Source organism: Phacochoerus africanus, chromosome 10 (assembly GCF_016906955.1).
Source record: "Phacochoerus africanus isolate WHEZ1 chromosome 10, ROS_Pafr_v1, whole genome shotgun sequence".
Lineage (NCBI taxonomy): Eukaryota > Metazoa > Chordata > Mammalia > Artiodactyla > Suidae > Phacochoerus > Phacochoerus africanus.
The window spans coordinates 76285487-76357297 of NC_062553.1; the positions used below are offsets into that span (position 1 = coordinate 76285487).

A 71811-nucleotide genomic window follows, 5' to 3' on the forward strand; every position below is an offset into this window, starting at 1 on the left:
CGAAAGTACTACTCTGCTGGGGAGTTGATAATGGGGAGGCTGCGTTTGTTTGGGGGAGGCAGGCGAAAAATCTCTATTTTCCTCTTAATTTTGCTGTGAACGTAAAACGGCTCTAAAAAATAAAGTCTTGGAGTTCCCGTTGTGGCACATCGGAAACGAATCTGACTAGGCACCATGAGGTTGTGGGTTCGATCCCTGGCCTTGCCCGGTGGGTTAAGGATCCCACGTTGCTGTGGCTCTGGTGTAGGCCAGCAGCTGCAGCTCTGATTCGATCCCTAGCCTGGGAACCTCCATATGCTGTGGGTGAGGCACTAAAAAGCAAAAAGTAAAATAAAATAAAAAATAAAGTCTTTATGAAGGAAAAAAAAGAAAGAAATCAAACATAACAAGAGGATTTCTCGCTGGACAAGCAGAACACACACTTCAGGCATGGGTTCAGCATTATTCTTTTTCTCCTGAGAGCTTGGACACTGGGGGCACTCAGGGCCTGGGGACCAGGATGTATCTGGCTGCAGAGAGCTGGGTTGGCCATTTCCTGATGGCACAGGTGTCCCTGCTGTTTAGACCTGCGCTGTCTGCGCTATCCAATGCATAGCCGCTAGCCAATGGAGTTACTTAAATTTAAATTAATAAAAAGAAAAGCTAAGCATTCCGTTCAAGCTGGCCCTGTTTCAGGTGCTCAGTAGCCTGTGTGGCTCATGGCTCCTGCCTTGGACAGCACAGAATCAGAACAGTTCCATCCTCTCAGAAAGTTCTGCTCTCCACTCCAGGAAGCCCCTGAGGCTGACTTGGGGTTGGGTAAAAATCACAAAGCACGCGTGTGGTCCAGGCCCCCCGGTCCCAGATCCTGCATGATATCTGAGCAAGTGGACTCTGCTTCCATGGGGACCGTTTCAACAGATAGAGCCCACACAGGGCTGGGACGGAAAAGGGCTTGCAAGGCGTGCTGACTGAATCAGTGCTTGAAGAACAACTTCTCTTTTGCAATTCTTGCTGGTCTGACAGGCTCCTGCAGAATTACATCACTTCCTAAAAAACAGGCAAACACCTCTCCTTTAAGTTAGCACCGACCCAAACAAGCAGGAAACAGGAAATGTTCACGTTTCTGCAGGGCTGAAAGTGCGACCAGCATCATGCTGCTGAGCGCGGACCCCCAGGCTCCCGGAGCCACCCTCGTCGTCGCCCTGGTCATCGCGTCCCTCCCCACCAGCCAGGAGCAGGGTAAGCACCTCTAGGCTTTCCCTGCCAGGCAAGGAAGATAATGAAGGCTTGCTTGGTGCCCCAGGCTACAGAACTCTGCCGGGGAGAGAAATGCTCAGAAAAATCCAATCTTTTCTGTGAAAAAAGTAGAGAAAAGTGGAGCTGTCTTTTGGGGGTATGGGGGGAGGAGGGGCTTGGCTAGGATTACAGCTGGCTAATCCACCTCCAGCTTCCCCAGATCTTTGTTTTCTAAGATGTGTGGGTCCCAGTTATTTACCAGCTTTACTGGGCACATTAAGAAAACGATCAGCTCTTTGGCAGTTCCGGTAAGAGACTGTTTCCATCAGCTGAAACAGGAATAAGGAGTTTACTTTTACTAACGTAGGCTGAGAAGTTAGCTGGTTCTAAAAACTCCTGGAAAAAAACTGGGGTATGGAAATTGACTCCTGGAAAGTAAATTAAAACATCGAAAGCTTAAAAAAAGGAAAAAATGTAAACAGGAAACTATCTGAGGAATTACCAGGCGTCTCCTCTAATTTATAAAGTCTTTCATCTGTTTTTCTTTGATCTTGTTACTTTGGGAGAGATTTTCTTTGCATTGATTGTCACTCATGAAGATTTGTTTTCAGAAGTAAGGTGATTGCAGTGAATCAAAGGCACCAGAAAAGACAAAATATTAAATCTCGTAATTTTGAGCTAAGAGAGGCAATTGATTTTATATGCTGATGGTTGCTACAGCAAGGGCAGTCGTCCTGCACTGCCTCTTACCGTTGGGTGGATTTGCCCTTTGGGTAAATAAACTAGTTGCCTGTGGTTCCTGTCAGTGGACACTGCCTGCTGCTAATGCAGTATTGGACCACGAAGAATGGTCTCAAGCTGTGGTTCTTTAAACAGGATGGGAGAAATCAGATAGTACCTCACAGAGAGGCTGCCCCCTGGAGACTGGCAGTGGCACCCTACCCATCTCCCTTTCTCTGGGTGCTTCTCCCTGTGGTCTCACTAGGCCCCGGAGATGGAAAGTGAGAGGCCAACCATTCCAACTGGAAGGATGTTTGGTTGCAATTGAGGTTCATGTTCCAAGTGAGTTTGGGGATAACATGTTTCTTAATGCACCAAGTTTTGGAGCTGGAAGGGAACTTAAAGATGATGCAGCTCAGGAGCTCCCACTGTGGTGTCACAGGATCCACGGTGTCTTAGGAGCGCTGGGATGCAGGTTCGCTCCCCAGCTCGACACAATGGGTTAAGGATCTGGCATTGCTGCAGCTGTGGCTTAGGTTGCAACTGTGGCTTGGATGTGATCCCCAGCCTCGCCTTTTTTGTGCTGTGAGGCCAAAAACGAGGGGAAAAAAATAATGCAATTCAACCTGTACTAAGGCTACTGCTATTCTGGGGGTGCAGTGGTGCTGGGGGTGCAGGTGAAGAAACAGATAGAGGAAAGTGGAGCCCACCACCAGTCAGCCCTCCTGACCTGGACTCCAGGGTCTCTCCAAATCCGACTAGGAACCATGAGGTTGTGGATTCGATCCCTGACCTTGCTCAGTGGGTTAAGGATCCCGCATTGCCATGAGCTGTGGTGTAGGTCCAAGAGGCAGCTCAGATCTGATGTTGCCGTGGCCGTGGTGTAGGCTGGCAGCTGCAGTTCTGATTCGACCCCTAGCCTGGGAACCTCCATATGCTGCAGGTACGGTCCTAAAAAGAAAAAAAAAAAGAGAAGAAAATGATAGAGTCACAGTGTCTGCAATTCAGGAGATGCACAAGGACTACAGAAGAGACTCAGTGACGTTCTCTCCCCTGATCAGTGACCCTTCCCCTTCCAGAGCTTCTGTTGCTCCTCATTTACGACCACCCCTCCCCTGGCCTCCCTCCAACCTCTTCTCCATGGCAACTCCTTCTGTCAAGCTCCTCTCCATCCGCAACCCCTCAGTCACTCCGAACAGGTGGAGCCTGTGCCCCAGGCCTCTGTGATACTTGCCACTAGTGATGACAAGTGTTCTTTTTTTCTCTTGAGTGAACTCCTATATAACATTCAAAGGCCCAGACTAGGTGTGACCTGCTCCTAGGCGTCTCTCTCTCTCCCTTCCCTGGTGCCCTGCCTGTTACACCCCCACAGAGCTAACCTGCTGTCAACACAGCAAACACCTTGGAAGCAGAACTGGGCCTCTGTCCCTGTCTCCTACCCAGGGAGTGAGCTGTGAGCATCTCCAGGGAAAAGAAAAATTCTCTTTCATCCATCTGTGATTTCCCCAAAACTTGTAAGGGGTCTGCATAGATGAGGAACTCTGTCACTGTTGTTTTTGCTTTTTAGGGCTGCACTTGCAGCATACAGAATTTCCCAGGCTATGGGTTGAATTGGAGCGACAGCTGCTGGCCTACGCCACAGCTCACGGCAATGCCGGATCCTTAACCCAGTGAGTGAGGCCAGGGATCGAACCTGCGTCCTCATAGATGCTAGTTGGGTTCGTTACTGATGAGCCATGACAGGAACTCCCAGTCATTGTTGATCAACACTAAAATCGTCCTAGAAAGCTGATCGCTAAAGCCGATGAGCTCCCAAATGCAGGCTGTGCCAGGATGTCAAGAGGAGCAGAAGTTGAAAGCATTTCGGGGGAATGCAGGGATTTCCAGGATCATCCCACACACCCCTGGGGCCCTGCCTTGATATTCAGTGTCTGAAAATGCACAACTGCCCACTTGCAAGCAGCTGTACCATCAGAGTTCCTTATTTTGAGATTAGTCGAGGGAAAGGCTTTTTTTTTATGGCCATGTTCCTGGCATATGGAAGTTCCCAGGCCAGGGACTGAATTCAAGCCACAGCTGCTGCAATGCTGAATCCTTTAACCCACTGCACCAGGCTGGGGATCAAACCTGTAACTCTGCAGTGACTGGAGCTGCTGCAGTCAGATTCTTAACCCACTATGCCTCAGTGAGAACTCCAGGAAAGACTATTTTAAATGAAGGACTGAATATATACTATAAAATTAAGTAAGGTCTATCCTTTTGAACCAATAGCACTTGAGACTTTAGAGGGTAAGTTAATTTACAGGTGTTACACTTGTATTTATTTCTTTGAATTCTTCAAGAAATATCTAGGAGATGTTTGGTAGAAGAATCCAAACTACCCAACAGCCTGACTCTCTCCCTTGCAAGCATATTCTAGGATGTGTCTCAAATCAAGCCTTTATTAACCACAAACAGGCAACTTTCTCCAATATCTGAGGTTCCCTGCAGACAGCATCATTACCGCTGAGTCAGTATCTTTTTGCTTTATGTAGATAGAGAGTCTGATGCAGGAGTGCTATCTGAAGTGAAATAATCCACTCAGAAATCACCAGGAGAGAAATGAGAAAATAGCTTTTGTGGGATTTTAACCACAAAAGAATAGCTAAGAATACCCAGCGTTCCTGTTGCACAGCGGAAGCGAATCCGACTAGTATGCATGAGGACTCAGTTCGGTCTCTGGCCTCGCTCAGTGGGTTAAGGATCCAACATTGCCGTGAACTGTGGTGTAGGTCGCAGACACGGCTCGGATCCCGCGTTGCTGTGGCTGTGGTGTAGGCTGGCAGCTGTAGCTCCGATTGGACCCCTAGCCTGGGAACCTCCATGTGCCGTGGGTGTGGCCCTAAAAGGCAAAACAAAACAAAACAAAAAAGAAGAGTAAGGACCATATACTTGTTGGATGAACCTTAAAAAGGAGAGAAAGAATGGAAGGAAATACTAGTTGCATAAATGAAGCTGTACTTTCTGATACTGTTCTTATTTCAATGTGTGACTGCCACCTGCTCTTTCCTGGGACTGTCCCAAGTTCAACTAGTAATGACAATGATGGTGAACATACACAGTGCTCAGCATGTGCCTGTCCTTTTTTTTTTTTTGGCCATGTTCTTGCCATGTGGAGGTTCTCAGCACAGGGACAGAACCCGTGCCATGGCAGTAACCAGAGCCACAGCAACGAAAACACCAGATCTTTAACCCACTAGGACACCAGGGACCTCCTCGCGTATATGCTGGTTCTGAACACTTTACGTTTATTGATTCATTTAATTCTCATAACAGACCTCATGTAGTGGGTACTATTATTGCTATTTTACAGATGAGAAAACTGAGGCACAGAGGAGTTAAGTGACTGCCTAAGGCCACACAGCTAAGTAGTGGATCTCAGTAAGTTTCAGCCTCAGGAGTCCATGCTCTAACAATACACAGTATTTCCCTCTGGGTTTTCAGGGGTTGTCATTCTGCCAGGCTGCGGGTCTAGTTTCAGGTTTGGAAAAGAGTGTCTGTCGTGCCTTCTCAGCTATGGCAGTGCGTCTCATAAACCTGGTTTACCACATAAAGGAACTGTATTTGTTCAGCTGGGTCGGCGACTAGCTGACAGGCAAAGGGATGGCTGATTTGAGTGAAACTTTGGCCTCCGGAGGGGAAGGGAAGGGCTCAAAGGTACAGAGTGAGCAACCTGAGACTCTGGGGATTAGCAGAGAAAAAACCAGAAGCAGGAAATACAGAAGGTTGAAATCATCTGCTAATAGGCTTGGGTGTGGGAACCAGGGAGGGAAACACAGCCTCCTGTCCGGCAGAGTCACTGTGGGAGAGCCTGGCTGGGAACTGCCCCAAGCAGCCCTCAGGGGCAAAACAAACAAACAAACAAACAAACAAACAAACAGATAGGGATTCATTAAAGCTTAAAGTTCCTCTGAGTCTAAAAGGCTGACCCAGGAAACCAGAAGAGGGGAGGACCTGGGCTGGGCTGGGCTCAATTCTGCAAAGAAACAATGCAAGCTGCAATTTGCCTACCTGTGCAGAGTTTGCATCACCCTCAGAGATTGACAAAGATGTGGAGAAACAGGAACACTGCACCACCCGTGGGAGGGTAGATTCGTGTAATCACCTAGTCCCTCCTGTGCTGAACTCATCCTCTGGTCTTTTAATTCCAGTTATTATATGTTTTATTTCTAGAAAATCTTTCTATGTTATGTGTATAATATATATGTATATGTATATATATATATACGTGTGTGTGTGTGCGTAATATTTTTTTTTTAGCACGAGGCCTCTCCTATTTATTTTTAGCCTGAAACCTTGGCATGCAGAACCTACTGGGCCAGGGGTCGAACCCAAGCCACAGCAGTAATGCAAGCCACAGTGCTGGATCCTTAACTCAGTAGGCCACCAGGGAACTCCTAGATATAGAACATCTTGGTTTTATTTTTTCCTTATGTTATTTCTGTTATGTATTCCTTCTTTTATGTCTTTAAACAGATTATTACCTATTTGAGAATATTTTTTTTTGCTTTTTTTTTTTTTTTTTTTTAAGGACCATACCAATGACATATGGAGGTTCCCAGGATAGAGGTCTAATTGGAGACACAGCCACTGGCCTACGCCAGAGCCTCAGCAACTCCAGATCCAAGCCTGGTCTGCAACCTACACCACAGCTCACGGCAACGCCGGATCCTTAACCCCCTGAGCAAGGGCAGGGATGGAACCCGCAACCTCATCGTTCCTAGTCGGATTCGTTAACCACTGAGCCACGACGGGAACTCCTATATATAATATTTTTAAAGGGCTATGTTTTTAAATGGCTATATACAGCTTACATAATAGCCTGCATTTTGACTCTTGGCCCACAAGATAAAAAATACTCACTCTCTGGACCGTAAGAAGTCTGCCAACCCCTGCTCTAGTCATTGTGGGAAAAGAGAAGATAATTCCTAGTGGGCCCCCTGTTGTTGGTTACATTAGTCTCTCTTCCCTTCGGTAGGTGTGCGGGTAAACGTCCATAGTGAAACGTGAGTTCTTCTCCAGCTCTCCGAGTTCCTGCTGGCTCTCCCTACTCTGTCCTGCCCGTAGCTTCCAGTCTCTTTGGAAGACGGTCCACAGCACATCTTCACGTTCTCACTCCCTTCACTTCTCAACCCCCAGCCGACTGGCTACCCCGTCTAATTGCTCTCACATTGCTCTTTCTGGGTCACCGGTGCCTCCTGATCGCTGAACCCAAAGGACCCATTTCTGTCTCTAGCTTCCATTTTTCTCCGTAATACTTGACATAATTCATCAATTATTGAAATGCTCATCTTCCTTGCGTCTTAGGATGCCCTTTTCTCGGTTTCCTGTGACTCTGCTCGTTCGTTTCCATTGTTTGGCTTGGAATCTTCCTCTTCCACCTGCTCTTTCCGAGTTTATCTTCTCTTTTCTCCCTCCTTACATTGCCTCAGGGTTTTGACACCTACTTTCACGGCTTCCATCTCACCCCTCGGCTAATGATTCCCCACATTGCCTCCAGTTGGGTTCATCTGCCCAACTCCGGACCTGCCTTTTCATCATCTCTTCTCCTTAGAGATGTCGTAGGGGGCCTTGGATGCAAACACAGACCTCTTCCCCTGCTCCTGCTGGCTTTGGCCCTTGTTCGCGCTCACCTAGGTGACTGCATTACTTCCTAACTAGCCTCCTTGCTTTGAATCTCCTCTCCACCCAATTTCACACATCCTCTAGAATGATGGTTATCTAACAAAAATGTGATTCTTTTTCTCCTGTAGTTACCCCCTGAGTGGTTTTTCATTGCCTCAGAACAGCTTCCAAACCTCTTGGCATCGTCACCAGTCCCTTATAAGCTTCGCCTGAGCTCCTTTCCTGCTAGACCAGTCCCACCACGTGTCCCACGATGCAAATACTTGAACCTTCCAGGCTCTGTTGGGCCACGGAGTCTTTCTCCAGCTGTGCTTCAGCGGCAGTGCCCTCCCTGCCATCTTTGATGAGATCCTGGGATTCAAGTCAATGGTCTCCTCTCCTGACAATTCCCTGAACCCTCCACCCCGGATACAATGAAAAACGTCCTTTCCCTGTTCTCCTGACACTCCATACACAAGCACCTTATGGCTTCCATTCAACTGTAATGTGATTATTGATTGGTATGTCATTGTCCCAACTTAGCAGTCACTTCCCAGGGAGGCTGGGCCTGGTCTCATTCACTTTCATGTCCCAGAGCCTAGAATAGGGCCTGGTACATAATAAACACACAACTCACTGACTGAATGAATGAATGACAAGGAATTCATCCTAAAGCCCAACTGACTTGTATTGTGACAAAATTAGAATTTTCTGAGTATGGTGCTGAATCCATGCTGATGTCTGGGTAAATAAGATTTTTCATTGATTCAGTTTTATTTTGTGCTAAAATGCAAACCCTCCCAACTCCTTTTGTGCATGAATAGCTCACTTCTGGCTCCTCAAAGCAAACAGGCAACAGCTCTTGCTTCCCTTCCTGTAGAGAATACTCCATGGCTGCGCCTATGAGGAGTTCCGAGCAAGCCTTCTATCCATCTTCCTCTCTGAATATGGAGGGAAGTTCAGCCCCCCAAAATATGCATTGAACAGCATGACAATTTGCAGAAATGTCAGACAGTTACAAACATTTTGGGGGGTTCCGTCGTGTCTCAGTGGTAACGAACATGACTAGTATCCATGAGGACTCGGATTTGATCCCTGGCCTCGCTCAGTGGGTTAAGGATCTGGCGTTGCTATGAGCTGTGGTGTAGGTCACAGACACGGCTTAGATCTGGCATTGCTGTGGCTGTGGTGTAGGCTGGCAGCTGCAGCTCCGATTGGACCCCTAACCTGGGAACCTCCATATGCTCTGGGTGCGGCCTTAAAAAGCAAAAATAATAATGATAATAATAATAAATAAAAAATTGGGGGAAGTACTTTTGGAAAGAAAAAGGAATAGAAGTTTCATAGACTCGAGATTTCAAGCCAGTAAGAGCTGATTTTAAAATTGAAATAAAATTTATGCAACATAAAATGAATGGAAAAATCAGCCTCGGGAGCTGAGGGCAGTGCAAACGGACTTCCTGAGAAATCCCAGGAGGTGGTTGGAAAGGAGAGCTCTCTTCACTGAGGCTCTGGTCTCTTTGCCTGAAAACAAAACCAATCAGTCTGTTTGTTTTTGAATTTTTCTAGGTTTCTTTGTTTTCTATGACTTAAAACCATCTTTATTATTTCCTACTTCCCCACCACATTGTGGTTTTCAGAAATGGGAGCCGAGTGGGGAGTACGGTCTGCTGATGTTATTTTTTTGTCCCCTCAAACAGCCTACTAACTTAAAAATCTGCTACTTCTTTTTTAAACTTATGTTGATTTATTTGTTTATGATTAAGGAGACCAGATTTAGCAAACAATATAAAGCACTCAGTTAAATGTCAATTTTGGGTAAACAAAAAAAAATTTTTTGGCCCCGCCCATGGCATGTGGATGTTCCCGGTTCAGGGATCAAACCCACCCTGCAGCAACCCAGAGATCAAACCCGCTCCACTGCTGCCGTGACAATGACGGGTCCTGAACCTGCTGCACCACCAGAGACCTCCAAAAATATTTTTAGTAAGTATAGGACATACAAAGAAAAACCAAAAACCTTGGTGATTAAGTAGACTAAAACAGGAATCCAAGAGGGGAATCAACTTTAGACAATCTAATAATGTAATTTGTCACTTTAAAAAGTAAATGAGAGGAGTTCCCTGGTGGCCTGGGGGGTTAAGGACCCAGTGTTGTTATTGCTGTGGCTCCGGCCACTGCTGTGATGCAGGTTCGATATCTGGCCTAGGGACTTCTGCATGCCATGGGTTTGCCCCAAAAAAAAAAAAAAAAAAAAATTAAAAGTAAATGAGAGGGAGTTTATCCAGTGGTAATAAATCTGATTAGGATCCATGAGGATGAAGGTTCGATCCCTGGCCTCACTCAGTGGGTTAAGGATCTGGCATTGCCGTGAGCTGTGGTGTAGCTCGCAGACGCAGCTCGGATCCCAAGTTGCTGTGGCTGTGGTGTAGGCTGGTAGCTACAGCTCTGATTCGACCCCAAGCCTGGGAACTTCCATATGCTGCAGATGCGGCCCTAAAAAGACCAAAAAAAAAAGTAAAAGAGAAAAAAAAATCATAGGATTATATTAACAGAAAAGAGATTGACAAAAGAGTGAGACTAGCCTATCAGTAGCACAAGGAGCGATGCTGAAATTCTGAGGACTGGAGGCCTGTCGGACTGCCCAAGATGGACGGGCAGGATTGACTCTCCTGGGAGGTAAAGTAGGATCAGAAGCCAGGCCAGCCTTAGCAACCTGCATAGAGGCTTTGCCAACCCTAGAAAATCCCCCCAGATGCCACTTGAAAGAGCTTGGGGTCTTGCTTCCTTTCTGAGCTTCCTGTAAGAAAACACACTGTCACCCTCTGCTGCCTCGCGGGCTGGCACGGGGAACTCCAGGTTATGCCCATAGTTCCTGGGGAAGGCACGCTGGCCACTGAGCTTGTCACTGCATCTCCCTTCCCTGCCTCCCTGATCTCTGTGTACCTCCTCCACTTAGGTTCTGTTCTGCAGTGGCTTCTGGCGGCGCTGGGCTTGTGCTGACCTGAGCCAGGGGCCAGGCCAGCAAGGAGGCCTGGGTGACCCACACCCCAGCCCACCTCACTTATCCACCCAGAGCGAGGCTGACACGGTGGGCAGAGGGGCAGGGCATGGCGAGGAACGTGTGTTTTCACCTTACTCTTTTCCATTGTCATTTTGAAATTGGCTATTCAAAAGAGAGGCAGAAACATAATAAAAAACAGTTATTATGATTACTCACCTGAATACTTTCTGAATCACCTAATAATATTTTCTTCATTTTAAAGTACTTCTCTATTATCCCATTGATGGTAGAAAGAAAGCTTGCATGTTAAAAGTGTAAATATGGACTTCTCACTGTGCCTTAGCGGGTTAAGAACCTGACATAATGTCCCTGAGATGGGGGTTTGATCCCTGGCCTTGCTCAATGGGTTAAGGATCCTTATTATTTTTTGGGGGGGGGTCTTTTTAGGGCTGCACTCGTGTCATATGGAGGTTCCCAGGCTAGGGGTCAATTCAGAGCCACAGTAACTCAAGATCTGAGCTGTCTTCAACCTGCACCACAGCTCATGGCAACACTGGATCTTTCACCCACTGAGCAAGGCCAGGGATCAAACCCGCATCCTCATGGACGCTAGTTGGGTTTGTTAACCACTGAGTCACGACGGAATTCAATGTGGGTTGAAAATGTGGCTCAGATCCAGTGTTGCTGTGGCTGTGGCATAGGCTAGCAGCTGCAGCTTCAATTCAACTCCTACCCCAGGAACTTTCATATGCTACAAGTGCAGCTGTAAAAAGAGAAAAACAAAGCATATATATATGTATTCTGTGCCATAAAAATATATACATTTCTTTAAACTGCCTGATACTGGAGTTCCCGTTGTGGCTCAGGGGTTAAGGAATCCGATTAGGAACCATGGGTTTGCAGGTTTGATCCCTGGCCTTGCACAGTGGGTTAAGGTTCCGGTGTTACCGTCAGCTGTGGTGTAGGTTGCAGACGAAGCTCAGATCCCGTGTTGCTGTGGTTCTGGCGTAGGCTGGTGGCTACAGCTCTGATTCGACTCCTAGCCTGGGAACCTCTATATGCTGTGGGAGCGGCCCAAGAAATGGAAAAAAGACAAAAAAAAAAAAAAAATAAAATAAAAATAAAAATAAACTGCCCAATACTGACAGGCCAGAATAGGATTCTAGAGAATAAGAAGGTACTCAGATGGTCAAAAATGCAGCTTCTCTGGGTTAACTTCAAGCCAGAGACAGCCTTAGTGTCTGGGCATGTCTGATTCAATACGATTTAGCTTTCTCTAAAAAACAATAAACAAACAAAAACAAATAAAAGTTTAAAATGAAAAAGGCATCCAGGTCTTGAGGGCCCCCATCCTGGGGATTGTTTTAACCTGAGAGTCTGTTGCAGCTGCAGGCGCATTTCTCAAGGGAATGTGGTAAAATGCAACCCAGCTCCCTAGGTGGTTTCCCAGAGCAGACCTTACTTAGTTCCCATTTGTTTAATTTTGCTTTTATTATGACGATTATGTTTTTTTTGCCATAGGAGACAGATCTAAAAATATATTGCTATGGTTTATGTCAAACAATATTCCACCTCTTTCTTGAGTTTTATGGTTTCACGTTTATGGAATTTTAGGTTTCAGGAGTTTTACCCTTTCAGTTCTTACATTTACATCTTTAAACCATTTTGAATTTATTTTTGTATATGATGGGAGAGAGTGCTTTTTTTTTTTTTTTTTTAGGGTCACACCTAAAAAAGCTCCACATCTGGAGCTTCTCAGGCTAGGGGTAGAATCAGAGCTACAGCTGCCGGCCTACACCATAGCCACAGCAACACGGGATCCCAGCTGAGTCTGCAACTTATCTGTAGCTCACAGTAATGCCACATTCCCAGACCACTGAGCCAGGCCAGGGATCGAACCTGTGTCTTCATGGTGCCTAGTTGGGTTCATTATCCCTGACCCACAAGGGAACTCTGGGTGAGAGTTTTCTATTTTCATTCTTTTGCATGTAGCTGTTCAGTTTTCCCAGCACTACTTATTGAAGAACTATCTTTTCTCCATTGTAAATTCTGTCTCCTTTGCTGTAGGTTAGTTGCATGGGTTTATTTCTAAGCTCTCTGATCTGTTTCCTTGCTCTATATGTCTGTTTTTGTGCCAGTACCATACTGTTTAGATGACTGTAGCTCAGTAGTATAGTCTGAAGTCTGTGAGGGTGATACCTCCAGCTTTGTTTTTTTGTTTGTTTGTTTGTTTTTTTTGTATTTTGAGGGCCACACCCATGACATATGGAGGTTGCCAGGCTAGGGGTTGAATCAGAGCTGTAGCCACTGGCCTACACCACAGCCACAGCAATGCCAGATCTGAGCCGAGTCTGAGACCTACACCACAGCTCATGGCAATGCTGGATCCTTAACCCACTGAGCAAGGCCATAGATTGAACCTATGTCATCATGGATACTAGTCAGATTCATTTCTCCTGAGCCACAATGGGAACTCCCAGCTTTGTTCTTTTTTCTCAAGATTGCTTTGGCAATTCGGGGTCTTTTGTGGATTATAGGATCATTTGTTCTAATTCTGTGAGTAGTGTCATGGGTATTTTGATTGTGATTGCATTAATCCTGGTAGTATGTCCATTTTAACAATATTAATTCTTCCAACCCAAGAACACATTATATATTTCTATTTCTTTGTATCAATTTCCTTTATCAGTGTTTTATAAATTTCAGAGTATAGATCTTTCACCTCCTTGTTAAGTTTATTGCTAGATATTTTACTCTTTTTGATGCAATTTGAAACAAGATTTTTTTTTTTTAACTGACTCTCTTTCTTTCTTTTTATGGTCACATCTGTGGCATATGGAAGTTCCTGGGCTAGGAGTTAAATTGGAGCTGCAGCTGCAGGCCACAGCCACAGCCACAACAATGCCAGATCCAAGCCACATTTGTGACCTAAGGTGCAGCTTGTGGCAATGCCAGATCCTTAACCCACTGAGTGAGGTCAGAGATTGAACCCGCACCCTTATAGACACTATATTGGGTTCCTAACTGGCAAGCCACAACAGGAACTCCCTACTTTCTCTAATAGTCCATTATTAGTGTATAGAAACGCAACAGATTTCAACATGTTAATCTTGAATCCTGCAACTTTGCTGAACTCATTTGTTAGTTGTAACAGCTTTAAAAAGACAATACATTTTGCTGTATAAAATATCACGTCACCTGCAAATAGTGACAGTTTTACTCTTGCTTTCTGATTTCAATGCCAGCATATACTTATTGATTTTTGCAGGGCTCTCCAGTCATCTTTAAAGCTGGGAAGGACAGTCTTCATGAATGGCAGCAAATTAAATCAATTGAATTCTGTTTTAATTCTGTGATTTTCAACCCAGCATTCATACAGGACTCATTTAGAGAACTTTAAAAACATACCATTGCCTAGCCCACAGACTAGGCTGTCCTCAAGTAACTGTGGAGCCTAAAAACTGCCAGGTGATGTTGGTTGCAGTAAATGCTGTGGACAAGAGGAGTGACTGATAATTAAACACAACTAATGAGACTGGGCCACTCAGACCACGGTTCTCAATGTATGGCCCCAGACCAGAAGCATCAGCGTTTTACTTATTGATTTATTGGTTGATTATTTTTTTATTTTTTATTTTTTTTAGGGTCACACTTTCGGCATATGGAGGTTCCCAGGCTAGGGGTTCAATCAGAGCTGCAGCTGCCGGCCTACACCACAGCCACAGCAATGCAGGATCCGAGCCGCGTCTTCCACCTACACCACAGCTCACAGCAACGCTGGATCTTTAACCCACTGAGCAAGGCCAGGGATACTAGTTAGATTCATTTTCATTGAGCCATGAAGGGAACTCTAACATCAGCATTTTAAAAGATCAGGAGTTGCCACAGCTTCAGTGTCGGTCTCACCTGAGGCTTGGATCTGATCCGTGGCCCAGGAATGCCACAGGGTAGCAAAAACAAAACAAAACAAAAACAAACAAAAAACCCAGACCTGCTAAATCAGAAGCTCTGGTGGCAGTGCCCAGCCATATGTGACAAGCCCTGTTGGTGTTTATGGAGCATAAACACCAACCTACTGCTGGTTCTGACCTCCAGGCCACTGGGCCAGCAGTGACATTGCTGGAGATGTGGATTGTAAGCTCCAGGATGATCTCTCTTATTTGGACTTATTTGAATAATTGTGAAAGAGTGTCACAGGTCTCTCTCAATATACCCTCATCAGAGGCTCTCAGGGGGTCAAGGCTTCAGTGATGATTTTTAAACGATTGTGTTCTTGTGATGGAGTGGGCGGCTGCTTGGAGCTGTTCCAGATCCCTGACCTGATTCTCCTCCAGTTGGCCAAGAAGGAGCATGGAGAACCAGGGGTGATCAGGGAGGGCCAGCTGTGAGCAGGGGCTGGAGCCCTGGATATCAACCTTGACTGCACCCTGAAGTCTGTAAAAGATACTGAGGCCTGAGTTCACCCCAGGTATTGGATGCAATGGTTTGGGGTGGGGGGTGGCCTGGGCAGCGAGAGGGCTAAAATGTCCCCAGGTGACTCTAATGTGTGGCCAAGGCTGAGAAGCACTGGTTTGGTTTGGCTGGATCTCATCCTGCTAACATGCATCTGGCTCTTTGCTGTAGACAGAGGTACAGGGTAAGTCGAAGGCGGACAGGCTTCTTGGGCTTTTTTTTTTTTTAATTCTATGATTTTTATTTTTTCCATTATGGTTGATTTACTGTTCTGTCAGTTTCTACTGTACAACCAAGTGACCCAGTCATACAGATATATACATTCTTTTTCTCACATTATCCTCCATCATGTTCCGTCACAAGTGACTGGATATAGTTCCCTGTGCTCTACAGCAGGATCTCATTGCTTATCCACTCCAAATGCAAAATTTGCACCTAGGGCTTGGTTTCTTGAGCATCCTGCAATCCACATTCAATCCAGTTATTCCACCAACCAGGATCCCATTTGAATACCTGATGCCTGCCATGTTTTCTTTCATTTCAACTCCTGAATTATAAGATGGTTTCAACAATCTGTGCATGGAGTGGATGCAACAGGGAAAGAATATGGCACCTGATTGAGGTCCACCATGCTTGACCATATCCTGAGTTTAACAACATTCTCTCATCGTGTTTTATTTTACGTTGTCATCTCAGGGTGGCCATCTTTCAACTGATAGAGAATGCTTTTTTTTTTTTTTTTTACTTTAAAAACTAGAGTTTGGTGGCACATTTGTTCCACTTTCAAAAAAGAGAAGTTGGCTAGTTTTCTTCACCCAGAAGCAGGGTCACTTTCACTTGGGCACAAGGCTTGGAGAGGTGACAAAAGGGTGGGGTGTCAGCTGGCTGCTCAACTGTAGGTTCACCTGAAGCATTTCCCCCCTTTTCCTACTTATGAAGATCTCTCCAGGGTCTTCGCCAGATGTGTGAAGTCCACGTCCCAGCTGTGTTGGATATGGAGCTGGTCGATAAGCGTTAGGAAGAGACGATACACTGTGCAGTTCATTATCTGGTAATTTTAGGGCTTTAGGATTAAAAGTACTGAAGCTTAATGTCATCATTCACATGACCACTCCCGTTATCTCCTAGGGATGCTCCATTATCTGAGCAAAGAGAGCTGTTGAGAGGGAGAACCCTGGGGGGAGTTTGCGCTGGGGTCACTTGGGGGAACAGCCACTGGGCCATTGGAAGGGAGGAGAGGTCCTGCCAGACCCACCCTGGAGCCTCTACACCCATCGCAGGCCGGGTTCAAAGACACGTCCCCACCCCTTACACAGCCCTTCTGCTTTCAGGGGATGGTCCTCGTCCTTTCTTCTGCTTCTCCTCCTCTGCGCTTTGCTGGCTGCTGCCTCTCTTGCTTCTTCCTTGCACTTGCTGCTCTTCATCTTTATTTCTGCAGCTTCTTCAGCTTTACCCTCGCCCCTGCCCCCAGGCCACACCCTACTTCCTCTGAAATATGTCCACATTTAGATAAGAGGACACAACAACAAAATGAAGAAGTTACACCGGGCAGATGAGTCTCCTGGGGAACAGAAAACAGATCAGTCTAGAGATGGGGAAACAGTGGGCAGAGGAGAGAGAGATGGCCACCTGGCCTGAGGGTGGCCCCTGGTGGAACACACCGCATTCTCACAGCTGGGATGGACTTTGCTCTTCAGATGGACACTATGGGGTAGGCAGGGCCGATGGCCCCCTTTGGGGGGCTTTAGGAAAGAGAGAGTTGGAGGGAAGAGGGGCTCTTTCCAGGCCCCATGGCTCAAAAGGACAGCATCTCGTCTCCAGGCCTGCTCTTGGCAACCTGAGCCCAGTCTCCCTCCCATGATGCCAGGAGCTATCCACTTGGTCCGAGCTCAGCCCTGCACACTCTGCAGGCCACAGGCTCCAGAACCACATCCTGAAGGCGTATGGGTGCATCCAAGGCAGTGGTGGACCCCTGAGTTTACATAACATTGTGCTCTTACCCAAGAAGCATGCAGTGGCACCTACAGGAAATCGCCATTGACTCTTATGGGTCATTGACTATTATGGGCTGGGCCTGGGGTGGCGGCAGGCAGGAGCTGCTGTCAGCCCACAAGCCACAGGAGGACCCGCTGTCACGCTCCAAGGACATTCCCCTGAGACGCCCTCCTCCTCCACTCCTGCCCCTGCTCCTGTGGCCTCTGGCTCCTCTCTGGCTTCCACCTTGGTTTCCTGGCTCAAACTTTTGGGCTGATCCCCAAGGTTTTCAGCCTCCCGCCACACCATTCTCATCACAAATTCCCTGCGTACCCAGTCCTTCCCTGACTTAGTTTCTGCCAGTTCTCACTGAGCAGGGACTGGGCTGAAGTTGTCTCAGATGGAGTGTGAGGCCAGAGCCCCCAAGACTAGTTTGGTGCTGCAGCCAACAGCTGCAGAATGAGCCTGCACACGAGCAAACCCACAGGTGTGTGCAGGCGATTGTGGCAGCATCACGGGAAATACAATGAAATCACCCAAATCCCCATCAAGAGGAATGGGTTGTGATACAGACAAATAATGGGAGAAAAGACACTGATCTGTAAGGACATGGAATAATCTTCAAGTTTCAATTTTAAGAGAAAAAGGCAAGAGGCAGGACAGTATGTAAACTTTGCTATCATTTGTGTTAAAAAATGAAACAAGAAATGATACTTACATTTGCATATGCATAGAGTTCTCTGGAAGGCCCCTGAAAAAGTGGTTCCCTCTGGGGAGGGGAAACTAACTGGCTTGGGGGAAGGGTATACTCTGAGCTTAGCACCTTGTGTATAGCATCTGTTCAAAAAGTCTGATGAGCGGTTCCCGCTGTGGCACAGCAGGTTAGGGATCTGGCGTTGTATCTGTGGCAGCTCAGGTTCAATCCCCAGCCTGGCCCGGTGGGTTGGGGATCAGCGTTGCTGCGACTGTGGCGTAGGGCACAGTTGCAGCTCAGATTCAATTCCTGTCCCTAGAACTTCTATATGCTTCCTGTGGCCCCCTCCAAAAAAAGTCTGATTAAAAACAAGATAAACGCTTTAGAATCAATAGAGATGTGGAAACAGATGGAAACTTGGGGATCACTCTTTAGCTGTACATATTAGAACCTGAACACTGATGTATCTTTATCCTGCTTTCGGTATATACATGTGAGGAACACCACGTACTTTTTTTTTTTTCCTAGGGCTGCACCCACGGTATGTGGAGGTTCAAGGCTAGGGGTCTAACACCACAGCCACGGCAACATGGGATCTGAGCCACGTCTTCGATCTACACCACAGCTCATGGCAACGCCAGATCTTTAACCCACTGAGCAAGGCCAGGGATCAAACCCGCAACCTCATGGTTCCTAGTCGGATTTGTTTCTGTTGTGCAATGATGGGAACTCCCTTTCATTTTTTTTTACACCAGGTACTTAGACTCTGCAGTTTATAATTGATTCTGATGGTCTAGGGTGGCATTGAGCAACGTGATTATCAAGTGGATTCCCCGGTCCTTGGGAAAACTGAGGAGTTTGTATAATTATAAAATTAGACTGTGACCAAACAAGTATCTTTAGAAATATTGTCACGCAGTCCTGTGGAGACCTAAGGGCTGAACTGGCCCTGTCCTGGCTGGTCAGTCACTCCCTGGGTGATGGCTTAATGTGCAGTGCAGATCGTGGCTTCAAGCAGGTGATCACCGTTTGTAGAGCCCCTTTTGCCTTGGACAGAATTTTCACATAAATTATCTCACTGGATAAGCTTTCTGTAGTCTTAGCTTATATACTGATTTTCCTCAATGGGCGCCATCTCAACAGTAGGCAACATTGAACTGTGATCACTACAGGACCTAATGAGGAAAGATTTTTCTTTCTTTCTTATTTTCTTTTTCTTTTTGCGTTTTACGGCTGCACCCACGGCACGTGGAAGTTCCCAGGCTCAGGGTTGAAGTGGATCTACAGCTACCGGCTTATACCACAGCCACAGCAATGTGGGATCCCAGCTGCGTCTGCAACCTACACCACAATGCCGGATCCTTTATCCACTGAGCGAGGCCAGGGATTGAACCCGCATCCTCATGGATACTAGTGGGTTTGTTTCCGATGAGCCACAATGGGAACTCCTAGGAAAGATTCTGCAAATACTCATCTAGCCACCAGTCCTTTCCTGTCCTATGAAGAGCCCACGGGGTGGTTTTCCAACACAATCTGAAGTCCCAACAGAATAAACCTGCTTACAGCTTATTAATGGGGAAAGTGATAAAGATTCATGTTATTCAATAAGTTTAAATACTGGGATAGTTTCCTTAGTTTCTAAGGGAACTTCCCCCTTGAGAATTTTATTTTATGAAAAAAACACACCTTGTATTTTTGAATCCAGGAGAGTTTCTGTGTGGTCATTTCAGAGGCAGACTCAGTTCTTTGCAGAACTGAGACCTGACACTGATGTCTGATCAGTCACCCAATTTTAAAGAATTCTTTTCCATTGGTGGGTAACCTTTTATTGGAAGTTATGGCCAGGTGAGAGTTCCCTGGTAGGGCAGTGGATTCAGGATCCAGTGTTGTTACTGCAGCAACCTGGGTCACTGCTGTGGTGTGGGTTCGATCCCTAGCCCAGGGAACTTCTGCATGCCTTGGGCACAGCCAAAAATAAATAAATAAAAATAAAATTTAAATATTTTTTTAAAATTAGGGTACAGTGCATTCGTTTTACCTAAAAAATGTTGTATGGTAAATACTTAATTCTCAGGAAATAGAAATTTAGGTTTATACAGAAATGTTATTAAAATATCCTTTAGGAGTTCCCAATGTGGCACAGTGGAAACGAATCCAACTAGTATCCATGAGGATGCAGGTTTGATCCCTGGCTATGCTCAGTGGGTCGGGGATCCAGCTTTGCTGTGAGCTGTGGTGTAGACATGGCTCAGATCCGGCGTTGCTGTGGCTGTGGCTGGCAGCCGCAGCTCAAATTTGACCCCTAGCCTGGGAACCTCCATATGTCGTGGGTGCGGCTCTAAAAAGCAAAAAATATATATATCCTTTAGAATACCCTGGAATATCACTCTTGACACAACAAAGCCTCTCAGTGCCCTTTTCTGAATGGCATCTGAAGCATCTGGTCTGGGCCAAACTGCCTGCACTCGTGGGACACTTATCTCTGGGCTCTGATTGCATGTTCAATACACTCCCAGCTTGAGCTCCTTTTAGGTTGGGTCAATACTCTGTGCCACACTGACTGGAAGAGACCAGATCCAGTGGCTCAAGTTTAGCGCTGGATGCACGTCGGACATACTTCCAATTGCTAAAAACCTAACAGACTAGCTTTGTCTCCACGACCATCTCACTATTGTGTGTGTTCCCACAGATGATATGGAGCCACCAGAACACTCAGCAGAAATACCCCCAGAAATGGAAAGCCTGGATGAAGGGACTGTGACGCCAAGCGCATTTGCTGCAGTGACCACAGAAACATTACCTGCCAATATATCATTTCCCCTTATTGAGGAGGATGGAGCCCAGGCAGAGTTTATGCTAATGGTATTGGTCCCATCGATTTTACTGGCCCTCCTTCTTTTGTCCGTGGTATTCCTTGTCATACACCGCAAAAGGAAAAGGAATAAACGAGGTAAATCTTTTGCCTAGACCAATTTCCAGATAGCGGTTTCATGTTTTAATGCACAATTGATAAATCACATTACTTTTTGCTTCTACACAGAGCCCTCTAGCCAAGGATCTCACAGTGCTTTGCAGACAAGTGAGTACATTAACACCTGCCTGGGGTTGGGACGGGGTGGGGGGAGGAACTGAGAGGTTTTTTAAGTTAAGCAACTACATGAAATAATATGATGAATGACTTATTTCAATGAAGTCTTCCAGAGTTTGAAGGTGCCATATTCCTTTCTTTTTGTTAAAAAAAAAAAAAAAGAGAGAGAGAGAGAGAGGAGTTCCTACTATGGCACAGTGGGTTAAGAACCTGACTACACAGGGTCAGGTCCCTGCAGAGGCGAGGGTTCAATCCCTGGCCCAGCACAGTGGGTTAAAGGATTGCAGCTGTGGTTCAGATTCAATCCCTGGCCCAGGAACTTCGTAGACCACAGGTGCGGCCATAAAATAAAATAAAATAAAATAATTTCTTTTAAAAGAATGTTTTCAGCTTAAATTGATATTTAAAATACACAGTTGCCACATCTGGACCTAATCTAGATGAGGGCTCAATGTAACATTTCCTAACTGTTGGAGGAAACAGTAAGGCTGGGGAAGCAGTGGGTCAGATTGGAGTCAGGGGTGGGAAGGCGGGAGTCCTTGGGGTCATGGCCACGAGAAGGAGTCTTCCATCTGTGCTTTGTCACAGGTGCTGTTCTCCCACTCCGCCGCATCCCAGTTTGATCTTGAAAAGCCCTGGGTAAAGCATTGTTCTTATTCTCATGAAAGTTATGCTAACTTTTAGAATGACATTCCTGATGGACTAAAGATGACTATTATCAATGTAAAACGAATTTGATAGAAAATTCCCTGGTGAGGAATACACTCCGAAGACTCTCTTCCAATTCCAGGACTATCAGATACTAGGTTTTGGAATTGTTCTAGAGCCAAAGCAGACTTGACATCTTTTGGCTTGTGCTAGGAACAATGACTCCAATTAAATTTTCAAGTTGAAGCCTTTTTTTATACCTTCCCCAAATCACTCAGGGGTGATAAGAAACATACTTATATGTGCATACAAAATGCAGTCTGTGTCCTTCACAGCCAGGAACAGGGCACCTCCGGTTTGGAGATCAGAAAACCCCGGGCCTGTGGGCCCCTCACTGTCCTTGCTTCTAACCTCTCCCACAGCTGTAAACAGTTGTTTTCCATTATGCCAGCAGGTAGGGCAAATGTGCGCTGGGAAAAGAGGCAGTGACGTGCATCGCCTTTCCTGGCGGGGGCTGGTGTAATAGATTCCAAGAAAGTAGGAAACCACATGTTTCTCCACTGTTTGCAATTTCACGTTGACCTAATGACAGCGGTCACGTGGAAGCTCCTTTGTAAGCTTGAGCAAAAAGCAAAAGCAGAGCTGCCTGACTTCTTTAAAAAATTTTCATTTTATTTTTTTGCTTTTTAGGGCTGCAACTGCAGCATATGGAAATTCCCAGGTTAGGGGTCCAATTGGAGCCACAGTTACAGCACCTCAGGGTCCGAGCCAAGTCTGCGACCTACACCACAGCTCACGGCAACGCTGGATCCTTAACCCCTGAGGGAGGCCAGGGATTGAACCTGTGTCCTCATGGATACTAGTCAGATTCTTTTCCACTGCGCCACAATCGGAACTCTGTTTGTTTTTGCTTTTGTTTTTAAGTAGGGAAAGTAAGAATTTCCTGCCCAAACCATAGCCTATAGTTGGTCTTCCCTAATGGAGTTATGAGGGTTGGGGGCGGGGAGGGGTGGGGGTGGGGTTGACTAGTCATATGGTTATGGTCTGAGGCTCCAAATCCAGAAAGGGATTCTTCATTGAACTTTATTTCAAGCATCTCAAAATTCAAAAGCCATTCATAAGCGAGAACTGGCCTCATCCCCAGACACAGCTGGTGTAGTATTTGCTGTTCCCTTTCCATGCTATGCTTATTTCTTTTGCCCGGAATTACCTTCTTGGTTGCTTGGTAAGCTGCCACCCTGTTCTTCCATGCCCAGTTCTAATAATTTTATGAAGACTTGAGTAATCACACCCCATGCCAAATTTTACTCACTGCCTCTTGACTGTGCTCAAACTGATTGTTTAGTTACACTGGCACAAGTTGGTGACTTCCCTTTTTCTTTTCTCTTTCTTTTTAGGGGCGCACCTGTGGCATATGGAAGTTCCCAGGCTAGGGGTTGAATCAGAGCTGCAGCTGCAGGCCTAAACCACAGCCACAGCAACACCAGATCCAAGTGGCGTCTGCGACCTACACCACAGCTCACGGCAACACCGGATCCTTAACCCACTGAACGAGGCCAGGGATTGAACCCACATCCTCATGGATTCTAGTGGTATTTGTTACAGCTGAGCCATGATGGGAACTCCATGACTTCCCTTTTTTTTTTATCTCTTTTTCTTACGAGGTTATGTTCCCTTTAAGGACCATGAGAACCATGAACTTGGCTTATTTCTCTTATCCAATTGCATGGCAGGAAGGTTGTGAGGAAAGACTCTGGTATGCTCTGCCTAGTTGGCTTTTGCCTTTCCTAACTTTGTGATCTATGGCTCCTCATCTGTAAAATCGGCAAATTCAGTACCTACCTTATAGAGTTGTTATGACAAGTGGATTCATCAATGTTAAGCACTTGGAGAAAACAGTACCCAGTATATTTTCTGTGTTAGCTAATTATTATTATCCTTTTGTTGTTGTTATCCTGCCCTGGGCATTTGGAAGTTCCTGGGCCAGGGATTGAACCTGCACCACAGCAATAATAATGCCGGATCCTTAACAGTCAGGCCACCAGGGAACTCCTTATCCTTTTTATCTCACAGAGTGCCTAACCCAACACCCACATTAGCTGCTCAATACACATTTGTCAAAGGAATGAGCTGATGAGAGAATTTTAGAACTTTTTAAACAGAGTACTAATTCAGTAAAAATCACCTCACCCACTTCCCTTAATACAGATTAGCACATTGCTTTTAACTTAAATATGCCTCACTTTAAGAAATCACAAATGGAAAACTTAGAATTTCAAAGCCATTGCTAATCACCAAAGCGCTTGGTAAAGAAATCTTTCTGTGAATATTTTCTGTTGCTAGCCACTCCTTTGATACAGATACAGATGCTTAACTGATTAACACACAAATCTCTCTTCAGACAAATTGACAACTAAAAGGTTCACAACCACTGTCCTTTGAAGTTTGCTCACTCATATTTAACATGATAAAGCAAGTCAATAGAAAGAGAATATTTAAAGAGTTCCCATCCTGGCTCAGTGGTAATGAACCTGAGCAGTGGCCAAGAGGAGGAGCGTTCCATCCCTGGCCTCGCTCAGTGGGTTAAGGATCCAGCGATGCTGTGAGCTGTGGTGTAGGTCACTGATGTGACTTGGATCCCATGTTGCTGTGGCTGTGGTGTAGTCTGGCAGCTGCAGCTCCGATTGGACCCCTAGCCTGAGAACTTCCATATGCAGCCTGTGTGGCCCTAAAAGGCAAGAGAGAGGGAGAGTATTTAAATAAACGGAATTTGATTTAAATATTTTTCCCAGGAAAATAAAACTGTCATACTGGGTCAGGCCAGCATCTTTCTTGGAAAGTTCCCAGAGGAGTGTCTTGTGGCAGGGCCTGGATATTATCGATCAGTAATATTCTTCCACACCAGGAAATGTCTTTAAATTCGACAACTGGGGAGCACTTGGCCCACATGTGTAGAAAGAACACTTCACCTGCTTGGAAATTCACATTTTCCTTTAGGCCTGTCCATTCCACATCCAGGAAAAAGGAAGGCTGTAGAGTGACTTGAACTCTGTCATTCTCCCCAGGCTTGGAGGCTCACATCTGCAGTTATTCTTTAACAGGTATCAGGTGTCTGATGGACTGCCATCTCTCTGAAAGAGCTGCAGGGGAAACAGCTGGCAGGGAAGCATCCCTTTAAACAGGCTGTGTCTCCAGGACACCTGGCTGGGCTGTGTCTCCACTCTGGCTCATTCTTCGGCAGAGAAACCTGATAAGCCAGCAGGTCTCCTGCTGGGCTCCCGCCCCATCCCCTGCCGCGCAGTTCCACCATCTGTAGCACGGAGGAGGGGAGCCTGGAGGGGGGGCCTCGTCAGGCTAAGTGGGTGTAACGTGGGAACTGAGGAGGAGCAGGACAGGAACTGGCAGGGCTGGGGGAGGGAAGAGGGCGTCAAGGGCAGGCGGAGGGTTGTGTGAGAGTTGCCTCTGCCTCCTGGTGCAGAGCGAGGAGGTGGCTATTAATGAAGAGACAAGGCAGGTGGAATGGAGCGGGCAGGGCGGGATCGAAGAGGACAAGTAATTGGTCTCGCTCCGGGTTTAGTGCTGCGCGGCGGCATTGCGCTCTCCCAGATGTTGTCCGGTTGCCATGGCGGCGGGGCAGGGGTAAGGGCGGTGGAGCAGGGGAGCCGAGGCCGCAGGAGGCTTTTTGCTCTGTGTGAATACTGATTACAAGAGCTTCACATGTGGAGCACTTGTGTAATGGGCTTTTAAACTTCTCCATCCTCTGCATGCAGGGCTAGCTTTTGCTCTCCGGGAAGCCTGACAGCACCCAGATTAGCAAGATAAATCCACCCTGGGGCTGTGGGGCCATTTGTTTAGTGAGAATTTAGGAAGGGGTTATTAAACAGGGAAAGAAGGAGAGGAGAAGGCTGGAATGACAAAACAGGATTTCTATGGGTCACCTGTAAGGGAGGTTTGGTTGTATAGGGGCTTTATTTAGAGTAAAATCCCTTAAGGAAATAGCCGGTCAGTTTTTAGATGAAAAATGAATGTCTGTAAGTAAAGGAAGGTGAACACTCTCCCCTTTCCCCAGTCTGGGTGCCCTGAGGAGTCAGGTATCTGCAGGAAGCTTCAGCTTCAGGGGTGGAGTGGGGCTTGAGGAGGTAGCCCACAGCCACTGGAAGGGAAGCAGTGATGGCATGAAACTGGCAGCAGTGCCCAGCCTTCCTGGATGAGCAGTGCTGTTAAAGCATGCCAAGCCACAGGAAATTACAGTGGCTCTGGGCTGCCAGGAACTCTATTCCAGGTGCCTGCTGGTTGTGTTCCCTCGCTGGGGACCTGCCTTTCTGCCCTTCAGACAAAGGAGGCTTCTGATGGCCAAGGATCAGGTCAATCTGACTATTCAGTGGATCCCTACAAAGTGTTTGTTGCTATGTGGTTTCCACATCCTAAAATGTGCAGTGGGGCCATGGTATCCACTCATAGGCCATCACTGCCTCGTTTCTCTGGGCGCTTTGGTTTCCCTGCCAGACAAAACAGAGCTTGAGCTAGGGCCCTGAGCTCTGATCCTTGCCACATGTTCATCTGGGGTCTGCTCAGCTTTGGAGTCATTCTGCAAAACTGTTACCTGACTCATCTCAATTAACAGCAACAAAAAGCAGGCTTGTTGGAAGTTTCTGTATTCTGAGAATGCTAAACCCAAAACCTCGAACATGAATTGAACCCCAGGGCTGGACAATGCAGATGAAGACTTGTTCATTTATTCCATAAATATTTACACAGTGTTATTGGGGACTGTGCAAGCTGGATGGGGAGGTGGGTATGTCACAATGAACAAGGCAGATGGATCGCAGGGCTTGGGGAACTACGTCTAGTGGGAGAGACAGACAAAAGAGAATTGAACATGGAGTTCCCATTGTGGCGCAGTGGAAATGAACCCAATTAGTATCCATCAGGATGTGGGTTTGATCCCTGGCCCGGCTCGCTCAGCGGGTTAAGGATCTGGCATTGCCATAAGCTGTGGTAGGTTGCAGATGTGGCTCAGGTCTGGCATTGCCGTGGCTGTGGTGTAGGCCAGCAGCAGCAGCTCCGATTTGACCCCTGCCCTGGGAACTTCCATATGCTTCAGGTGTGGCCCCAAAAAGCAAAAAAAAAAAAAAGAGAATTGAACAGAGGAACTGCTCAATGATGAAGTGTGGCAGATGCTATGAAGGAGCAAGCAAGCAAGGAGCTGAGCTTGGAAAGAACAAGAGAGATGGGCCCTGCTTCGGATGGGGCGGGGGGGGGGGGGTCAGGGAAGCGTCTCTGAGGAAAGAGGAAAAGCTGATGTAACAGGACGAAGGGCTCCTGTGTTGTCCGCCACACAGGAAGCCAGGTTTCGGTGGTGGGGAGTTGGCAGCAAAGTAAAGGTTTCTTGCAGAGCGCCCAGCAAGGGGCATGGCAAGCTTCAGAGCCACTCCACCGGGGTCTTTGAATCAGGGGTGTTGTTAAAGGAAAAGAACAAAGGGGCTGGGATTAATCAAGGGCTCCTGACATTTCTGTGACATTTCTTCACCGTGGTTTGGGGAGCCCTGGTTTGCAGTTCTGTGGCAAGGTGACCCAGGGCTGGGCTGGGCTGGGCTGGGCTGGGCTGGGGGTGCCTGTGAGCTCACCTTGCCCTGGAGAAACAACGTGAGTTTGTGCATTACTGATGGTTTCTACACCCAAAATGTTAGTGCATCAACAATGTTCACAACAACCGTGATTGTAGTTACTCAACTCTGGTGGATTCGTGTCTGGTTAGCACAGGATGGAGGTCAGAGAGGACAAGAAAGGGAAGGAAGTTTGGGATGGAGAGATTCATCCTAAGCTCGATGGGGGAACTGGGTTTTAGGGGGAGTTGGATTTCACTGAGGCCGGAAAGGTGTGAAGGATGAGACAAGAGTTCCCCGCAGCCGGCCCTGGCCCCCGCCCCCCCACATCCTACTTGGGACCAAGGGACAGTGTCACAGCGTTTGGTCCCGTGTGTCCCAAGATGAGACAGCAGAGGTTTGAACTGGGCCATCTGGGGGCCCGTGAACAAGCCCTCTCGTTGACCTCTCCTTTCTCCCCTGACCACTGGTTTCCTCTTCGTTTGGATGGAAAGTCCTGGGGGATGGAACTCCACTGTGCAGTGAGCGGCCTCCGCGGAGATTCACCTGGTCTAAAAAGAACAGATTTCCTGGATGGGCCCTCGCGTCAATATGGCAGTCCTCGCGTCTTTGATTTAGAGGTTAATTCTTGCTCCTTTAAACACATCATCTACCTGAAGTCATTTCCTCTTCTTGCAGAGGCTGTAGAAAATAAAGAGGTTTTCAGTTGTTGTGGTAATAAAAAGTTGGTACAATGGATGCTAACATGCTTTTATACTGACTCTCTTTTAGATGAACTGGCAAGTGAAAACATGAAAGTGTAAGTTCCCCACCACGTCGGATCCAGCTCAGGGTGGAAGAGGAGGTCAGGGGAGTGTGCAGAGAGCCAGCTCTTTGGGAGTTTGGCTTTGACATCCAGGAGGATGCGCTGGAGTCTACCCCCCCCGCCCCCCGCCCCACACACAAACACACACACCACCCCGGGGAGATCTGAGAGCAAGAGAGGGTCCCCTGTTCAGAAAGGAACATTTTTCTGGCCTCTACCAATTCCAGGTGTACAGCTGGTCTTCTGACCTTGGGCATATTTCAAGGACATCGCTTCATTTATTCTGATAAAAATTTTATCCCCAGGGAGGAGATTTTCGCTGGTATTAAGGGAGGGAAACCCTGGTAGAAGCCTATGCTTTGCATGTTGAGAAGCAAAGTGTGGTGGGGGCAAGAAGAAGAATGGAGGAGAGAGACAGAGACAGAGAAACAGAGAGAGAGAGAGACAGAGAAAGGGAGTCAGAGAGATAGCGAGAGACAGAGATGGAGAGACCAAGAGAGACAGAGATAGAAACAGAGAGACAGAGAGAGAGACAGAGAAACAAAGAGACAGAGATAGAGATAGAGAGACAAAGAAACAGAGAGAGACAGAGAGACAGAGACAGACAGGGAGAGACAGAGAGAGACAGAGACAGAGCCAAAAGAGACAGAGACAGACAGACAGAAAGATAGAGACCGAGAGATAGAGAGACAGAGAGACAGAGACATAGAGAGCAATACAGAGAGAGATATGCCACCTGAGGAGTGGCCTGGGTGATGTCAACACCACCTCCACCTCCGGCTCCCGCCCTTCTTTGTTTGAACACTAGGCTGGCTTCCTCTGCACCATCAGAGCTGGTGGTCCCCCTTCCCCAAGTCCATCTATGAACCTGGGGCTTCCTCACCCAGTGGTGCTCCCTGAGCCCCCTCGAGGGAGGGCGATGGGTTTCTGAGTGCAAGGGCTCCATTTCCTCAAGGCAGAAAAGCCTGGGAATGGAAGGGCGAGGTGATGAAAGAAGCCTGTTGACTGATATCGCCTGACCTGGAGCCCTGATTAAAAACCCCCAAAGGAAGGGAAGTGAAATTGAGCAAGGCTAAAACACTAAATGTGGCAACACCCCAAGGAGACTTGCCAGCTCAGGGTCGGTACCTTCAGGGGAGCAGAGCCCTGAGCTCCCTCTTGGCCTATGCTGTGTGCCTTGGACTTTTGGATCAGTCATGGGTGAAGGTTTATTTTCCTTTGCCCTTTTTCCTATTAGAGTTTGGTCCCCTTCAATAGGGCAACCCCTCAGCCCCATTCCTGCCCCCCCACCCAGCCCCGCCCCGAGTCAAGTTCATCTCCCTTACGGTCAAAGTTCTAGGCACTCTTCAAACGAAATTCAGCACATCATACATGCTGGTTTGGTTTGCTTTTTTTTTTTCCCCACAAGCATTGTGCTTTCTCTCTCTAGGCCTATTTTTGAGGAAGACACACCCTCTGTTATGGAAATAGAAATGGAAGAGCTTGATAAGTGGATGAACAGCATGAATAGAAATGGTATGTGATGTGGAATAACCTACAGTTGATTATTCTCTGCTGTCCAGCTGCCCGGCTTTGTAACTATGCCATAAATCCTGGGGCAGGTCACTGTGAGCCCACCCAGCATCTCTGGCACATGCAGGGGGCAAGCTGGGATCTGACCATCCTGAACATGTGGTTCAATTATTGCCTCAGTTGTCACCACTTGTTTGTATTTTTGCACAGTTTTTCAGATGGTCTTTCTCAGGAAGAAAACGGTCTTTTTCTCAAGCCAGGAAATCTGAGACCAAACAGTATGGAATAAGTTAGCACCTGATAGAGCATAGAATTTAGACAGCTGTGATTTTAACCAGGATATAGATGAAAAACTTTATCAAAATAGTTTACATCCATCTCCACTAATAGACACTAGCCATATGTGTCTAACTTACAATTTTAAAATTAAATAAAATTTAAAATGCTGTTCTTTAATCACTCTAGCCAAATGTGAGGGCTCAGTAGCCACCTGTGGCTAACAGCTACTAAATCATACAGCACAAATCAGGAACATTCCTGTCATTGCAGGAAGTTCTGTTGGATGCTAATAGAGACTGACATAAATGGCCAATTATAACTTAATTCCTGATTGATATCTGGGAGCAATTGTAGTATATGTTCCTAACTTTTCACTGAATCAATATTTGGACTTAAAAATGATAGCTTGTTTTTCTATTTTTAATTCCTTTAAAAAAATCAATAAACTATTTTAATGCTCATGTTAATACAATCCACTATTTATGTTATCATAGTAACATTTATCTTGGGAGTTCCAGTCATGGCTCAGTGGTAATGAACCCGACTAGTATCCATGAGGACACAGGTTCAATCCCTGGTCTCACTCAGTGAGTTCAGGATCCCACATTGCTGAGGCCGTGGTATTGGTCTTAGACAAGGCTTGGACGCTGCGTTGCTGTGGCTGTGGTGTAGGCCAGCAGCTGCAGCTCCAGTTTGAACCCTGGCCTGGGAACTTCTATATGCCATGGGTGTAGCCCTAAAAAAAAAAAAAAAAAAAAAGACAAAAAATTATCTTTAAAAAAATACTCTGGGGTCTGTCTGATTCAACAATCTACAATGGAGTTCTCAAATCCAGATACTTGTTATTAGAATTTTTGAACCAGAGGCTCATCCTAGATGAGCTTTCCAAAAGCTTAAAATCACTTAACTGTCTTGAACAGTTTTTTGTAGTCCAATATTGAGGAAAGAATGGCTCTGAAAAGCATTTGAGGGTAGGGGTGGGTCTTTGAGATAATCCTTAAAGTAGATTCATTTTTAGTTTATAAAAGTAATATACATCCGCAGTAGAATCTGGAAAATGCAAAAACAAACAAACAAACAAACAAACAAAAGGGTTGAATAAGGGAAAAAAAAGTTTCCACCACCCAGAGACAATCCCTCTTAGTATTCCGGTGTATTTCCTTCTGAGATCATCGTAAGACAAAACCATGATCCCGTCAAACAGAAAATGGCAAAAGCATTTCTATTCTATTCAACAACTAAAGCAGAGGTGTTTTTTTTTTTTTTTGGTCTTTTTAGGGCCACATCTGCAGCATATGGAAATTCCAGGCTAGGGGTCCAGTCAGAGCAATCAGAGTTGTAGCTGCTGGCCTACACCACAGGCACAGTAACTTGGGATCCTTTAACCCACTGAGCAAGGCCAGGGATAGAACCCTCGTCCTCATGGATACTAGTCAGGTTTGTTACTGCTAAGCCACGACGGGAACTCCCAGAGAGTTGTTTTGACACATAGAGCCAGTGGACCGCCCTCCCCTCCCCACCCCACCCCCCTTTAAAAACAGCAGCAGTGTCCTAAGAGAGGATTCTGATGACTTTAAGAAGGTCACTTTTCCCCCACGTTACCTGCTTCTTTCCATCGTGCCCCCGGGTGCACATCGAGACCTCGGGTGAAGCAGTTTTATTCCAGCGTCTACCCTGACCCTTGAGGATTCCGGCCTTTGGAGCCACAGTGGGGTTCTCCAGGGACTGGGTAACCAAGCAGTGATCAATCATGCCCTTTCCAGCGGGGCCAGAGGCACGTTGAAGTCTTGCAGCTGGGCTGTTAGTGCTTTTTCCATTGCAAGAGCCTTGCTATCATTCATCTCTTAACCCCTGGAGCTCCCTGGTGAGGCCATTTCTGCACAAGTAACCCTACAGGTCAGCGAAGTGAGATGCTTAACTGCGTGAGTTTTGTGGATAAAACACAGACTTTCCGTGACTAACAATGAATGTGCTTTTATTCTGCCCTAGCTGACTATGAAGGTTTACCTACTTTAGAGGAAGAAAAGGAGCCAAACCACAACAGCCCAAGGTACTTCTAATTTCTATCACAGATTCTATGTGAGTGTGTGTGGGGGGAAGGGCAATCACAGTCTCAGACTTTTGCTCACCTTCTCTACAGATGGATTTTTGTTTGTTTGTTTTGTTTTGTGTCTTTTTGCCTTTTCTAGGGCCGCTTCCCGCAGCATATGGAGGTTCCCAGGCTAGGGGTCTAATTGGAGCTGGAGCCACCGGCCTACACCAGAGCCATAGCAACGCGGGATCCAAGCCTCGTCTGTGACCCACACCACTGCTCAGGGCAACACAGGATCCTTCAGCCACTGAGTGAGGCCAGGGATCAAACCCGCAACCTCATGGTTCCCAGTCGGATTCATTAACCACTGCGCCACGATGGGAACTCCTCTACTGATGGATTTTACGTGACAGTTTACATGGGTGAATATTGGTGTGGAGAAATGGGAGTATGAGTTACAGAAAATAGAAAGGAACAAAGTAAATATCCCAGTGACTCTTTATCTTTAGAAGGAAATTAGTACCGACATTTTCTTACCGTTCTAAAGGGACACTGTTGAGTCGGCTTCTGTATTAGTCATAAAGCTTTCTGATTATAACAAACCCTAGTTTTGTTTATGTTGGATGAATAAATGCTTGGTAAGGAAAACAGGTGGAGATGATGATCCCAAAGGGGTAACTCAACACAAATGAGAAAAATGAAGGCTGGGAGCTCCCGCTGTGACTCCGCGGTAACAAACCCGACTAGTATCCATGAGGACTCAGGTTCAATCCCTGGCGTCACTCAGTGGGTAAAGGATCTGGTGTTGCAGTGGCTGTGGTGTAGGCCAGCAGCTACAGCTCCAATTCCACCGCTAGTCTGAAAATTGACATATGCCTTGAGTGTGGGTCTAAAAGAAGACAAACAAAAAACAAACGGACAAACAAAAAATCCAGAAGATAACTTCACCTGGATTGTATTCTTAAAGTAGAGAAATTAAATGAGAATTTAAAACCTCATATTCCATTCTACCACTAGGTGGCCCTGCTCGATAGAGGATTTTAGTGCACTGGGCCTCCTTTAGCATTTCGTGATCTTGTTTCAACTTCATCTTTTGAGAGGATGGAAATTACCATGTTTGGGTTTTTTTTTTTTTTTTTTTTTTAAGGGCCGCACCTTGGCTTATGGAACTTCCCAGGCTAGGGGTCAAATAGGAGCTGCAGCTGCTGGCCTATATCATAGCCACAGGAGCACTGAATTCGAGCCCCGTCTGTGACCTACACCACAGCTCATGGCAATGCCAGATCCTTAACCCACCGAGGGAGGCCAGGGATTGAACCTACGTTCTCATGAATACTAGTTGGGCTCATTACTGCCCAGCCACAAAGGGAACTCCTGTTTGGGTGTTTTTGATCAGAGGATCCTTTGGTCAGGACGTGGGATGTGTTGGCAGGAAATAGGAGTGATGATTCAGCAAGTGGAAGGCTTATTCCACAGAGCACTGCTGAGATTGGAGGTGGGGGCACTGAATTGTTGTCAGGGTGACTCAGAGATGACCAGCGAGCAGGGAACTTGACTGAGCCTGTAACTGAGGTATGACGTGGTGTCAGAATAAACAGAATAAACTTTCACAGCAGGATAAATAAATACTCTCCACCTTCTCTCCCTCCGTGTCAACCAAAGATTGTGTGCCTGTCACCTTAAATATGTCCAGAGTGCAGTCACTTGTCATAAGCAGTTCCTGAAGCCCAAGCATTGCAGGAACAATGATGGGGGCCCTTGTTCTGCTTCCTCCCCTAAACCTTACCCAAAAAGTCAGGCCACTACAATCTTACCTCCTCTCCAATGCAGAAATCTACATCTTATTATAGATGTCCATCGTGGTTATCTCTGCAGGTATTTGCATGTTAAAACTCATCACTGGTTCAGAAAAGAGTCGAGCCTATTTAAATGAGAAATCAGATATGAACAAATGGATCAAAGAAAAAAATGCCGGTGGAGCATCGTGAAGGACATGACAAAGGAATATTTTCCTTGCACTTCTACCTAAAAACGAATCACTACGTGTGTTCAGTGTAGGGCTCAGATGCCCAGCCAAACCTTATAAATATCTTATTACTGTATCTCTGACAGGCACCCTCAAAAGATGTGAAATGTCAGTGGTTTTTATATCGCTGCCTCTCGTTCTTTGAAATTACTGGCAACATAGAAGAAACTTAACCTTGGAGAATTGTATGGTGGTAAAAGAGTCTTAGAAATCATATTTTTAAAATACCAAGAGGCTGGTCTTTAAAACAAGGGCTGGCCTATTTCTGCCTATAAGGCAAAAGGCCTTCACCTATTCAGAAAGTTGCTTTATGCTACATTAGTTTTCGTGTGCATGTGTGTGTGTGTTTAGGGCCACACCTGCAGCATATGGAAGTTCCCAGGCTAGAGGTCGAATCGGAGCTACAGCTGCTGGCCTACACCACAGCCACAGCAAGAAGCGATCCAAGCTGCATCTGCAACCTACACCACAATTCATGGCAACTCCGGATCCTTAACCACTGAGGGAGGCCAGGGATCGAACCCATGTCCTCTCAGATACTAGTTGGATTCATTACTACTGAGCCACAATGGGAACTCCAGTACAGCAAGTTTATGATGAAGCTCAACCTAGAGAAGAGTCTCTTTTCAAATTGCATGTTCATTTTCTTTTATTAATTCATTCAAAGAAAAGAGATATTCCATAAATGAAAAGACAAGTCAGAGATTTTTAAGAACACTCAGCAGCAAGAAAGCCAGCCCCCATGAGGCTTATCTATAGAGGTGGCCGATGTGTCTGTCATTCAGTGCAGACATGAACTGCAAGAAAACAGCAGTTTTGTGTGAACTGTTTTGGCCTCTCCACTCAAGTAAATCTCTGTGGCCGCTATGACATTATGAGTTTCTATCCTCGTTTTCTCTCTAGTCCCTCAAGCCCTTTAAAAGTCAACAAGTATTAAATATTAAGTGCCAACGGATTTCCCTCAGACCTGAACTAAGTAGTATGGGCACTAGATTGCAGTTTATAATCCTGCAATCCTCAAATGAGATTGTTAACGTGCCAGTGTGTGTGTGTGTGTGTGTGTGTGTGTTTGTGTGTGGCCAGTGAGAGATATACTAAATTCAAGAGACCACAGCATTGCTTGAAGAGTGGCCCAGATGATGTCTATACCCTGGGCATGATCTATGTGTCTTGGATCAATTCTAGGCCTGGCTCTGATGTTAGCCAGATGCTCGTCTCTATAATTCCACCCGGGGCCAGGCCTCTTACGGGAAGGATAAAGGACATTATATTGATGAACAGGAAGAGAGCGTGATCTAACTGTCACGTGACTTTGTGCTAACCTGAACTCTGCCCTCCCTCCGCCCCCCAACCCAGTTACGGAGCATCATGACACAAGAAAGGTTTAGCAGAGGTTTCTTGCTTCTTCAGAGACAGGCAGCATTAGCTGTGGTCATAAAGAAGGATTGTTAAAAGATAAACCAGTCAGAGGGACAAAGAGGGCTTATCTGATGCTGACTACAGCCAAGGGGAGGTTATGAAACGAGCTGTTGGAATTGCACCTCCTCATTTAACCGGGAGCATTCTGATTAGACACTTTCTTTAAAATGATGCTTTTTAATCCATTCAATTTGTTTTTATAGTTTGTAGGTCTGTTACTATACAGCTTTGGGGAGAGTTGTCCCACATTCTTAAAATATCTCTACAATACTTCGAGGAAACTCACTAATGCCACTGTCATAGATAAGTTACTAAAACCGTACGAATTAACATTGAGGCAAGCAATAGAGGTTTGAAGCGAGCTGATTTATTTTATTTGCTGCAAGTCTGTGCAGTTTGCCAAGGTATTTTTAACAGGGAACTCTAGGATTTGCCAGAGCTGAAAACGTCTTAGCTGACTTGATCGTTTCTCAGAGATCAGAGATAAATAGCCACAAAGATGGCAGAGAACACGTCTAACTAAATAATGGAATGAGAGTGAGAGGGGATAATGGCTCCAGGCTTGGGGGCGGGTAGGGGGCCTGATCCCAGGTTGCTGACTGGCTCACAGGCCTGATGGCCATCTCACAGCCAGTGACAGTTGCCTGTGAGAGTTGCAACACTAGGAAGGACCTGATGTGCCACAGCTGAGGCAACTTGTCCCCTACACTGGGACATCTCTGCTGTGGCGGGCCTGCCGCCTTGTCAGTGCACAGATCTAGAAGGACCTCAGCTATATGCACTAAGTACCAGGAACGAGGTCCTGTGCTCATTGGTGCTTTATTTTGTTTTTATAATTATGATTTTTTTTTTCTTTGGTTTTGGTTTTTGTTTTGGCTTTTTATCTTTTAAGGGCCACACCCTCGGCATATGGAGGTTTCCAGGCTAGGGGTCTGATCGGAGCTGTAGCTGCTGGCCTACACCACAGCCACAGCAACGTTGGATCCTTAACCCACTGAGCAAGGCCAGGCATCGAACCTGCAACCTCGTAGTTCCTAGACGGATTCGTTTCCACTGCACCATGACAGGAACTCCAATTATTATTATTATTATTTTTAATGTATAAAGATCAGGAGGAATTATTTTTTTCATAACTTACTTGATTGTACAATTTACTTCCTTTTTTTTTTTTTTTTTTGGCTTTTCAAGGCCACACATATATGGAAGTTCCCAGCCTAGGGGTTGAATCAGAGCTGCATCTGCTGGCCACAACCACAGCCACAGCAATGTGGGATCCAGGCCATGTCTGTGACCTACAGCACAGCTCACAACAATGCTGGATCCTTAACCCACTGAGCCACTGAGCGAGGCCAGGGATTGAACCCCTGTCCTCATGGATGCTTGTCAGGTTTGTTACCACCGAGCCACAACAGGAACTCCTTATTGGTGCTTTAAATGCATGGGTTCTGGTTGGTGGGCACTCACACACTAAGCCTTCAAAATGCTGGTAGAGTGTTCCAAACAAGCCACATTAAAGTACATTTTCCTCAGATATTGAAAGCATGTTTTGGAAGATGATTTCTTTGGATAGTTGGTGGTTTTTTTGTTTGTTTTGTCTTTTTAGACAAAAGCATATGGAAGTTCCCAGGCTAAGGGTCTAATCAGAGCTGCAGCTGCTGGCCTACGCCAGAGCCATGGCAATGCTGGATCCTTAACCCACTGAGCGAGGCCAGGGATTGAACCTACATCCTCCTGGATACTAGTTGGGTTTGTTAACCACTGAGCCATGATGGGAACTCCAGCCTTTGGATATTTGAAGCCATGTTAAAGGCCGTGTTTTATGAGTATTTGCTAGTATAAAATCTGCCAAATAAGAACATATGTTCTTGTGTCTGTAGGTCAGGCCTGTGCCTAGTGCTCTACCTACATTTTACATTTATTCTTTCTAGCAACCCTCTAAGGTACATGGTATCATTATGTATGTTTTGCAGATGAAATGAGGACAGAAAATTTGGGTTAAGAGAGGTTAATTTGCTCAAGGTCACACAGTGAGAAAGTAAGCTGAGTCCTGACTTTGTGCTAAAAAAACCACCATTAGTGGGGCAGAGTGGGATGGACCGGGAGTTTGGGGTTGGTATATGCAAATGATTACATTTAGAATGGATAAGCAATGAGATCCTACTGTATAGCACAGGGAACTATATATCCAGTCTCCTGGGATAGACCAGGATGGAAGATAATATAAGAAAAGAATGTGTGTATGACTGGGTCACTTTTCTGCACAGCAGAAATTGGCCCAATGTTGTAAATTAACTATACTTTAATAAAAAAAATAAATAAAAAAGTACAGGGTGCCTGTGAAGAAAAACACACTAAAATAAAAAAATTAAAACAAACTAAAAAGGCACCATTAGCACATGCCAGCATTGGCTCTGCCATCAAAGCAGTCTGAGAAGAGAAATACCCAGGCATAAACTCGAACCAAAAATGTATGGGGTAATATAAAAAGAAATTGCTCACATTTTTATTGAGGGACATAAAAGATTTCAGCAAACGGAGAGAGAACGTGCTGTTCCTCAGTGAAGGACTGAACAGTGTAAAATTTTTTAATTCATTAAATTCAACTCAGTCTCTTAAAGATCCCAAGGAACATTTCATCTGGAAGAATAATTGTGCACAAATAGCCAGGATAATTCTAAAAGAAGGAAAAAGATCAATTGTGTGCATGTGGGGGTGGATTTACAGGGAACGTGCTCCAATAATTAAAAGTGTGCACCCGGAACCAAAGAAGAAGAAGTGGAATTGTGTAGAATATTCAAAACAGCTTCAAGTGTACATAAACATTTACTGTATTATAAAAGTAGCAGTTCATAGCAAGTGGATTATTCAGTCTTAGGACAACCGACTAATTTTGAAGGGAAAATTTAGAACTTTACACTGATGATCAAAATAGACTTCAGATTGGAGCTCCCTGGTTGCCTAATGGGTAAGGAATCAGCATTGTCACTACTGTGGCTCAGGTTCAATCCCTGGCCCAGGAACTTCCATATGCCACAAGGGTGGCCAAAACAAACGACTCTCAAATTTTCTGTTCTAAAAAGCACAATAAAAATAAAATAAAATAAAGAAAAAACCCACAGTAAATAAAATTAGTAGGAAAAATGACAAACTGGGGGAAAGTATATGCAATATGTATGATGAACAAAAAATGACTGGAGTTCCCATTGTGGCTTGGCAGGTTAAGAACCTGCCTAGTATCCATGAGGATGTGGGTTTGATTCTTGGTCTTGCTCAGTGGGCTAAGTACCCCACTTTGCCCCAAGGTGCAGCATAGGTTGAAGATGTGGCTCGGATCCCAAGTTTCTGTGGCTGTGGTGTAGACCACTGGCTGCAGTTCCGATTTGACTTCTAGCCTGGGAACTTCCTATGCTGCAGGCACGGCCCTAAAAAGGAAAAAAAAATATTATTTATACACAAATCAATAACAAATAGAATTGCCCCACATGAGCAAAGAATATTAATAAGCAATTCAGCAAAAGAAGAAATTAAAATTACCAACAGAGCTTTGAAAAAAAAAAAACACTTAAGTCTTCTTAGTAACAAAAAAAAGTAACCCAAGAACAAGTTACGGTAAATATTATATTATTTTTACCTATTGAATTTACACTGAAAACAATAACATCTAGTAGTAGAGAGACTATCAGGGAAAGGGTAGTTCCCTAAAGGAAAGTGTTGGGAGAAGGCAAATTGCATGAAATTTCTAGGAAAGGGGGTAATTTGACAATGGACTAGTCCAGCTTTGAAACTGCATACATTTTAACCTAGCAAGTCCTCTTCTAGATATCTATGCAGAGGTAACAACTTGAAAACTGCAAAGATGTAGCAATTTTTTTCTTTTTTTTTTTTTTTTTTGGTCTTTTTAGGGCCACAGGTATGGCATGTGGACGTTCCCAGGCTAGGGGTCGAATTGGAGCTACAGCTGCCAGCCTACACCACAGCCACAGCAACACCAGATCTGAGCCAAGTCTGTGACCTACACCACAGCTCACAGCAACACCGGATCTTTAACCCACTGAGCAAAGCCAAGGATGGAACCCGCTTCCTCATGGGTACTAATTGGATTCATTTCCACTGCACTACAACGGGAACTCCCAGATGTAGCAATTTTTAAAAAATGAAAATTAAAAACTGGAAATAACCTAAATGTTTAACAATAGGATATGACTTAAAAAATTTTTTTGGTCTAGTAAAACAATGATATGCGCTCTAGCCACTAAAAAGATATGGTATATTTATTAGCCAGAAAAGACGTCTCTATATGAATGACAATGAGAAAAGCAGATTACAGCACAATATGTGTAATAAGATTCCATTTTGGGAAATACCCACTGTGGCTCAGTGATAATGAACCCCACTGGTGTCCACGAGGATGTAGGTTTGATCCCTGGCCTTGCTCAGTGACAGGGATCCAGCATTGCTGTGAGCTGAGGTGTAGACAAGGCTTGGTTGGATCCTGTGTTGCTATGGCTGTGGCACAGGCCAGCACCTGCAGCTCTGATTTGACCCCTAGCCTGGGAATTTCCATATGCCATACATGTGGCCCTAAAATGAAAAAAAAAACAAAAAACAAAAAACAAAAACCATATTGTACAAAATGAGTATATATCATTATCATGGAAAAAAAAATGTAGAGGAATAAATACCAAAAACATTAACTATAGTGAGATTGTTAGTATTTTTGTTTTGCTTTTCCGTATTTCCTATGTTTTCAACAAAGAATACGGATCAGTTTTATAATAATTAACTTTAAAAATCACTTCTGTCATAATAACTGCTGGGCACAGATCAGTGTAGTGGACAAAAGCAGGATGGTGCTCATTGCTCGGCAGCCTTGCATTTCAGTCTGCGCCGAGTAGCTGAATGCCAAGATAAGGCCACAAAAGGAAAACATGTGATTCAGAAACAGGCTCTGTAGAGAGGACCGCCTGGATCTTACAAATATTATCTTGCTACCACCCAGTGTTCAAGAAATGAAGCCTCTTTGCTCAGTTTAAGAGCTGTTCATGGTGAACTAAGTGAAATGGGTTGTTACGTCTGCTCTTCAGATAAAGAATGTTTTCATGTTTTTTCCCTTTTTAAATTTCATTGAAATATAGTGGATTTACAATGTTGTGTTATTTTCTGCTGTATATCAAAGTGACTCAATTATATATACATGTTTTTTTTTTCATTATGGTTTATCACAGGATATTGAGTAGAGCGACTTGCCCTATCCAGTAGGAACTTGTTACTTAGGAATGTCTTTTAATGTAATTTTATTGTTTTGTCTTTTTGCCTTTTTAGGGCTGCACCCGCGGCATATGGAGGTTCCCATGTTCGGAGTCTAATTAGAGCTACAGCTGCCGGCCTACACCACAGCCACAGCAATGCCAGATCCAAGCCATGTCTGTGACTTACACCACAGCTCGTGGCAACGCCAGATCATTAACCCACTGAGTAAGGCCAGGGATCAAACCTGAAACCTCATGGACACTGGTCGGATTCGATTCCTCTGCCCACTACAGAAACTCCTTTTTAAAAAAAAAAAAAAAAAGACAAACAAACAAACAAACAAAAAACAGTACTTTGGCATTTATTCCTAGAGAATGGGATGGGGGAACCCCAGCTCCATCTGGTTCTCCCCATGTCAGCCTGGGGAGGGACAATGGAACAAGAGTTTGGGGTTATTTCTTGGCTTTCCTAGATTTCCTCCTCAGGGATCAAACATACAATTCAAACTGAGCTCTGTCTTGGAAACGGTGCTCTGGCCGCAGTGGGCTCCCTGACTGTTGATGCTCTCCTGAGTCACCGCTAGAGCCAAGCGGCCAGCTCATCGCGCAGCTCCTTGAAAATACACTATTGTTCTGTTTTTCAGTGACAACGAATCCTGATCCTGAACGGTGCTAATGTTCTCCAAGAGAAGCAGGCCCAGGGGAAGCCTGCCCGGCCTGCCAGCAGAGGATGAAGAGGATCCGAACGAAATTGATATCCAGGTCAACATAAACACGAGAACCTTTTGCTCTTTCTTCCAACACCCATCGCATCACCTGTCCCTGGAGGGAGGAAGGCGCGATTGAGAAGCTCTAGGCAGACGACTGGCCTCCATCTGTCGCTGAGGGTAGAGGAGCCACGAGGGGCAGTCAGCACTCATCATGGGGTGTTCAGGCTGTGCTGTCACCCTGGCCACACACTCTGAATCCTTCTTGCCTTTCTGCTTCCTTGCGGAATAAATCAGGAAGCTGTCTGATTTCTGGTTTCCTCCTGGGTCCGCTTATCATCTAACTAGCTTTGGATAATTTGTCAAGTCCTCTGATAGGTCAGTCATGCTCGGCAGGAACTTTTCTCAAGGTGAGTGATGTTGCCGAAGAGACAGCAAACAGAGCAAGTGTTTTAAGGTATTGATAAGCCCATTTATACCTGCCAAGGAGACCCAGTGTGAGAAAACCCAATCCTGACAGTCATTTGGTGACCTGGGGACCCTGAGGTGGCAGGTGATGGAGGATGGAAATTGTCAGTGAAACTTGTTTTCCTTCTCAGTGAAAATCCCCAGCTTGCTCGGATCTCCCCACAGCCATCCTTGTCCTCAGCACACCTCCCTGGCATGTGACGTGTGGGTAGGGAGTGTGTACAGGTGCCCTCCCCGACACCTCATCACCTTCTGTGTCCCTGAGGTCTTTAAGGTCGTTTGGAATCGGCCCCATCTGTGCCTGTCACAGGTGGCCCTCCTCATTCAGGGTCTCTCCTGCCAGCCCTCGTGTCCTGAACGCAGCTCCCCAGGAGGCCACACCGGCACATCAGAGGTGACATTCTCAGTGATATTTGTCGACATCCTCGTGCTAGAGGCAACGGCGCAAAATACAGAAGGCCTGTTTATCACTCCCACTGACGCAAAATCCATCTCCATTTAATCCTTAATTTTCCATTTCTGACCTTTAAAGCAATCTGGCAAATTGGGCTGTCCTCAGCTCTTCCCCAGCACCTGATATTTTATTCCAGGAAAGAAACAAAGAATGAAAATTTTATTTCACTCCTCGCATATAAACAGAGGCGGATTGAGGTTCACCCAACATTTGCTGCTGTATTTGGGGGTCCTGTGTTTGAGAGGCTGCCTTGATGCCTCACGAAAGCTGTCCTCCTTTTCAGAATCCCTTTAACCAGGATCTGCCTTCTGAACTGTGCCCGTCATGGTAAAGGCAGAGTTCCAAGTCAGGCAGGTCTTTCCAGCCCAATGAAAGACAGACCTGTCTGGTTGTGTTTAACCACTGTTATTATACCATCCTGGGTCTGCACAGAGCTCTGGCAAAGAGACAGTCTTCAAGGTACAGAACTTCAACAGATCTGCCGTATTCTCTCTAGCACATCCGAACACGACATCTTTGTCTTCATTGCTGTTTTGCATATTCATATTCAACTTGTGGTCCACAGTGACTCTGAGATAGTTATGCCAACATGGCCATTTTCCACATCATCATTTTTGCCTCTTTTGTCACCTTGAATTTGTTTCTCATCAACATTTTGACTCACTTCTGAAGAGTCTCTTTTTAATCCAAGATTTTTAGCTGAACATTTGCACCTGGAAACCTCATCCAACCCTATCAAATAATGGACTTTAGCAATTCAGAGACTATGAGGGTTTTGGAATCTCACTTTGATGAAGCAGTAATTTATGATATGATAAAAATATTCTCATTCAGTATTTAGAATGACTTCAAATTTCAGAAGAAGCAAGCTTCAGCCACATGTCATTGAGTTTATATTTGAAAAATGTACTAACCTCTGTAATTGCACGAATGTGTGAGGCACTTTAAAAAAAGATATTCTGGTAAAGACAGATAACATTAGTATTGGTCAAAATGGTCAAGGGTCAGTTCTAGAGCTCTGTTTCTTTTTATCATTGTCCAATCAATAATCACTATAAATTGGTGATCATTCTAAGAATTATTTTAAACCCAAACTTAATTTTTATGTTTCAGATTATTGTGAGTAAAAAATCTTAAGAATGGCCCCTAATTAGGTAGCCAGTCAGAGCAAAATCTGACTTAGGATATTTTAAAGATGTATACATTTTACTGTATTTCTGTATATATTAAGCAAGCTAGGTTTAAAATGTTGCCTAGTTGAACTCCTCAGGAAACTTGTTTTAATAAATACATGAAAACCTCAGTGTGAACTCAGTGATGTTACTTCCCCCTCTGGGAAGGTCACTGTTATCCAAAACACCAAGCCCACAGCACAGATCAACCTTGACCTCTGTGGTGTGACAGCTGCCTCTGCTCACCCTCACAGCTCTAGCAATGCAAATGCGTGCTTTAAAAATACTCTTGTCTCGGGAGTTCCCATTGTGGTGCAGTGGAAATGAATCCAACTAGGAACCATGAGGTTGCAAGATCGATCCCTGGCCTTACTCAGTGGGCTAAGGATCTGGTGTTGCTGTGACCTGTGGTGTAGGTCACAAATGCGGCTCAGATCTGGCATTGCTGTGAGCTGTGGTGTAGGTCACAGACATGGCTTGGATCCCGAGTTGCTGTGGCTGTGGCCAGCAGCTACAGCTCCAATTCAACCCCTAGCCTGGGAACCTCCATATGCTGAGGGTGCAGCCCTAAAAAGACAAAAGTCAAAAAAAAAAAAATACTCTCATCTATTCTTTTATTTTGGTTGTTTAAACTATCAGTTTTCACCACCCTTCAAACAAGGGCCTTATGTTGAGTAAACATAAAATGTAGACATGAGTTTTAACTTCTGTCAGAATTAGTACACATTCTGAATATAGAGGCACCATGACACGTGGCTTCACACTGGGAAGACACGGCTGACATTCTCATGGTGAGAAAAACACTGACATTTTATCCTGAATTAGAAGCACGGGCTGCTTTTTCACACAGGATGAATTCTGGGATTTCCACTTAGTGTCTCTAAAAGATAGTCCAGGGTGGCTTCCTTCACAGGTTACATTTCTCCAATCTTACAATAATCAGAAGATCACTATGTATTAGTGTGGGTTGGATGTAGTCAAATCAATTATTAATAATTGCATAACCCAAGCAACCTATTGCCTGAATTTTTTTTTTTTTTGAACAGCTTTTTGACACTGCCTTGATACTGTCTTGTCTTGCACCAAAGTTTTATTTTCCTCTTAGTCGTTTGGGGGGCTGTTTTTATTTTATTTATTTACTTATTTACTTTTATAATCCCAGGCTAGGGGTCGAAGCAGAGCTACAGCTGCAAGCCTACGCCACAGCCACAGCAACGCCAGATCCAAGCCGAATTTACCACCTACACCACAGCTCATGACAACCCTGGATCCTTAACCCACTGAGTAGGGTCAGGGATCGAATCTGGGTCCTCATGGAGGCTAGTCAGGTTCCTTACCACTGAGCCACAACAGGACCCCTTGTTTTGATTTTTGCCCTATTATCTTTTCTAAGTAATGTGTTGTGTTCATGAGATAGCAACTCATACAATTATATAAAACAAAACTTTCTAACCAACTCTATCAGTGATCGAAGCCCTTTTTGAAATGATATTTTAAGAAGTTAATTTCTGGGAGTTCCCCGGAGATCTAGTAGTGAGGACTCGGCACGTTCACTGCTCCGCTTGGGTTCCATCCCTGGTCTGGGGACTGAGATCCCACATCAAGCTGCTATGTGCTGTGGCTGAAAAAAAAGTTAAATTTGCTCCTCCCCCCCACTCCCACCCACTCATGCCAGGGATGGAACCTGTGCCACAGCAGTGACAACACCAGATCCCTCTGCGCCACCAGGAAACTCCAAAAGAAGTTAAATTCTTAAACCAAAGTGCGTACAGTAACAGGAAGACTTTATTCTCATTGCTGAAATATACTAAGATTAGAAATATATGAAAACAACCAAGAGTGAATGAGATCCCTCTTCATCTGAACTCTAGGCACAGAGGCTCGGTTAATCATTCTCCTTAGGTTCTCATCACATTAGCATCACTAGCCTTTGCTTCACTATAAATAAATAATTGGACTTTTTTTTTTTTTACAAAAAGCTCATTCTTCACATTTTTCATTTCTTTGGTCTGCATGGAAAGGACTAGATTAACGATCTCTAGATACTACAAACAGTAAGGGTAAAGGTCAGTTGAGAGTAATCACTGTGTTATTTTTTTTTTTTTTTTTGGTCTTTTTGCCATTTCTTGGGCCTCTTCCCACGGCATATGGAGGTTCCCAGGCTAGGGGTCGAATCGGAGCTGTAGCTGCCGACCTACGCCAGAGCCACAGCAATGCAGGATCCGAGCCGCGTCTGCGACCTACACCACAGCTCACGGCAACGCCGGATCGTTAACCCACTGAGCAAGGGCAGGGATCGAACCCGCCACCTCATGGTTCCTAGTCAGATTCGTTAACCACTGCGCCACGACGGGAACTCCCCACTGTGTTATTCTGACGTAGGTGAGACCCCTGAAATTATAAGGAACATGGGAAAACTGCACTTAATAAATGTGCAGTTAAAACTGCATTTAATATGTGTTAGCTTTTGAAAGAGTAGCAACAAGTGAAAAAAAATCTGATACAGTAGTGATAATTTAATATGTGTGTATCTTGCTTTTAAAGTTAAAAGTGAGATTAGGAGTTTCCGTCGTGGCTCAATGGTTAGTGAATCCGACTAGGAACCATGAGGTTGCGGGTTCGATCCTTGGCCTTGTTCAGTGGGTTAACGATTCAGCGTTGCCATGAGCTGTGGTGTAGGTTGCAGATGCGGCTTGGATCCCGTGTTGCTGTGGCTCTGGCATAGGCTGGTGGCTACAGCTCCGATTAGACCCCTAGCCTGGGAACCTCCATGTACCGCAGGAGCAGCCCTAGAAAAGGCAGAAAGACAAAAAAAAAAAGTTAAAAGTGAGATTAATGTAAAGACTATGTTAGATGCTCTCATTTTACAAACAATGTAAAGTATTTTCTCAGGCGATGAGTAAGATCATCAGGTGTCATATCCATCACTTGGCTTTTGTCCCAGAAATGTAACAGTCTACCTTGTAAACGTCATATAAGAAGTGGTCCCATTGCTACTGATTAGAACTGATTCAAAGTTTGAAGACTGATTGAAGGTTTCAGGTTTTTTCTCCCACCTTCCATGCTAAGAATAATATATATAATAATATTTGTCCTTTCTAACTTAGGGCTTATAAATGTCAGGTATCCATGTATAAATATATGTGTATGTATTCATTATTCTATTCTCAGCTGCATGTCTTTCATAAAAATAAATAACTACACAATGTTTGTACGCCAATTACTCACTCAGCAGTGACAGGCTGAAAAGCATTTCTAAATTTAATGGAAAGAGCACTGTACTGGAGTTCCAGCTGTGTCACAGCGTGTTAGGACATGGCATTCTCTCTGTGTCAGCCCAGGTTTGATCCCTGGCCTGGCACAGTGGGTTAAGGATCTGGTGTTGCTGCTGCTGTGGCATAGGTGGCAGCTGTGGCTTGGATCTGATCCTTGGCCCGGGAACTTCCATGTGCCATGGGTGTGGCCAAAAAAGGGGAAAGACAATGAAAAGAGAGAAAAAGCAGAATGAGGTAGGAGGAAAGAATATTGTCTACATTAATTTCTATGTAATTAATATTTACCAATATTTAGAATATCTGAAGGTAAGATATTTGTTTACTAAAATGTTGAAGACTAAGAGTAAAGAGGTATGGAGTTGTGCACATTTCTAAAGGAAAATTCTAACCTCTGTGACTACTAAAGAGAAGGATTGTTACCTTTATAATCATACTCGTGTGTGTGTGTGTTTAGGGCTGTACCTGAGGCATATGGAAGTTCCCAGGCTAGGGGGTGGACTTGGAGCGGCAGCTGCCAGCCTCCACTACAGCCACAGCAACACCAGATTTGAGCTATGTCTCCTATCTACACCACGGCTCACGGCAATGCTGGATCCTCAACACACTGAGCAAGGCCAGGGATCGAACCTGTGTCCTCATGGATATTTGTCTGGTTCGTTACCACTGAACCACGATGGGAATTCCCATAATTATACTCTTTCGATCCATATACCTCTTTAAAATAAATGAAGCAAAATCAATTCAAAAAGTTCTCATAGACATGAACTGCTTTATACAAAACTGTCCAGACTAAACATTAATTAGACTATCTGACTATCTGAAAGATACTATCATACATTCCTGTCTCTTTTCCTTCTTAGAAAATATTTCTAAGTTGAGGAATGAGATTTTAATTGTCTATGGGGATGTAATATTCAAAAAAAATTTTTAGTAAAAATGGAAAAATCTTTGAAAACCTCTTTTTCCTGATTACTCACTTTTTTTCATGCCTTTAATTCTCTTCTTACTTTCCACACCTTGAGACTGTAACAGAGCAGGGCTGGCTGGCAGAACCCCAACATGTAGGTAACACGAAGACATCTTTCAGTGAGGATGCATTCTTGCAGGACACAAAAATCAGTCAGGGCATCAACAAACAATGAGCAGAAAGATTCTTCCTCATGGTCCCAGCTAAAGTAAAACCTGGTAGTCGAGGCATCTGTTTGCCTCTGGAATCTGCGCAGTGTGTATTTCCTGCTTGTTTTTGTTTGTTTGTTTGTTTTGGGTTTTTGTTTTGTTTTGTTTTGTTTTTGTCTTTTTGTCATTTCTTGGGCCGCTCCCGCGGCATATGGAGGTTCCCAGGCTAGGGGTCAAATAGGAGCTGTAGCCACCAGCCTACGCCAGAGCCACAGCAACGCGGGATCCAAGCCGCGTCTGCAACCTACACCACAGCTCATGGAAATGCTGGATCCTTAACACTGAGCAAGGCCACAACGTCATGGTTCCTAGTCGTATTTGTTAACCACTGAGCCACGACAGGAACTCCCTTCCTGCTCATTTTAACAGGAATGACTGAGCAACAGAAATAGTGGGACAGAATAGCCTGCGATGACTTGGTTGCAAAGAGCAGACAGTTTCACAGAGTTAGGGAAATGATGCTAAGAGACAGTAATCTTGACTGATCTTTTTTTCTCACATGGAGGAGTAGAGAGGTAAGCTGGTAGGGTAACCCCATGGTCATTTGGGACCCAGACTTCTGCTGCCTCTCCCCCTTTCTCACTCACACAGCTGGCAAGGTGGTGCTGGCCATTATCCTGGAGCCCAGCCAGGTCTGGGGGCCAGGGGCCTTGGTTCCCATTGTGTGGGCCTCTCCATGGACCTCTTGGGCTTCCACACAGTAGCTGGGTGGTAGCTGGGTTTCAAGGGGGAGTGTCCCAAGAGAACAGAGTGGAAGCACATGGCATTTGTATAAGTTGGACTCCAAAGTCACATCCCATCGCTTTGGCCATATTCTATTACCTGACACAGTCAAAAGTTCAAGGTGAAGAGGACCTCTCCTCTACCACTCAATGAGCGGGGAGAGATGTCAAGGTCACATTGTGAGAAGACAAGTAAGACAGGAGATAACGTGGTGGGCATCTTTGGAAAATACCATCTGTCAACACTGGTGTAGCCCTAAGCAAGACAGAGGAAATGTGTTAGAAAATGTCACACACTAAATGTCCTCGGGAATATATGACACCCCTTGAGTCCGGTGTCTCTAAGGCTTAGACATGCATCCTTGGTCCAGTAATTTTGGCAGGTGGTAGAACTGGTTTCACCCACTTCCTTGGTCATGAGCCACGGCACTGGAAGTCTGTAAAACAGGATGAAAGACCTGCCGGGTTCATTTCATTAAGATACAGAGTTGCAGGGAAGCTCCCATGATGAACCACTTGTAGGTTCGTGTTGCCCACAGCCCAGGGCCCAGGCACTATTTTGTAGGTCACTGGGTCACAGAAGGCATCCTCACCTTGTGAGAGTCACACTAGGAATGACGGGTGATGATGAAGACTTTGATTGAGTACCTCCCCTGTAAGAGGCACTTTCCCAAGTGTCCGTGTGAGTGAAGTCCCTTATTTCCCCTGCTGGTTATAGTATTACCCCCATTTTACAGATGAGGAAACTGAGGCCCGGAGAGATGAGGTAACTTGCTAATGGTCACAGGTAGCATGTGGTAGAGCTGGGATTTGAACCTAGGTCATCTGTTTCCTAAAGTGTCACCGGGTCATGGCGCAGATGTGCCATTTATATGGACTTCAGAGAAATTTTGCCAAATGTGACCTTGGATGCTTCTTGCCTACTTACTTGAGTATCGTTCATCTGTTCTCAGTGAGTTAACTTTTTTTTTTTTTTTTTGTCTTTTGTCCTGTTAGGGCCGCACTCGTGGCATATGGAGGTTCCCAGGCTAGGGGTCAAATTGGAGCTACAGCTGCCGGCCAACACCACAGCCACAGCAACTCAGGATCCGAGCCACATCTGCAACCTACACCACAGCTCACAGCAACACTGGATCCTTAACCCACTGAGTGAGGCCAGGGATCGAACTTGCAACCTCATGGTTCCTAGTCAGATTCGTTTCCACTGTGCCATGATGGGAACTCCGTGAGTTGACATTTACTGAACCTCTTGTTCTAAGCTGGGCACAGTGAGACCTGTGGGGGCAGAAAGGATCCTCCCATCAGGTCATCAGGTTTGCCCTCAAATGCAGATAGTGACAAGTTCCTGGTGAGGCTCAGAGACACAGGAGCAAAGGAGGCTTTGGGAGGAGGAGAGCAGGCAGCACTTTGGGGAGAGAGGACTTGGAGCAGAGTCTTGAAGGACAGAGGTTTCGACAGATGGTCCTTCAAGAAAATGATATTCCTGGTCCCAGGGAGGAGCATGGGGAAGGGCACAGGGAGCAGGAAGCACGGGGATGGGGGAGAGTGGCCGGAGTCACAGCCTGGGAACTTGACCTCTGGCCTGGGAACTTGAATTTCATCAGGCAGGAAATGAGAGGCTTGTGAAGACTTTTAAAAAACATTTTGGCTGCATCCATGTCTTGTAGAAGTTCCCAGGCCAGGAATCAAACCCAGGCCACAGCAGCAACCTGAGCCACAGCAGTGACAACGCTGGATCCTTTCACCCCAAGGCCACCAGGGAACACCCTCATGAAGACTTTTAAGAATAGGCTTGAGATGTGGAAAAACGATGCTCAGTTTGTGGAGGGTGACTTTCAGGAAGAGAAGCAGGTAACAGGGAACAAGTGTAACAGCAGAGGGAATTAAGAAGAGAAGAGGATTAGGAAGGACACCGCACTGCCTACCCTCTCTTTGCCGCTTAAAACCCTGCAAACAGCTTCCCGTTGATCTTAGGGTGAAGCTTAAATCCTCGACCTGCTTGCACCCTGCCTATGCCTCTTGGAACCCTCGAGGCTCCTTGTGCCTCAGTCAACAGCCTTCTCTTAACCCAGAGGCTGTACACTGCCCTTCGTTCCTTGGGCTTTCTCACCTGATGTTTCCTCTGCCCCAAATGTGCCCCTGCCACCCAGAGCCCTCTCTGCTCTTTACCTCATTAGCTCCAATTATGCTTCAGGTTTCAGCTCTGTTAAAGCCTGTCCTGGCCCCCGCTGTAAGTTCTCAGCACCTTTGTGTGTGTGTGTGTGTGTGTGTGTGTGTGTGTGTGTGTGAGAAACACTTGCTTGTTTGTGTTATTATTCAGCTAACGCCTGCCTTGATTACAGGCTTCATGAGAACAGATAACTGCCTGTCCATGATTGCAGGCATTTCAAGAGCAAATAAATATCTGTTTGACTTACCCTTGTACCCCGGTCCCGAGCATCTCTTGAGATAATATGCCCTCAAAACATTAGATGGGAGTTCCCGCTGTGGTGCAGTGGGTTAAGAATCTGACTGCAGCAGCTCGGGTTACTGCAGAGGTGTGGGTTCACTCCCGGCCTGGTTCAATAGGTTAAAGGATCTGGTGTTGCTGTAGCTGTGGTGTAGGTAGCAGATGTGGCTTGGATTCAATCCCTGGCCTGGGAACGTCCATATGCCACAGGTGCGGCCATAAAACAAAACCAAAAACTATTAGATCAATGAATGGAGAAACTAAGGGATTTGATAACTGACCAAGAGGAATGCAAGATGGCACCAGGTTTTTGAGCACTAGTGACAGAAAAAGTGGCACTGCCACTACTGCAAAAGGAACAGGGGAGAAAATTTCCAGGGATGATTATGAAGCTGGCATTGTGCATGCTGACTCGGGGGTGCCGGCAGGTTATCAATTTGCCCAGCAGGACATGGCAAATTAACACCACAGCTAAGGGAAATATTGAAGCTGGGCGGAATGAGAAAGGATGAAGAGTTTGTAGGTATATCAGGAAGAATTAATTTGCCTGCATATAGCAAAAAACCCCTGGAGTTCCCGTCGTAGCGCATTGGTTAACGAATCTGACTAGGAACCATGAGGTTGTGGGTTCGATCCCTGGCCTCGCTCTGAAATTCCAGTGTCAGATTCGTGGAATTTCAGAGTGGGTTAAGGATCCAGTGTTGCCGTGAGCTGTGGTATAGGTCACAGACGTGGCTCGGATCCTGTGTTGCTGTGGCTCTGGTGTAGGCTGGTGGCTATAGCTCGGATTAGAACCTCCATATGCTGTGGGTGTGGCCCTGAAAAGACGAAAGAAAAAGAAAGAAAGAAAGGAAGAAAGGAAGGAAGGAAGGAAAGAAGGAAGGAAGGAAGGAAGGAAGGAAGGAAGGAAGGAAGGAAGGAAGGAAGGAAGGAAGAAAAAAACCCCAAAAGAACAGAGACTTAAATTTGTAAGGGCTTATTTTTTCTCTCACCTAAAACCAGTCTGGAGGTAGGAAGTTCAGAGCTGGTCTGGTGGCTTCAAGGTCACCTGAGCCCAGGCTCTCCCTCTCTTTCTGTGCCACCATTCTTAGCACCTGGATTCAAGCTGCAAAGTCTCCTTTGGCTCCAGATGGCTGCCGGGACTCTGGTCATCAGAGCTGTCTTTCAGGCAGCAGGAAGGTGGAAGGTGAAACGGACTCTCCTAAAAACCTGACCCCCTTCCATCTCATTGGCCAACACTCGGGCAAGAGATGCATCTTGCTTTAAGGAAAGCTGGGAGTGTAACCTTTGAGAGGTGTGCCTTCACAGCCTGAAGAAAGCCAAGGATGCTTCTGCTAAGAATAATGTGTATCAGGTGGCAAGGCTGATTCTACTGAGAAGCAAAGCCTGGATCAAGCGGCAGAGCTCAGGAGAGAAATGGGAGGCTTCCTGTGTCCCCCCAGCAGAAAGGAAGGGGTAGCCAGTATCAGATTCGTGGAATTTCAGAGTGACAAGGAGGTTCGGCAGACACCTCGCATTTCACTGATGAAGAGACGTGACCCCCTAGATGTGAAGTGACTTGGCCAACATCATGCAGAAAGTGGGAGGCAGAGCTGAGCAGAACCAGATTCCCCAGAGGAAGTGAGAGAACAGACGGCGGGGAGATTTGCAGCAGCTCCATCAGAACCTGTCGGAATAAGGGCTCACTTTATGCAACTTGACTGTGACTCGAAGAGAGCTGGCAGGAAGCAGGAGTGGATTTGAATCCCAGCTGTGTGACCTTAGGCTAGTCACCCAGCCTCTCTGAGCTCCAGCTCCTCCGCTGTCCAATGGGGGAACGGCATACAACAGGCACTCCAGACTCTGGTGGTCATTAGTATCAGTATTATTAGGAAGCAACAAATCTTTTTGGAATCATTGAATGAATCATGAACAGATAAAACATGAATGAATGAAATTAGAACAGAGAACCACGTATCCATCTGAGATGGTTTCAGTGTAAAGCTGGATGGGTAGTTTCTCGTGTGCGCCAGCTTTAAATTCCATCCCTCCAGCACTCTGTGTTTTCCCTGCCACCATCTGTACTTGGTCACCTTGTGGCCTGCCTGCCAAACCATGCCACTCTCCTCTGTGACACCGACCCCTTCTTAACACACCAGTCCTATAAAGGCTTCCTCCACGCCTTCATTTCATTTTCCTTTCTCACCCTCCCCTATCTCTTTTCCTACTAGTTCACCATCATTCAATTCCTTCTCCTATTCATTTGGCAACATATTTTAAGGGTTTCTATGAGGCTGAGCTTAGTGTGGCAGGATGGTATTAAAAAGACAATATGGAATTCCCATGATGGCTCAGCAGTAATGAATTCGACCAGTATCCATGAGGATGTAGGTTTAATCCCTGGCCTTGCTTGGTGGGTTAAGGATCCGGTGTTGCCGTCAGCTTTGGTGTAAGTCGAAGATGCTACTCAGATCCCAAATTCCTGTGGCTGTGGTGTAGGCTGGCAGCTGAAGCTCCTATTCAACCCCTAGCCTGGGAGCTTCCATATGCCGAGGGTGCGGCCCTAAAAAGCAGGGGAAAAAAAAAATAGACAATAGTCAGAGACTCCAGCCTTGAATTCCTTGCAATATGATGACACATGCATGAGTCTCTAATGCATCATGACCTGAAGATCAGATACAGACCTCTGTACCATAGCTGTATTTTCCCCACCTTCTCCCTTTATCACTGACATTTCCCCAACTCTGTCATTATCTATTCTCTGCTACTTTACACAGTTTTGTATTATCATCAGTTATCATGTGTTACTCTTGTGGAAGGTAAAAGGCTAGGAAATAGTTATATTTATGGCCTTTCTTTCCTATCTTAAAAAAACCCAACTTCATCAATTCAATATCAACACTCAATGTAAAACAGCATTAAATTACCAAGTGAAACACACAAAATCCATAAACACTTTAAGTGAGATCCTCACCGAAATTAATTTTCATTGAGTGTATACTGGATCTGAGTTTTATTTGGAAACACAGAATTCATGTCGGTTGTATGTGAGGCCCCTGTTGCCGTGGCCAGGACTGGACGCCAGCTGGAGAGGAAATGGCAGTAGGTACTTGCTTACCTGAGAAAGTGCTGCATCCAGAGAGCCCCAAACCCTCTTTGCAGCGAGGGCACCCCCGCATTTTCTCTGCTGCTCGGTTCTGCATCTACTGCTAATGGGCTGGTTGACTTTGGGAAAGCTGCTTCTCTGCCCTGGCCTCAGTTTCCCCATCTGCAAAATAAAGGTGCCAGATGAAACCACTTCTGAGTCAACAGTTCTCACACTCGATTGTGCATAAAAGGCATCTGAGCAGCTTCTTAAAAATTCAAAAGTCACACTTGTGATGGAGCATGATGGAGGATAATGTGAGCAAAACAATGTATATATGTGTGTGATTGGGTCACTTTGTTGCACAGTAGAAAATTGACAGAACACTGTAAACCCACTGAAATTGAAAAAATAAAAATCATTATTAACAAAAAAATTCAAAGTCCTGGGTCACCACCCTAGAGGGGTTGGGCCCAGGAATTGGCAGGGTTTTTTTAGCTTTTATTTTATTATTATTTTTTAATTTTTTAAATTTATTAATTTTATTTATTATTTTATAATTTATTAATTTTTATTTTATCTCACATTTATTTATTATTATTATTTTTTCTTCTTAGGGCTGCACCTGTGGTATATGGAGGTTCCCAGGCTAGGGGTCGAATCAGAGCTACAGCTGCCAGCCTACACCATAGCCACAGCAATGCTGGATCCTTAACCCACTGAGTGAGCCCAGGGGTTGAACCCACAACCTCATGGTTCCCAGTCAGATTCGTTTCCACTGCGCCATGGTGGGAACTCCTATTATTATTGTTTTTTAATCGGCAGTTTTAATGAGCACCCCAGATCGTTTTCAAGAAGAGATATCTGAGGACGACTCTTTGAAATCCACAGTAAGCTCTTATATGTCTCAATGTGTTGAGTCTTCCTTGACAACATGGTTCAAATAAATTCTCAAAGAAGAAGGAGGAGGAGGAGAAGGAGGAAGAAAAAGAGAAATGGAAGAGAGGATCCTGTTATTTTGAGAAAAGTGGTCCGCGGGGCAGGCGTCAGGGTTCCGGGGCTGAGCTGCTCACATTGACCTTCTTCTGCCCATCGCCACCGCGCACTGGCGAGGCTTGAGCAGAGGCTGCCCCTGACATTTGCCCAGCTGTTCCCACACCACCTCAACGAGTGAGTACTCTGGCAGGGGGTGAGGGGGTCTGCTCTGGCATACCGGGCATTTTTAGCATCCCCTCACAGCGTCAAGTGAGCCCCAAAGCCTTGATACCAAACAGGCGAGGCAGGACCAACTCAAGGTCCTGGGAGAGGAGGTCTTTCAGTTTTCCACCCAAGAGTGTCTGCCCAAGCAATTACTATCAGACACCTGCTCCCTTCACTAAGAGGAGAGGCAGGGGCCAGAGACTTAATTTTCCCTGATGTGGTCTTCTTATTGCTGATCTAGGGTGATGGTACCATTGGGCATTTGGGGGCCTTTAAATCAGCAACTGCTCAGTACAAGAGTTGAACTCTTGTAGTTTTAAGTAGTGGCTTAAAACTCATTTTGTGCCAGGCAACAGTCTAAGTAATCCACCTGAACCAACTCATTGCGGCTTCTCAGCCACAGCCTGAGAAAGTACTAGGATTGTTTTAATTTTCCAGGAGACCCAAGATTCCAGGTAGGGCAGTCTGACTCTACAGCCAAAGTTCTTTTCTGTTGTGTTTTGTTTCTGGGATGCACCTGAGGCATACGGAAGTTCCCCAGCCAGGGATCGAACCTGAGTCACAGCAGTGGCAATGGAGGATCCTTAACCACTAGGCCACCAGGGAACTCCCAAAGTTCTATATTTGGCTCTACTGCTTGTATGTTTTGAGGAGTCTCAGCTCTCCCTTGGCTGTGGCTCGTGACCCCGAAGAGCTCCTTAGCTGTCCCTTTCTTACTTTTCCCATCTGCATCTTTGTTCTGCAGGAAGGAGGACCAATCAAAGAGGAGTCCATGTCTGGAGAATAACACAGACAGCCTCGTGCCCTTCTTTGCGGTAAGCATTCAGAAATCTGGGGAAAGCAGCTAGCCTGGTGGGCAGGGAAAATACCAGCACAGCTCAGCCCCTTCATCAGACCCTTGGGGGTCCTGCTACAAACACACACGCAATTGCAGAAAAGCCTGGAGCCACTGCAAGCCCCTCACCACCCGCCAAGCCCCTGTCACCTTCAAGGCCAAGGTCTAGTGCATTTTCCTCTGAGGGCTGTACTTTTTTTGGCCCAAATAAGTATGCTCCTCTTAGTCTTCAGGTGATTAGATGGCAAAGACAAAATGGCTTGTGCATATAAAGTTTCCTCCTGCAGGAGGTGAGGGGTTGGGAGAACGAAAGACGCTATAATAATGAGTTACTGCCCGGATCAGAAACAGACACACCTACCAAGATGCACGGGGGCGTAGACTCAGGAGATAATCAGCTGACTGGTTATCCGAAACCAATTCCTGCCACGGATTTGTCTTCCTATTTTGTTTCCTCGACGTTTTTCATGGCCGTGGAGCTGTCATAAACAGCAGCCTGCTGTCAACTCCATGAAAATCCACATCTATCCTTTCTCTTCTTTTTTACCTCTGAGTCCTGGGAGCCTGACTCGGTCCAGAGAGGAGACATGCGGGCACGGCCAAAGAGGAATATATACAATATTAACGAGCCATTCAGAAGAATGAATATTATTACGCGAAGAAGCTGCCTGCCAACCTCTCCCTGTGTATATCAACCTGCATGCTGAGCTCTGTAACAACATGGAATTAAGCCAATGTCTCCTCTTTTCAGGGGTTGCTCACTCAATCTGCTGTTAACTCTCAATGACCAATTGAGAAATGAGTACTTCATTCCCTAAAGGCAGAAGGCTTTGCCCCGTGCTATTTTTTATGATGTAAGATTGAAAATTGTTCAGATCAATTTAGCTGCACCCAATATGCCCCTACAGCTCACCAAACAAACCAGCTATTTGGGGCGGGGAACACCTACTTCACCCAAACAACTTCCCTGAAGGCATTTGCACATATCCTAAAAACAGACTTTGTTTTCAAGTTAGCCTATCTTTCCTGGAAAATCCCAAATGCCAAGAAGTTGGGCATTTTGCTGTCCCTGTGAGCTGCTGCTGATGGGTGGCTTTTCTTTACACTGAAAGACTTTCCTATGAGATGCCTGCCTGTCTTTCCCTCTGACAACTGCAGTCTATCAAGGGGATGGTAAGAAAGAAGCCCACAGAGAGCCTTTCCGTCACCAGCACGGTCCTGGGACAGTCTGGGCAGCCAGCTGTTTCTTGCTTCTTGCTTGGCATTTTGCTGGGCCTCAGGAATCTTTCTGTCCTTTGCTTCCCACGATTAGTGCTGTGTTCTGGCTGCTCTGGTAGGTTGTGACTCTGAAGGTTAAAAAAAAAAAGGACTGATTTCCACACGGGGCCGGTAGAATCAGTGTCACTGCTCTGCCGCCACACCTTGTAAACCTGGCCAGGCTACAAGCCTGTGTCTGTCCCTCGTGGTTCCGAGAACAATCCTCAGCCAGCACTGACAGGAAAGGCCATTATGGTGGCTGATGCTCTCACCATCTGGAGTGGTTACAGTTGTCAGCATCTGAGATGACTCATGGGCGCCGAGGAATCATTTCACTAATTTAAGCACTAATCAGGAGGGAGGAAGCCGTTGCTAAGTGCTGCTGCGTGAAGAAAATACCCCGCCAGATGAAAAGGAAGGACCATTGACTTGGTCTTAGCCATTTGAAAATAAAGTGGCTTGGGATGTCCTTCTCGGTGGCATCTAATAACAGGCCATCCCTCGTGGGAGGGGCCGGGCCAGCTTCAGGAGCGCTGGCTGGGTCTCTGGCCAGAGAGGACCCATCCCTCCTCTCCAGGACCAGCTGTGCCCTGCGGAGTCCAGGCAGTTCCCTGACAGAGTCTCAGCAGTTTGGTGTGGGAAGAGCAATGCAAACACACAGGGATACAGGTTTTTTAGGTGACATCCTCCCTCGGGTATTTGCTCTCCTGCTGTTCCGTGCAAACGGTGACCTCAGCAGAGGCGCCCCATAGCTGTCAGAGGTGCCCCATAGCTGTCAGAGTCGGGCCCTTCAGAAAGTCCCATCAGCAGCTGGAGACTCAGAGCGGGTCACCTAGCTCATCCTGAAACTTAACTCTTGCCTCTGGCAGGAATCAGCTCTGACAACCCCTTGATTTTGGACTGCAAGCTCCAGAACTGTGAGAGAATACACTTCTGTGATTTGTGATCATTTGTTACAGCAGCCCTAGGAAATTAATCCAGTGGGGGACCAGCAGACCTTATATGTTATGAGAAGAAGCCAGCACACCAGAGCCAAGACTCCCCTTAAGACCGAGGGTTTTTGATCAGCTCCTCTATGAGCTGTTGCTGCCCCAAACATCCTTAGAGTCTGTGCTTACTGTGCTGTAAAATATAGGAGTTCTGTGGTGGCTCAGTGGGTTAAGGTTCAAGCATTGTCACTGCTGTGGTTTGGGTCATTGCTGTGGCTCGGGTTCAACACCTGGTCAGGGGAATTTCTGCATGCCACGGAGGTGGCCAAAAAAGACTATGTTGTAAAATATAGAAAGCTTTCATCTCATGGGGGCTGATTTATTTGACTCAACTCTTTTTGTTTCCATCAAGGATCCTAAGTCCAGGCTGAGCGCTAACTCCTGCCCTTTCCATGCTGGGCAGGAACAGGGCTGCCACAGTTTCTCTTGGAGGGGACCATGCAGGGTGGCCTTTTTAACCATTTCCCGTTCATTGCCATGTGGCGGCCACACTGTCTCTTCTCCAACTGGCATTTCACCTTGGCCTTGCCTTCTGCAGCTGCTCACCCACTTCTTCAGGGATCCTGAGCATCTGCTCTAGGGACATCCACAGCATCCTTAATCTTAAGATAAAAGCTATTACGGAAGTAGCATTTACATGTTCCCCAATAAACTTGTTTAATCTGTACGACCAACCTGTCACAGCCTCCTTTCACAGATAACGACAGTGAGGGCCAGCAAGGCTAACTTGCCCAAGGTCAACAACCAATAAGTCATAGATGGAGACATAAACCCACAAAGCCTGGCTCAAAAGTCTGATGCGTAACTACAATGGAACTGCCTCCAAGTTTGGCAACAGAGGAAAAAGTGCCAGCGGCGCTGGTGGCCCGAAGCCATCTTCTGCTTCCCTTGCTCATCATCCCTTGGGAATTATCCTACTTGAGACAGGAGTGCTCCCCTCATAATGCACAATTTCACCCTTGACCCTGGAGAAAGCTCACGACTCTACCTTTAATTCCTCACAGCCATGGCCAGCCACAACTGAGCAGAAATGGGTAAAGCAAGCCTAAACAAAAGCCACAAAGAGGAACACTGAGCTCCACATCGGCGTGCCACCCTGTTCCCAGGAGGTCTCCACGATGGCAGCCGTCTCCCTCCCTCCGCCAGAGCAATGGGGATGGGGAATTACCTCTAAATCCTGGCCCAAGGGCAGGGAGAGGCCATGAGAAGAAGGGGTTGCCCTTCCTGCCTGCCTGCCCTGCTCTCCCACTTCTAGCTGCTTCCTGAAAGCCCAGCCTCCATCCCTGGGAATAACTGACGCCCCCCCCCCCGCCGCCGCCCCCCCCGAGCCCCGCCACACACACTCCCCACCAGGAAAATTCCACTCTCCACCCACGGAGATACGGTCTTATCTGTACTCTCAACAGGACCCCCACCCTGACACAACCCAGTAGACCTGGCGTCACACTCCGAGACCTACGGGTCCAGAGACAAAAGGAGGGAGTGTCCTTACCTCCCCTCAACCATGGAGGGGGTCGGTTCTGGCCACAAGGACGGTCACTTCATCCCCCTGTAACTTGTCAACAGACTGACTCATTTCTACTAGGCATTTAGTCACTGGCTCTAACCAGAAAGACACTCCTTTCAAGAAGCAAGACAAGAGGAACTGAATTCACTGAGCGGTCTATGGAAAGCTTGTTTCTTGTTTCAGGGATCCCACACAACGTGAAGGAGTTGTGGCCATCAGTGGACACCATCACTGGTGTTTTCCAGTGAGCCTCAAACATTTAGGAAATGAACCTAATAAGGACACTGCAGTTAAAGTTAACACCTGGCTTCCCAGAAGCGGTCCTGAGCCTACATGCTCGATTTTATCTGTCCCCTATTGCTCCAAACTGGCTTGTGATTTCTGCCTCTGCCAAAGACTCCAACAGTTAACTCAATGCCAGGGTGTGGCATGTTTGAAAATTATTTCAAAGTTAGTGACATCTCAGGGCTGGTCAAAGGCTGCGCATTCTGCAGAAGTGAAAGTATAGTTTTTGCTTTGGGAAAATCTGCAGTACGCTTTCTTAAACCACTGCCTGATGAGAGAGGGCTTTTATTTTTTCCCCAGTAGAAACCTATTTCTGAGTTTGAAGTAAACAGAAGTTGTATGTTATGTGCTGAAAATGAAGTTATCTGTTTTTTAACCATTTCTGGTGCAAAGCAGCAACTTGCTATCGTGATTAGACAGTGTGTTAGCATCGAGTTTTTCCAAAGACAAAGAAGAGATTCCCAAATGTTATCACTCTGAAATATTATTTGTTATTGTTTTTGTTTTTTTAAATATTATGCATTCAGGGAGTTCCCGTCGTGGCGCAGTGGTTAACGAATCCGACTAGGAACCATGAGGTTGCGGGTTCGGTCCCTGCCCTTGCTCAGTGGGTTAACGATCCGGCGTTGCCATGAGCTGTGGTGTAGGTTGCAGACGTGGCTCGGATCCCGCGTTGCTGTGGCTCTGGCGTAGGCCGGTGGCTACAGCTCGATTGGACCCCTAGCCTGGGAACCTCCATATGCCGCGGGAGCGGCCCAAGAAATAGCAACAACAACAACAACAAAGAGACAAAAAAAAAATTATGCATTCAAATCTCCATTTATCAACAGTTCAGACTCAGAATATTAGGAAAGCAATTGAGTCAGCTATAGGACAACTTGCAGCAGAATCTAGAAAAATGCTTAGAAAGTAAAGATTATTGCTTTATTGAGTTAAGGAGCAGGAAGGAAATTTAGTGATTCCACTCCCTATTTTAAAGATGAAGAGATGGAGTTCTCGTCGTGGCACAGTGGAAACGAATCCGACCAGGAACCATGAAGTCGGGGGTACCATCCCTGGCTTCGCTCAGTGGGTTAAGAATCCAGCATTGCCTGTGGTGTAGGTCACAGACGCGGCTCGGATCCTGTGTTGTGTGGCTGTGGCGTAGGCCGGCAGCTATAGCTCTGATTCAACCCCTAGCCTGGGAACCTTCACATGCTGCAGGTGCGGGCTTAAAAAGACGAAAGATAAAAGACAAAAAAGAAGATGAAGGGAAAAAACGGTTTGCAGATAAGTTTGGAAAAACCCTGCGAAGTGTTCAGGCCTCCCAGCCGCCTGTGCTATGCACCGGACCGTGGGTTATTTCTGGTGATGGGCCTGACCTGAATGTACAATAAACCAGATAGGGACCTCCGTGTCAGTTTTGTTTTTGTTTGTGTTTTTTGTCTTTCTGCCTTTTCTAAGGCCACTCCACCCCCACCCCGCACCCCCCACCCCCCCTGGCATATGGAGGTTCCCAGGCTAGGGGTCTAATCAGAGCTGTAGCCGCTGGCCTACACCAGAGCCACAGCAATGCAGGATCCAAGCCAAGTCCTCAACCTACACCACAGCTCATGGCAACACCAGATCCTTAACCCACTGAGTGAGGTCAGGGACAGAACCTGCAACATCATGGTTCCTAGTCGGATTCGTCAAACACTGCGCCACCACAGGAACTCCTCCTCATCGTTTTTAACACCTCCTTTGCACTTAGCTGCCATCCAGCTCCCTTTAAGGTTGGAGATATTTCGCCTTTTAAAATGTCAGGGCTGGCTGGCTGCACTAACCACGGCAACCACTCTCCAGCTCAGCCTCACCAGTGGGCGGGGAAGTCTAGCATTCACAGCATCTGTTCTTGTTTGCTTGCTTTCTCTCTGTTTTTGTTTTGTTTTATAGTTAACTAAATTCCTCTTAACCTCTGGCTTCATTTTGGCCATCTACTAAGACCCAGGAGGGCTTACCATTGAGTTTCTGAATTTAAAACGGCTCTTAATTTTGTCAAATGCTACTCAGAAAGCAACCTTAACCACATCATATTTATACATTTCCTCTTTCTCTTCTCTGGATCACACTTTTTGTGTATTTTTTTTTTCTTTTTTTGTCTTTTTGTCTCTTTAGGGCCACACCCTCAGCACATGGAGGTTCCCAGGCTAGGGATCGAATGGGAGCTATAGCCACTGGCTTATACCACAGCCACAGCAACGCATGATCCAAGCCGTATCCACAACCTACATCACAGCTCTCGGCAACACCGGATCCTTAACCTACTGAGCGAGGCCAGGGATCAAACCCACAGCCTCATGGATGCTAGTCAGGTTCATTTTCACTGAGCCACACAGGAACTCCTGGATCATACTTTTTAAAAAGAGGTTAATATAGACAGGAAAAAAAGAACTGATCCTGTATTCACTTAGGCAAAAGCGATAAAAAAAAAAAGCAGAGCAGAAATTTACTTCCATGCTAATGTAAATTAGTATACAAAACACAAAAAAGTGGTTATATTGTAGGAGCAAACGGAAAAACTAAAACAATGATCAAATGGGAAGGCCCTCGTGTAAAGAGATTTTTGCTGTTTTGTCAACATAAAGTTCAACTACACTCTATTTCTAAAGCTATTTTTCAAAATAGGAAGTTCTTATTGTAGATGTACTACCTACTCATTATTTGTAAAAAATGAAATTTGGACTGTTAAAAAAGAAAGAAAGAACCAGGAGGCCTGGATTTGAAGCTTAACCCTGCTGTTCTAGAGAGGTTTGAATTTAGAATTGTCGTTTAAACTCCTCTGCACTGCATTTCCTCATTTGTAATTTGGAATTCACAAGCTAAATACTTTTTAATTTGCTGAGATCTTAAGATGCTTTTTAGTGCAGCAAAATATTTTCTTGCTCTTTTTAATGGATGAAGAAATTGAAAATGAGGGAAGTTAAGTGAATTGCCTGAAGGATTGAGGATAGAAATAGGGTAATAAGCAAAGAATATTAGAATAATTTACTACTGTGAATTTGTGGCTGTCTTTGGCTACAAAGTGAGGTAGATAAAACCTGTTTTCTTACCTGGACTTTCAGCACTGGCCCCCACCGCCAAGCCCGGCTTTGGACTTTTTCTCTGAGCATCATTTAACTTTGCAGCCATTGTTTGCCAGGAGAGACGGGTGGGGAGTGGGAGGTGGGGGGGTGGGGGACAGGAGTGAGGGGGAGCGGCCTCGAAATACAGCCCTGGCCTTTACCATCACACATCAGGACAGCTGGATTTGTACACCTTAGAAGACATACTAGGAGAAGTATTGCAGATGAAGCAGCTTTTCAAAGTACGAAGGTGGCATGCTGGTAGCTTCCCAATCTTAGCCGTTTTTGGTTGCTACAGAATTTTGAATATAAATAGATTAGGGCATGGAGTTCCTGTCGTGTCACAGTGGAAATCGGAGCTGTAGCCACTGGCCTACCCCCCAGCCACAGCAACGCAGGATCTGAACCTCGTCTGCAACCTACACCACAGCTCACGGCAACACCGGATCCTTAACCCACTGAGCAAGGCCAGGGATCGAACCCACAACCTCATGGTTCCTAGTCGGATTAGTTAACCACTGTGCCAGGACAGGAACTCCTCTTATTTTTAATTTAATTTAATTTTTTTCATTTTTACGTCTGCACCTGTGGCATATGGAATTCCTGGAACAGAGATTGAATTGGAGCTGCCATCTGCTACCTACATCACATCTTGTGGCAACACCAGTATGTGACACACTGAGAGAGGCCAGGAGTCAAACCTGCATCCTCCTGGATACTAGTTAGATTTGTTTCCACTGAGCCATGACAGGAACTCCCCACTCTAAGCTTAAAGGAAAAGGCATGTTATTGGAACAAGCAGAGGGTAGCTGTATGGACAGGACCACCTGAAAGTCATTATAGCCTTGGAAAAGATGCAGACATTGTCCAGCAATGTTCATAGCAGCATTATTCACTCTCTCCAAAAGGTAGAAAAAACTCAAACTTCCATCAACAGATAAATTGATCAATAAAATGCAGTCTATCTAAACAATGGAATATTATTCAGTCTTAAAGAGGAATGAAATTCAGATACATGCAACTGCATGCATGAACACTGAAGACATTTTTTCTGGGTGACATAAGCCAGGCACAAAGGGACAAACATTGTATGATGGTTCTAATAAAAGATACCTAGAGTAACCAGATCCATAGACATGAAAAGCAGTATAGCGATCACCAGGGGGTGAGGGAGGCCAGATGCAGAATTATTGCTTCATGAGGGTGGAATTTCTGTTTGAGATGATGAAAAAGTTCTTGAAATGGATGGTGGTGATGACTGCATGACTCTGGGAATGTACTTAATGGTTACCACTAAAAATGGTTAAAAGTCTAAATGTTATTTTTTTATTAGCATAATTTTTTTAAAAAGCAGATAAGAAAGAAAGAAAAAAAAAAAGGATTCAGCCAACCCATAGTAATTCTTCAGGGAATAGTCTAGGGGCTAAAGGTCCAAATTCTTTGTCCTTTCATCCTCCGTTTGTGGCCAGAGTCTCTCATTTGTTGAATCCCACTGGAACACACAGAACCAGAGACCCTGTTCATGTGGTTCACAAGAAGATCTGCAGGGACTAAAGGAAGCTGGATAGCTGGGTCCCATCATTCAATCTACTGTTCTCTAGAGGAAGCAGCAAGTCCACCACAGGAATAGCATCCAAGGAGTTCCTGTCATGGCTCAGCGCTAACAAATCTGACTAGTATTCATGAGGACACAGGTTCGATCCCTGGCCTCGCTCAGTGGGTTAAGGATCCGGCGTTGCCATGAGCTGTGGTGTGAGTCGCAGACGCGGCTCGGATCTGGTGTTGCTGTGGCTGTGGCGTAAGCTGGTGGCTACAACTCCGATTAGACCCCTAGCCTGGGAACTTGCATATGCCACGGGCACAGCCCTTAAAAGACAAAAAAAAAAAAAAAAAAAAAAGAACAGCTTCCAAAAAGTGTTGGAATGAAAAAAGCCGAGGGCAGGTGTTTTGTCCTAATCCAAAATCAGCTGTACATAATCAGTAAACACAGTGATGTGTGTTCCAAGGAACCTGGAAAACCTGTGTTTAAATGCCATGATGTTCATTTCTATCTTTCTGTTTTTGTTGGGTTTTGGTTTTAGGGTTTTTTGCGGGGGGGAGGCATCCTGTAGCACGTGAAAGTTCCTGGGTCACGGATCAAACTCACACCACAGTGGAGTGGTGACAACACCAGATCCTTAACCTGCTGAGCCACACCGGTCCTCATTTCTATCTTTTGATCCAGAAATTCCACTTCTAGAAATCTACCTTAAGGAAATAATCAGAAATGTAGACTAAAGATTTCATACAAGGAGATGCACTGAGAAGTTATTCATAATCACGAAAAAAGAAGCAACTACATGTCCAGCATGCACAATATAATATTAGACAAGAAAGGAGAACACTAACTGAATATAGGCTGTGATACCAACTATGTAAGAGGCTGCAAAGTACACTAAAATTTTATTTTTATTTTTTTATTTTTTAGGGCCGCACCTGAGGCACATGGAGGTTCCCAGGCTAGGGGTCAAATTAGAGCTACAACCGCCAGCCTACACCACAGCCACAGCAATGCCTGATCCAAGCTGCATCTGTGACCTACACCACAGCTTATGAAAACACTGGATCCTTAACCCCTGAGCAAGGCCAAGGATTGAACCTCATTCTCATGGATGCTAATCAGATTAGTTTCCACTGAGCCATGATGGGATCTCCCTGAGCCACAATGGGAACTCTTAAATTTTTAGAATGGTTATATTTGGATGATTGAATTAAGAATTTATTTTTGTACTTTTTCAAATTTTACTTTTTCTTTCTTTTTTTCTTTTTGTGGCTACACTTGCACATATGGAAGTTCCCAGGCTAGGGGTCGAATCGGAGCTACAGCTGCCTGCCTACACCACAGCCACAGCCATGCTGGATCCAAGAGGCATCTAAGACCTACCCTGCAGCTTGTGGCAACGCTGGTTCCTTAGCTCACTAAGCGAGGCCAGAGTTTGAAACCCACATCCTCAAGGAAACTGCGTCAGGTTGTTATCCCATGAGCCACAATGGGAACTCCCCAAATTTTTTAATTTTTTCAACATCTCTGTGTTAAATACAAAATTTACTTTGATAATTCAGAAAAAAAAAATACATTTTTTAAAACCCCATGTCTCCCTCACATGATAAATATTCCTACCAGGGAGACCTATAGAATCTCCTATGTCATCCTATATAAAAGGAATTGATTACTTGCTGGCTGTCTATTAATTTAAAGGGAAGCAGTCAAGGGGAGTGAGGGGCTGGGAGGCAGCGTGTGTGTCTGAGGGTGCAACTTCCTTTGATGGACTCCTGCTAAACAACGAAATTCTATCTCCTGCAAGAAATTATTTCTGCTGGCTGTGCAAATGTCAGGCTGGAGCCTGCCCTTGGAGAGGCAGCTGCATCATTATATCCTTGTAAAATCAGCAGAGCCTATGCATGAACCGTCACAGTGGTTGATTTTTACAAGCTACTCGCTCTGGGCAGCTGCACATAGAAAACCATAGCTCAGAGGAGATGGTGATTCCTATTGTTATTCCTTCTTATTTTAGGTTTTGCCATTTTGAAAGAGTGTTGTTTGACCCAGGAGGAAACGCTCTTTGTGTAAAAATGACTTCCTAGCCGTAGGAAACTACAATATATTAACCTGTACTTGGTACCATCTAGCCTACCTTTTGTTTGTTGTCTAACCGCTTCTTACCCTTGCATCATGCACACTCTGGGGCTGGCAGCTTTGGAAGACCTGCTCCATGGATGTTCTGCTGACCCCAAGTCTTCCGGGGTCCTCTCCAGGGAAAAGGACCTACACGGGTCAGAGGCTCTGCTGTCTGCTCAGTGCTCAGCCTCTACTGAAGACTGCCTGTTAGTGACAAAGGCCAAGCCAGGATTTGGTGGCATAGAAGCACCTGTCTCCTGCTGGCTCTCAGCACCAAGTCATTGCATCCAGTCAGCAGCAGGCAAGAGTTTTTTGTTGTTGTTGTTTTTGTTTTTTTGCCTTTTGTCTTTTTAGGGCCTCATTGATTGCATATGAGGTTACCGGGCTAGGGGTCTAATCGGAGCTACAGCTGCCAGCCACAGCCACAGCCATAGCCATAGCAATGTGGGATCCTACACCACAGCTCATGGCAACGCCAGATCCTTAACCCACTGAACAAGGCCAGGGATCGAACCCGCAACCTCATGGTTCCTAGTCAGATTCGTTTCCACTGTGCCAGGACAGGAACTCCACATTTTTCCTAGTTTTATTGAGAAATTATTGACTTGCCTCCCTATGTAAGTTTAAGGCATACAGCAATATTGTGCAATGGTTACCACCAGAGGTTCAGCTTCTATCTCTCTTCTCATTCAGATACAATAAAAAGAAAATACAGATGAAAGGAAAACAATTTCTCCTCACGATGAGAATGCACAGGGTTTACTCTCTTACCAGCTTTCCTATGTATCATACAGCAGTGCTACTTGTGGTCATCATGTTGTACACTATACATTTTTAAAAATTACAGTGCAAAAATCAGAGCCCCCTTGTGGCCTAGTGGTTCAGGATTCAGCATTTTCACTGCTATGGCAAGGGTTCGATCCCTGGCCAGGGAACTTCTGCATGCCATAGCCAGAAAAATAAATAAATAAATAAATAAATAAATAAAGCATTTGAGAGAAGTTATTATTAGCCAATGAGGGTGAGCTGAGCAAAAAATGTACAAAGATTTTTATTTTTGACACATTACTTGGGTCCCGTCCCCAAAGAATCTAACCTAATAGGTCTTAGGTGAAGATTGCACATCTGTATATTGAAAATGCTCCACTTAAGAGCCATTGCGGTAAAAATTACTGGAAGATTCCAAGGTAACAGAAATAAAAGCAAAAACAAACAATGGGACCTAATAAAACTGACAAGATTTTTTTTTTTTTGCACAGCAAAGGAAACCATAAAAAAAGAAAGACAACCTATGGAATGGAAAAAAAATCATTTCAAATGCTGCAACTAATAAGCTTAATCTCTAAAGATACAATTTATACAACTCAATGGCAAAAAAACCAACAACCTGATTGAAAAATGGGCAAAAGAACTGAATAGACATTTCTCCAAAGAAGATATACAGATGGCCAACTGGAACGTGAAAAAATGCTCAATATCATTAATTATTAGAGAAATGCAATCAAAACTACTATGAGGTACCACCTCACACCTGTCAGAATGGCCATGAATAACAAGTCAACAAATAACAAATCCTGGAGAGGGTGCGGAGAAAAGGGAACACTCCTACACTCTTGGTGGGAAGGTAAATTGGCACAACACTATGGAAAACAGTATGGAGGTTCCTCAGAAAACTAAATATAGAACTATCATATGATCCAGCAATCCCACTCTTCTCCATATATCTGGACAAAACTTTCCTTGAAAAATATACATGCACCCTTATTGCAGCACTATTCACAATAGCCAAGATATGGAAACAACCTAAATGTCCATCAACAGATGCATGGATTAAGAAGATGTGGTACATATACACAATGGAATACTACTCAGCCGTAAAAAAATAACAAAATAATGCCGTTTGCAGCAACATGGATAGACCTAGAGACTCTCATAATAAGTCAAGTAAGTTAGAAAGAGAAAGACAAATACCATACGATAGCACTTATATCTGGAATCCAAATATGGCACAAATGAAACTTTCCACAGAAAACAAACTCATGGACATGGATAACAGACTCATGGTTGCCAAGGGGGAGGGGAAGGGAGTGGGATGGACTGAAAGTTTGGGGTTAATGGATGCAAACTATTGCATATAGAGTGGATAAGCAAGAAGATCCTGCTGTATAGCACAGGGAACAATATCTAGTCACTTGTGATGAAACATGATGGAGGATAATGTGAGAAAAATAATGTATATATATGTATGTATGACTGGGTCACTTTGCTGTATAGTAAAAATGGACAGAACGCTGTAAATGAACTATAATGGAAAAAATTAAAATCTTTTAAAAAAGTTTTGCCTTCTTGGATTCTCAACTAAAAATGAAACTAAAAGTCAGAAAAAATTACTGGAAGAAATGAGGCAATTCTAATAGCATTTATTGTTAGTAGAATACCATCTGAGGAACGGTATTTTTTTTCTTTTACACTTGGTTGCATCAAGACCAAAAAATGTTTACCCACTGCTTATTTGTGCCCCAGACTTCAGACTTAAGATTTGAGTGTGAGCCAGGAAGACGGCCACCTCGACACAAAGCTGAGGGATTAGCCTCCTACATCAACAATGTCTTTCATAACCGAGCAGCTTGCTTTCCCCACAGTTTCCCAAGTTATGGCTCAAACCTCCCTGATCTTGAGCCAGAGTGAGATGGAATTCATATTTCTTAATGATCAATATGGCATTACTTCCAGAGAGAAATTAAGTGTGAGCATAAACAACTTGGCCAAGTGTACAAAAGACAGAGACAGACGTATCTGAGGGTGCCTGAAGATCTACAATCCACAATACTGTGGATACATTTGACTAAATAAAACGTATTTATTCACAAACAGGAAAATGGAATTTTTTTAAATTATTATTATTTTTTTATTTTTTGGTCTTTTTAGGGCTGCACTGATGGCGTATGGAAGTTCCCAGGCTAGGGGTCAAATCAGAGCTGTAGCCGCTGGCCTACGCCACAGCTACAGCAACCCCAGATCCAAGCCGCGTCTGCAGCCTACACCACAGCTCACGACAATGCCGATTCTTAACCCACTGAGCAAGGCCAGGGATGGAACCTACGTCCTCAAGGATGCTAGTCAGATTGTTCCTGCTGAGCCAGGGGGAGTTCCTGAGTTCCTGAGTTCCAGGAACTCCAGGAACATGGAATTTTTAGAATCTGTATGAATAAAAACTTAATTCCTTTTTTCCTTCTAGTGTACAGAAATGTATCCCACCATTGAAGTTAGCAAAACAGTATCCAAGAGGACCAGAAAGGGAGGCAAGCCTGCCTGGGTGTTTTTATGCATGGGACCAGAGTTCTGAAGAAGTTGTTATCCGACCAGGTCAGGCAGCCAAACTTCAGTTAACAAAAAGGAAAGTGTTGCAATCAAAGAATTCATTTCTCTATTAAAAATACACAGTGGTAATTGTACTTTTTACTAGTATACTTTATGGCCAATCATTCCATCTATCTGGGTTGAGCCCTCAGGAAAGTTCTGGATAGCACCTGCTGAGAAGGAAAGACTCATGCATTTTCATGGGGAGGACACAGAGTCATTTTCAAGTGGCAATGCTTTGCAAAACAATGACGCTTTGCTGGCTTTTGCGAATATACGAAGTGATCATAAGAAGTTGGGGGAGGTCCCAATGTGGCTCAGCAGTAATGATTAGGATCCGTGACAATGCAGGTTCAATCCTTGGCCTTGTTCAGTGGGTTAAGGATCCCGAGTTGCCCTGAGCTGTTGTGTAAGTTGCAGATGTGGCTTGGATCTGGTGTTTCTGTGGCTGTGGTGTAAGCCGACAGCTGCAGCTCCAATTTGACCCCTAGCCTGGGAACCTCCCTATGCCTCAGGTCTGGCCATAAAAAAAAACAAAAAAAAGGTGGGGGGATTTATACTCCCAGAAAAAGAGATATTCAACGAGCCCTTCACGATTTCACAGGAAGTTTAGGATTTCTCTCCCCTATCTCATTAGGGACAGGTTAGAAAGACAGACTTCCAAACAATGTCTGGGGTGAAACAATAGTAATTGCCGCACAAGAGAGTCCCTGCAAGATCAGACTAACTGCGATGAACTCCAGTGAGAAACCCTCTGCGGCCCCAATTTCGAGGACTTGTCCCCAAGCCTGCCGCTGCTATCTGGGAGCTGATATTTAAAATGCTGCAACATCTGCCCTAAGATCTTTCCAGAGAAAGGATTGCTAAGCAGGAGCAGAATGATCGCATCATTCACACTTGAACTCGATGCGGTGAGCACATTTGTTTGTCCTCATTAAGCGCAGCGTTAGACATAGCCAGCACTCACCGACATGCAGAGACAGTACGCTGGGGCTGGGCCAGCCAGCCAGGGGCTGGTCAGGAGAGCTGGGCCCTGCCCAAGGTCTGCCGAGATGAGCTTTGCAGCCTGGGGAAATTAGCAACTTCCCTGGGATCTGGGGGAACTTGTCAAGAAGTAGAGGCATTTAGGGAAAGGTTTTCCAGAAGCTCCTGGGGTCTCAGAACATGCCTAAGGCCACCCCAGGGGTTGGAGGAAGGCCAGACCAAGGCAATGCCCACAGGGCCTTTCCCCTGTTTCAAGCAGGGCCTCTTTGGATCATTTCTACACACTGAGCTCCAAGTCCGACTGGTTTTAAAGGTGTGAAAACCATAGGACTAGCTAAGCTTTGCATTCTTTACCTACAAAAGGACACAGTGAAGAATCTGATTGTCATGGATTTGGGCGGGAGCCACCTTGCCTGGCTTCAACCCTCATCTCTTCTGTCTGGAGCTGGGTGACCTTGGGTAAGTTTCTTAACTTCCCTGGGCCTCACTTTCCTCATCTATAAAGTGTGTAATGACAGCCCTTGCCCCCCAGGATTCTTGGGAGGATCAAATGACGTCCTCAGAGCAGTACCCAGCACATAAACAAGCGTTTCTTCTTCTTGGCCCCAGTTAGCAGCCAGCTTCTGGGCCAGCATCGTTAATAAAGCCACAAAAGGAAAGACACAAGAACTCACTCGTTCCACGTAAAGGTGCTTGGGCGCATAATTGGATTCGCTGTAAGTGCCTTTTTAAATGTTACTGTTGATTTCTGATTCACATTTGGGAAAAAAAGCAGAACAGGAGGTGATAAATTCCTA

General features: G+C 45.5%; 1 protein-coding gene across 2 annotated transcripts; it reads left to right on the forward strand.

Annotated features, from left to right (window-relative positions):
* Positions 1–1036: 1036 nt before the first annotated feature.
* On the forward strand, positions 1037–41385 carry TMEM154 (transmembrane protein 154). 2 transcript variants are annotated; one of them, XM_047798654.1, is made up of 7 exons: positions 1043–1221; positions 20395–20655; positions 20746–20784; positions 27819–27846; positions 29282–29367; positions 31633–31693; positions 41014–41385. In XM_047798654.1, exons 1-7 carry the CDS (start codon positions 1134–1136, stop codon positions 41027–41029), a joined length of 579 nt encoding a protein of 192 aa, XP_047654610.1. In that variant the 5' UTR covers positions 1043–1133; the 3' UTR covers positions 41030–41385. The 2 variants fall into 2 exon arrangements, with proteins under 2 accessions (XP_047654611.1, XP_047654610.1); XM_047798655.1 differs by lacking the exons at positions 27819–27846; positions 29282–29367; positions 31633–31693; positions 41014–41385 and adding an exon at positions 27542–27785 and having other exon boundaries at positions 1037–1221.
* The last annotated feature ends 30426 nt before the right edge of the window (positions 41386–71811 follow it).

Bases quoted from the DNA above. Each gene is read 5' to 3' on its own strand.
- TMEM154 (XM_047798654.1), top strand. From the start codon at position 1,134: ATGCTGCTGAGCGCGGACCCCCAGGCTCCCGGAGCCACCCTCGTCGTC. The intron at 1,222-20,394 runs GTAAGCACCTCT...GTGTTCCCACAG, and splicing joins CCCCACCAGCCAGGAGCAGG to ATGATATGGAGCCACCAGAA. The intron at 29,368-31,632 runs GTATGTGATGTG...ATTCTGCCCTAG, and splicing joins GAACAGCATGAATAGAAATG to CTGACTATGAAGGTTTACCT.